The sequence below is a fragment of the Sorex fumeus genome, unplaced genomic scaffold (assembly GCF_029834395.1).
Source record: "Sorex fumeus unplaced genomic scaffold, SorFum_2.1 ptg000061l, whole genome shotgun sequence".
Classification (NCBI taxonomy): domain Eukaryota; kingdom Metazoa; phylum Chordata; class Mammalia; order Eulipotyphla; family Soricidae; genus Sorex; species Sorex fumeus.
In genome coordinates, this window is record NW_026606118.1 from 1134404 (window position 1) to 1206492 (window position 72089).

Below are 72089 nucleotides of genomic sequence, written 5' to 3' on the forward strand. Positions count from 1 at the left end.
ACACATGAAACGCAGTTAAGGGCAAGACAGTAAGATATATTGGAAGCTCACACTTAGAAGTGGTTAATGAGAGGACATGTCCCCAAACTGCCTCCCCGGGCCATGACACCTGGAGATACATCACTGTGAATTTCTTGTGTTTTCCTGTCCCCTTCACTCCAGTTCAAGTGCAAATGCTGAGCGAGGGGAGAAATAAACATTCAGTTCAAGAGTCAGAACCTTATGGAGCTTCAAAATTGAGAAAAATGTTCTCTTGGGAGCAAAACTAAGCACTAAAGCGCTGCTGTCCTGGTGGAACCCGGCTTGGAAGAGCAGCCACTGCATCCGTGTCCCCCAGGCTTCCTGGACACCAGGCTTCCCGCACACGTTAGTGTCCTCTTCTCTGAGAGAGCGGCAGAACAACTGCATGGCACTGTCACGGAGGCTGGCTTAGGGCCCGATCCCAAAAGAAAAGAACATCATGCAGGAAACTCTGCTTATTTCCAACCATTCCTGGTGAAAATGGCAATATCATATCTACTGTTTTCTGGAAAATGTCTTTCTGAAAAGGTTCCTGGAGTCATAGGTTCAGGAGCTGGAATTCGAGGATGCCATTGTCATATCCGGTAAGAAAGTGCGTTGAATTCAGATTATTACCAGTAAATGAGGGCCCTGCTCACCTCGGTATGGGAGGGACGCAGAGTAGGTGGAGGGTGTTGGGATGTCGCATGGATTAACCCCTGCCATGAACAGTATTCTCAAATCAGGGAGCCTTTAAGAAATAGAAAATTGAAAAAATTAGCAGAAGCAAAGGTGGGAGAAATGCCCTCCCTTCTCTTCAGGGACCTAGTTGACACAGCAACAGGTATGAGTGTCCGTGATCCTCAGTTCACAACTCAGACCACAAACACAGCAATCATCCCCCCGTCCTGCTGGGTCAGTGGCGTCTCCGCTTCTCCACCAGGACCTGAGTGGAGGTGTTTTGCAGGAGAGAGCATGTGGAGACAGGTGAGGAGACATCTGCTGGCAGGACAGTGGCCCCTGGTGTGTTTCCCTCTATTCCAAGTCAGGGTAGGGAACCCTACCACATAGGCTGAACTTCTGTGAGAAAGACATTAAAACTAGCCAGTGTTCCCCCCCTGTCTGTTTTTCCTCTCTTACTGGTCAAAGGAGATGGCCAGTATGCTTCCAGCTGGACACTGGCCTGTATTTAATTACTAACAACAAAAATGAATAGAGGTGAGACTTGCCAGTGTGGTCTGAGGCAGGGAAAGCCCCTGGTGATTTCCGAGCCTCTCCTTTTTCTGGATGATGGGCTTTCATCCCATTGACCTCAATAACTAAGTGGAGAAGAGCTGTACTGACCACTTCCCACCCCACATCCAGACCGGCTGAGTCTGAAAGAAGGTTTTAAGGGAATGAGAGACAAGGTGGGTCAGGAGGGGTGGACGATTCCTACCTTCATTGCATAAACACAATCTCTGAATGTGGGAAGTTCCTCCCATCACTGAGACTAAGGCCCAAGGTCACAGACAGACAGGGAAGCCTGAACATCAGGGAACCCTAGCCATGGGCACTGACCGGCAGATTTCCACACTCCAGTGTGATTACTGGATATCATCTTTAGTGTATGGAAAAAAAAAACGAAGTTCATGCAAAGGTTTCTCCAAGTATGTGCCCAAGTCTGGTTAGGTGCGGGAGTAGACTGGAAAGACTGAGCACTCTTGGAGGTTGGTTGGTGTCCCAGGGAAGCAAGAACGGTTGGCACCCAGGCTTCCTCTTTCCTTCCTGAGGCAATAGCTGGGGTAGCAGGGCAGTAGAGATGATGGCGCAGGCAGACAGAATGCCAGGGCATTACTGAGTGCTCTGGGCTGCAGCCAAGACACCAGGGGACCTACAGGAGAAGGAGGGCAGTGGGTCTTAGGGACCATCATGACAATCAACTAAGTTGGTGAGCTGTTGCCATGTTGCCATTTGGCAGCAGACAGAGAAGAGGCAGAAGGGTCCTGATGAAGGCAGCAACGTGGCCTTCAAACCACAGCACCCAAAAGGAGAGAGAGAACAAAAGGGAATGCCCTGCCACAGAGGCAGGGTGGGATGGGGGGCTGGGGGGTGGGAGGGATACTGGGATCAGTGGTGGTGGAGAATGGGCTCTGGTGGAGGGATGGGTACTCTCGATCATTGTATAACTGAAATCCAAGCACAAAAACTTGTAAGTCCACAACTGTACCTCATGGTGTTTCACTAATAAAAATTAAAAATAAATAAATAAAGATATTCCCTCATGAGTTAAAAAAATTGCATTTAGCACCACTTCTAATTAGACTGTGAAGGGATTTGAGAATTAAATGATTTTTCAGAGAGAAAAGTGAGGTCCCAATTTCTGCCTGCACACTTCTGGTGCAAGTGTGCAGGCAGAAGTTTTAGTGCAAATATATGCATTTTTCCCCCCTGAGGTTGGGACTCATTCACAATGCATTCTTGCTTATGTCTGAAACTCAGACACGATTTTTCAGTTCGCTGTCCTCTCAGATGCTTACAAAAGCCTGTCGGCCTACAAAGGGCAGATATCAGCACGGTTGCATCTATCAAAGATGTGTCAAGGTTATGAGATATAAAATAATTTAGGATTTAAGTTGAGCTCTTAAAATTTCTAAATCTGTCTCTTCACCCAACTTTTTATAATTAAAGATATGCCTTGATTTATGGAAGAAAATGCCTGGATGTTATGAAAATAATTAAAAAGAAACTAAGTCCTACTTCTATTTACTATCACATAGATATATTTAAGATTAGAATATTAAATTGCTTTTTTTGAAGTATTCTGTTGGCTGGATTTCCCGTGAACAGTTTAAAAGCTTTTTATGGGTAAAAACATAACGTGGCATAAAATGCTGATTTAAGTGGAACACAGAAAATTATTCCTTACACATCTCTATAACATGTGATGGAGCACATTTGTATGAATTTATTATCTAAAGAGAAGTCACAATGAATCAGAGATTATAAAGTGAGTTTGGTTCATCTGCAGTTGGATACTGTTTTTTTATCTGACATCTTTCATGCAAATGGTATAAATAGCCTTAGAGAGTTAAACAACAGCTATAGACTATAATGACGAATAATAAGAGAGGAAAAATTAATGAGTAGGAGAAAGTGAGGAAAGATACATTATAAAACGAGCAAAGAGAAGGGATTGCAAGTATAATTTAAGGTCTCAGAAATGGATTGGTTGTTTCCGGGAAGAGCATTACATCATGTTCCCAGCACATTTACCACCCAGCACGGTCTGAGCAATATTTCACTCCTGTAGGAACAGCAGACAAGCAACACGCAGACCAAGGACAGATGAGGGAATCGAGACCTGCGAAGAAAAAGAAACTTCTGGTTATTTTAATGTGGCAAATTTTGTACCTCCTGTATCAAGCAACAAGTCCAGCAAATGACACTGATCTCTTGCTTTTGGGCCGTTACTGGCCATGGTACTGGGAATCCACTCGTTTCTCAGGTACCATCTTCCCTTGCCATCTGCTTCCGGGGCATTTGACCCCACCTGCCTCCAGTCATGAACTGACTCCTTTTAAGGAACACTCTTCCTTTTATTTAGTACAAAGTAACACGCACCCATATTAGGATTGCTTTCCATTGGCTGCTAAAATTATATTCCTGTTTATAACTCAGGAACACCCATGTGTAGGTATTCCTGAGTTCTCTGTTACTCCTTCGATCTTATTTGCTCTTTTTTACACTTATGGTTTGGGGTTATTTGTTTATTTTGACAAAACTGCCAATGTTCCTGATCTATGGTAGCAGCGTCGCTACACTTGCCCACTGCAGAGGGCCAGAATCTCTCTGCCTTTACTTCAATTTCCCTTCACTGTCCTCAAGCCCAGCACCCTTAGATCACAGAGAGATCAATGAGATCAATGAGATCACAGCTCAATGAGATCACTGCTGACCAGAACTCGAGGCTGTTTCCTTGAGATCAACCAATACCTTGCTTTGCTTCTTTATACTCTATATGAGTGAAATTATCCTATTCTTGGCGGCAAAGGACTCAAGAGACATGAATGTAGAATTTGATTCTGGATAAAAGGGCAGGTGCTACAGCTTAGCAGTAGAGCATGTCTTGTATGTGTGAAGTGGCACAGATGCATACAAACCTAGACCAAGGTGGGAAAAAAGAGAGTAATCTGCTGGCAAATGTTTGAAAAAGAGTTTCTGTGGGGTCGAAGTAATAGTACAGTGAGTAGGGCATTTGCCTTGCACACGGCTCACCCAGGTTCAATCCATGGCATCCCATATGCTTCACCAGGGCTGATTCCTGACTGCAGAGCCAGGAATAAGGAGTAAACCCTGAGCATCGACAGGTGTGACCCAAAAAGTTAAAAAAAAAAAAAAAACGAGTCTCTGTGACTTGGAGAGCTTTGCCAGAGAGTTGGATTTGGCTTACCACTGTACAAATTGTACCCCCTGAATTGTGAGTAGGGATAAAGACACTTTTTAACAGTCTGAACACAACACAAGTCAATACTGAGAAAGGCAAAATGGAGACCAGAAGAAAACTTAGATTTTTAATGGGCTGTTGCTCCCACTTGTCTTGGAATTCCTTGGTTCAACAAAAATGTTTCCTGCTTCAACCTTTTGAGTGATGTTTATTTTGTTTGAACAAAACACATCGTATTTAAAATTCAAGAGGAGAAAAATTGGAGCATGGAATAGACATGCTTTGCCGTGTTTTCACCTCTGTGACAGTTCTTTTACAAAATTTCATTTTTCTCTTATTATTTTTTGTTTGTGATTAGGGCTTAGACCTCACTCTCTGCTCAGGGATCAATCCTCAAGATTCTCAGGGGACCAGTTGTGTGCAGTGCTACAGATGGAACAGCAGTTAGTGATGTGCAAAGTAAGTGAATAAACACCTGTGCTATATCTCTGGTCTTCTCTTTAAAAATCTTGATTTAACTAAAATAACTAAATGTTTACTTGAAAATGTATCATGTAAAGAAAATAATAATGGGCTGGAGTGAAAGCACAGCAGGTAGGGCATTTGCCTTGCACCCAGCCAACATGGCCGAACTGAGTTCGATTCCTCCTCCCTCTCGGAGAGCCCAGCAAGCTACCGATAGTATGTCGCTCGCAAGCCAAAGCCTGGCAAGCTACCCGTGACATGTTCGATATGCCAAACACAGTAACAAGTCTCACAATGTTACTGGGCCCACTCAAGCAAATCAGTGAACAACGGGAGGACAGTGACAGTGACAGTGACAAAGAAAATAATGTGCATTTAGTTTGTCTCTTTTTTGGAATATTTTGTTGGGAATGGGTGATCCAATCAGTCTTAGTGGTTCTGCAAGCTTGTCTCAGAGATTCACCTCCAACATGACTGGGTGGTTGAATGGTTTGAGTGCTCAGACTCTGTAAAAGGGTGTTGTTAGGTCACACATGGGGCCAGAGGTTGAGGTTACAGCCCTACATCTTGCAGAGATGAACCTTGATCCCTGGGGTTTCTCTTTGGTCCTAACTTTGTACCTTTGAAGATGGAAAGCATGGGATAAATATGAATTTACATAAATTAAACAAGTATATTTATCAAGCTACAACTGTGTGTAAATTATTGCATTTGTTGTAATGCTACAGACTAATTTTAAACTGAAAATATCTTAAAATTGGGGATTTAAAAGAGAGCGGTTAGTTACTGTCCCATGTAGAATCTTCCTCTTCCTTCGATTCCACTAAACTTACTCTGTTTTCTGTGATCCCTTCACTGCCAGGATAGATCTTCATTGGAGACCCTGTGTAAATTTGGGAACCTTTTTCGTCTTTGCATATTCGGGCTTTAATCAATATTCACCAATAAAACAAATGCTCAAAATATTTTTAGAGTAAGTCTATAGCGACTTACCTTTTTCCTTGATCCAAATCACTTCAAAATCCGACCTCCCATCTCCCAACCAGCTTGTAATTCACTGTGTCATAGACAAGGTAACCGTGTGGATATCCTACATGGTGTTCCACAAATAGGCCTCATGAAAGAGACACTATCTTGTGCAGAAAACAAAGTTCTTTGGAAACTGCCTCTCACTAAAGACCCATAGCCAATGTTTTTGGCGTTAATACACTCCTCAGGCAAGCCAGCATGCCTTCCCATTGCTCATCATTTGTAAATAATTTAGCAGATTCTTTTTTTTATTACTAGCATATTAACACATGTAATTAAAACCAAGTTTGCAATCACGCTCTCAAAGGGTACACAAAGATTACCACTGGGCTTTCAAAATGCCAGCCAACAAAACTCTGAATTAATTATGCCTCTTCCTCTATGCATGCAATTTGCACTATGATTGTACTTCCCTATGACAACCAACACTTCCTAGATATTTGGGTCAAGAAAGCAGGATCCTAGTGTTGGAAATTTGTGTGGCATCTTTTTTCCTCAAGTTGGTTCATATTGGGGATTCTACCAGTAGTGTATCTATTTTTAACAAGCTCTTTAACTACTAGCCCGGCAAGCTACCGAGAGTATTAGATATGCCAAACACAGTAACAACAAAGTCTCCAATGGAGACGTTACTGGGCCCACTCGAGCAAATCGACGAACAACGGGAGGGCCTTTACCTTTACCTTTACCTTTAACTACTAAAGGGAAAGCATTTTATTTCATGGCAAGGCACCTGCTCCTACAGCCATATATGCTTTCTGCATCAAAATGATTTTATGCCAATGATAAGGAAGTCCCTTTCGAAACACATGTTTGGTACAATCACCTTTTCCCTGCCCATCCGGACAGTAGGCTCAGAGTCACAGAGAATCAATTTGCTCCTTTCTATTTCTATCTGGATTTGAACTCTCCGCTGGATGTTAACTGGAATCTCAGGGTCCTTCCCCACCAGTGACCTAGACAAATCCCGTTTTCTTCCTAGCTTTGTTTGTATCACTTACAAAATGAAGCAATTATTTCTATCATGAAGAAAAGTCTATGGAACACAGACATTTCATAGATGTTTCACAGACTCTGGAGCTGGAGAAGAAAATTTCAACACCATGGATAGGACTGATGGTTAGAACTAGCATTTGTCATCGAAAACACAGCAAATTACTGAATCTACTTAGCATTCATCTTTCTTGCCAACAAAAGAACTACTGTAGGGGTTGGATAATAACACAGCAAGTAGGGTGTTTGCCTTGCATGTGGCTGACCCAGGTTTGATCCCCAGCATCCTATATGGTCCCCCAAGCACTGCCAGGAGTAACTGGGTGTGCCCGAAATGCAAAATAAATAAATAAATAAATAAACCTACTGTATATATTTTTGGGGACTGAATTGAAGCTCGTTTTAATAATGCATGCCAAGTAGCTTGTGCGGATGTTCTGTTCAGAGCAGACCCTGCTCTGGGGTTTTGCTTTGGTTGTTTGGTGTCTGTGAGGGTGACACTTCCTCCTACTGTAAATGTCATGCTCCCACTGCAACTTTCCCTTTCCACACAGTGAGAGTTTCAAAATATTGAGATTTGGTTAAATTAACAGCAATGAATCTATTATTACTTTTTAGCAGCCTAGGGACTAGGTTTTTCTCAATACGCAAATAAAAAAAATCCATTGAAACAATAGTACCATTTTGGCCAGTCTCCAGGGCATTGGCCTCCTTTTAGGAATGAACTTTCCCTGAGCAGAAGTCTCTGCTGCTAAGATTAGCTGGGAATCCCCCTTATGTCAGCAAATCTGGCTCTGACCTTTCATTCCCCCTCTGGGAGGGGTGATCGAGGAGCTGCGGAAGAGTCCTGTCCCTGCTCACCATTGACCCAAGCGTGCAGTAGGAGAGAACGGACGCTGCCAGGTGCACAGAGATACAAACGCCACCCTGTAGTTTCCTTCACGTGTTACACTGAGGGAAATAACTGAACTGGTTTTTCTTAAACACTGTAAGAGGCCTTTTGTCTTTTGTAAATGTTGCCCCACAGTTTTACATTCATAGCATTTGATTAATCAGAACTCTTGGTTCATAATCCATTTTTCCTAATGAAGTTACATATCAGTTAAATTTAAATTATGGTGTTTGAAATTTACTCAGTGCTGATAAAAACACTATTCTAAACAATGATGAAGCGATTGTTATTATATTATTATTATTATTATTATTATTGGGCTGGAGCGATAGCACAGCAGGTAGGGCGTTCGCCTTACAAGCGGCCAACATGGCCGACCGGAGTTCGATTCCTCCGCCCCTCTCGGAGAGCCCGGCAAGCTACCGAGAGTGTTCGATATGCCAGACACAGTAACAACAAAGTCTCCAATGGAGACGTTACTGGGCCCGCTCGAGCAAATCGACGATCAACGGGAGGGCCTTTACCTTTTACCTTTATTATTATTATTATTATTATTATTGACTTGGGACCACACTAGACAGTTCTCATGGCATACTCCTGGCTCTGAGCTCAGGGATCACTCCTGGGGGGCTCCAGAGAATTATGCATGGTACAAAAGATCTAAGTGGGTCAGCCTCATGCAAGAACCTCCCCTCCTGTAATATCTCATCAGCTTCTGCTATCAATTACTTGGAAATAATTTTCTTAGTATGCAGTAGAGTCATAAAACAGATGAAGAATACCATTCAAAACAATTCCCTCACCAGGGAGCATGTCAAATTGTTTTTAAAAACTTGATACACTCAACATTAGGTCACTGATTGATGAAATCTTTGGAAGTGATCATAAAACATATAGGGTTGTGAAAAAGATTAATGGAAGAAGGTAAAGCAAGGTTTATATGAGTGTAACTGAATGCATTGGGATACATACGGTCTAGAGATTGATGATGCGTTAATAATTCCTTGGACACAAAGCAAATGAAATCAAACTTGTTTTTTTGTTCTTTGTTTTGTTTTGTTGTTTTGTTTTTACAGAGGTGATTTTTACTCTTTGTCATTTGTGGCAAGCACTGCTGAAGGCTGGCCATCATGAACATTGGTCTCTGGCTAGTGTGTACGCACGTCACTGTCCAAAATTATAATATCTTCTGTCCCCCCCCCCCCCCGACTCCTGGACACCAGTGCGAGAATATCAGTTTCAGGGTCTGGAGGAACCAAGGATATGGGAGTCAGGGTGACATATTTTCTGTCAGAAAATGAATAAATCATTTGGTTATATTCTTGTTACCTATATTGTATTATCACTCAGAATTTTCAAAGGAATTAGATTTTAAATGTCCTCTCGAAAAGAGAGAAAATAATTATGCAATGTGATAGAGACTAAAGTACTGGAATAATCCTTTGCAATATCCAATATTATCAAAATAGCACATTATACACCTTAATGCTATATGGAGATTATAACTCATTAAGCTTGGGGGAAGTAATGTTGGATATTCAGTTTATTAGCTATAATTAACCCAAATAAATTGTTTTAAATCATTTTATGATATTAAAGTTTGAGCATGATGGAAAATAATTCAATTTTAGTTTAATTCACAATACATTCAGTTAAAGTGTACTCAAAGCAATGACAGCCAAAAGCTTTCATTAGCTGAAGGTATTTACAAACGCATCCAGTTATATTCTCTATATTTAGTAAGTTCCTATATATATAATGCACTACCATAGAATCATATAAATTTGTTACCATATATTAAAGGGTACATGCTAAGTTGATAAGTGTTAATTGAACACATACTATATTCCATGTTTTGGGTTATATTTTGTAGAGTTTAGAAATGTACTATGTAGTCGCAGTTAGCTGTAGTTGTAGTGTTAGCTAACTGTAACTGCATAGGAGTTAAGTTTAGTGAACTGTGATTACAATGTCCGTGGTTAACAAAGTGAGTGAATAGGAAATATGGGGCAAGTACATAGATAAATGAGAGATGAAAAATAATATATATAAATGAAAAATGTCAATAGGAAGAGACATTCATTTCTATGCTTATGATTCAGATAATTGCAACATGCCATTCTAAGGTGAGTAACAGTGTTTTCCCTTTGCAGAAATTGAGAAGAAATATAATTGGCTTATTTATATTTGCATTACTACTTTGTGTTGTGACCCTCTAAAGATAGCACTTCTCCATTTCTCCTGGAATTCAATACTACTGAGTAATGTTCAGCGAATGAATCAAAAAAAGGACCACATAGATATATCCAGAGGGAACTCACAGAAATGGGCAGTGAGGGTGGGATGTCTATTGTGCAGAAATAGATATTTCAGGAGTCAGGAAAGGCTTGAAGAAAGATTCCGAAGAGAAGAGTATACTTTAAAGAGGGAGTGAAAGGTTGACATGTGGGAGTGAATTTGTTTAGCAGAAACAGATCACAACAGCTGGAATGGAGCTGCAAAGAGGCTGGTTGACTAAAAGCAATGTGCGAAATTGTTCCGGGTCTTAATGTAAGAGCTTTCAATTTAATGTAAGTGGCTATTGTGAGCCCTCGAGGGCTCTCCCAAAGACAGTGATGATTAATCCGGGGCAGGAGTAGATGCCTCTTACTGTTAGTATAGAACTGATCAAACTGGATAAACTGTGGACAGAGAGGCCCATTTGGCATAGCGGGTGAGGTGGGCAGGGCACAGACAATTTCACAGCCAACAGGAATAAAATGGAATCACTGCGGAGCTCTGAAGGCCCCCTCCTGGAAGGGACATTTGATTTAAAAGAACGAGCTGGAACTCTTCTTCCCAGAACTGACAAGGAGAAGCTTCGGGATATTAGTGATGTTTCAGTTCAACCAGAAAGCTTGAACAAGGGAATTCTGAGCATTGGAACAAGCAATGAAATGCCATGAGAGTGAAATGCTTTCATGGACAGATAGTCCAGTACAGTTCGGAGATGTCTGCCCAGCAAGCCTCTGCTCAAGGGAGTGTTGTTAGGCTCTGCCTTTCATGGTTCGATCAATTATCTGGGCTCTTTGTGGAGAGGTAGGATGAAAATATGAGGACAAAAGTCTTCATTCAAGCTTCTAGCCCTGGGACCAAGTTTAGGCAGCTCCAAGCTAAGTGCAAGCACTCACTTCACAACAGATCCAAACCCCGAGCACCATAGAACTCAAAGTATTTTATTTATATTTCAGTATCAGAACTTTTCAGGCAAAGCAAATGTGATCCTGAGAAGTGAAACAATGCTTGGATATGGTATGGAAACTATTAAAATGCACACACTTGAAGGGGAGTTTAGAAACAACATAAAACTAAACCTCATCTGGTAATTTCTCACAATTAAGTTCAGACAATTAATTTCTGACAATTAAGAGTGGCTAGTCCAGATAAAAGCTAGAATAACGCTACAAAATCAACACCATTTGGGAAGAAGTATTAAATATTTTTATTGAATAATGCAGGGTACATGTCACAAAGAAGTGTAAGACAAAAAATCCTGTTTATACATTTATTAGTTTGGAATAACTGGCTACTTGAGAAAGAACAAACTTGGAACTTTACCTTATCACTTAATCAAACCTAATTTCAGTTTTATTAGGAGTTCAATGTAACAAATAAAACAATAAAAGTTTCAAAAAACATCAGTACATTATAATGGTTATAATGTACTAAAGTATAAGCAAGTCATAACAGAAAATTTGAGAGCGTTCATTGTATATATAAAGTTGTTGAATAAAAAAGGAATGTGATCATTAAACTGCAAGATGAAGAATCAGCTAAGAATACTGTTGACACCCTAGAGATAAGAAGTACTGAATAAGTAACTTTATAAAAAGCACACATACATCATGATAAAAAAATGATTAGTTTAATAAGAAGACATTTTTGTATAGTTGCAGAGAAAACACAAGGATACTAATCTCTTTGAAAATTAAAAAAAGTTAGTTGCATATTAGTGTGGAAAATATTAGAAAATTAATGTTAATAATATATATTAAGATATTTAAAATTCTTCATTACTCATTTAATCCTCCTAATAACTTTGCAAGTAACTGAGTCAAGATCATAAGCTCAATCAATGAGGGTACTCTGATTCCAGGGCCAACAGGTGAGTCAAAGTCCATTTTGAACCAATAATCTGCTGGACTTAAGCCCATTTTGGTACTTCATTGTGGACACAGAAGGAAAAGCAAGAACCTTAAAATTGTTGTCAGCAGTGTGAATTTAGTGGAAGTTATATTTGGTTATATTTTATTTAAACTTTTTTAAATTTCATAATTTTATGATAGCAATTTTATTGCCTATAAATTATTCCTTAACTTTCACCCACAGAAATTTCTATGATACATGTGAAGAAAACTTCATTTATTTTGTAGGATCCAAATACAGCACAATTCAATAATTTTTCTATTGGAACATAGGTAGAACTGTTTTTACAGAAATCCTTAACATTTTTATCAGCTTTTGTATGATAACCATATCATCTTGATATTCAAACAGAGCAGAACAGGAGCAGAACCAAAAAGTATAGGTCTATTTAACCCACATATGCAGATATAAATAAAATATTGACTGTTCAAGTCCAACAGTGTGTGAAATAAATAAATTATGATCTAGTAGTATTTATTCAAGAATGGAAATATAGTTCAGTAATAAATAATCTATCAATGCAATTTACCAGACTTAAGGGGAAATCCATATAATTATCTTAGTAGATTCAGGGAAAGCATTTAAAAATGTCCAATATATATTTATGACTTATAAAAATCCTCATCACATTAGGAATGAAAAGAAGGTTAAAGTCATATTTCAAAATTTACAGTAAATATTAAACTTAATGGAGAAATCATACGCTTATTTCCCTTAAAAGGGGGAATGGATAAACATTTGTACGATCATTCAACAGAGAACACAATTACTAGCCAAATGAGAAAGGGAGGGAGAAAAGAAGGAAAATTAGACAATACAATGGTTTTTTGGGCAAGAGAAAAAGCACTACAATCTTCAGATGATGATCCTATCTCTCTACAGATACCATAAACACAATCATCCATCAGTAAACCTTCAGTGGTTAAAAAGATTTTAACAGAGCCCGGCAAGCTACCGAGAGTATTCAATATGCCAAACACAGTAACAACAAAGTCTCCAATGGAGACGTTACTGGGCCCGCTCGAGCAAATCGACGATCAACGGGAGGGCCTTTACCTTTACCTTACCTTATTAAAGATAGGAATAATTGTTAACAACTTACAATTTGTCTGTAGTAAAAGTATAAAATGATAGCCAGAGTAAACAAAATTAAATGCTTAATAATAATTAAATATTTATGAGAGATCTGAGTTAAAAGATCAGAAAATATTCTTGAAAGTTCATTGAGACATCTTTGATAAAAATATCTCTTGCCTCCAAATTAATTTATAAATATAATGTTCTAATTAAAATGCCAGCTGACTAGTTTGAAGAATTCAGAAACATGTTTTGGACATTTATGTGGGAAAAATCCATAGACAGCTAAGAAACATAGAAGTTGTTAAAAATCAGTAATAACTCTCATCACTAAAATACCAAGTTTACAAAAGCAGATATTTTTGTCTGTTTTGCTCACTGTTAAGTGTTGGTATCTGAAATCGCTGACAGACACCCAGCAAATATTTGATATATGAGTGAAGGAAGTCAGTAGCTACTTGTGCAGTATTAGACAAAAGTGCGGGACACTGTTCTGCATCCGGGAGGGATGAGAGTGATGGGGTCCCCAGCTGCGTGGAGATTCCGGGCCAGGGGAATTGCAAACGTGGCAACAGCAGATCCCCTGGACCACGAGGACCTCCTAGGTCAGTAAGGAGGTGCAGGTATACACATCACCTTTCCCGGGGGAAGAAGCACGCTGCTTTGTCCCCTGAGCTTGCACTGACACAGTGAATGGAGCACTGAGGGGGAGTCCTTCTTACTTCCTCAGTTTAGGCAAGTCTGAATGAGCAATAGTCACAAAACCTCGAGACACTTACGCCAAGGGACTGGCATGCTCTGTTACATCGCAAATCAGGCTGTTTTCCTGGGACATGAACTTTTAGAAATGAACATGATTTCTAAGACTACCTATAGATATCAATAATAAATCTCCGATACAGTCCTGAGCGTCCGGGAGGAGGGAGGAGGAGGAGGAGGAGGAGAGGTCACACCTGGAAGTGAGTGGAGGCTTCACGTGCATTGTAATGATAGGGGATGCGACAACAGCCACCCTCATAACCAGGAATCCACAGTGGGGGGGTGGGAAAGGGACATTGTACTGCAGGGAAACAGGGACTGGGAGGGCAGGAGCTTTTGGTAGTGGGGTGGGCAGTAACTCTGTACATCAGTTCCAGAACTTGAACCTGACTGTGATCTTATTACCTAAACTACAAGAACACAAAGAAGACAATATGTATAGGTATCTTAAGTTTTTCGTTTCCAAGATGCGCTCCGTGAATAAGCAGTGATCTGGAATGATGAGTACGTTTTGCTTAGCATCAACAAATGTTTGGATCTGTAGTAAGTTTGGTCATACTGCTCCAAAACTGGAAACAAGCAACCTGTCCGAAGTGAAGGGGCAACTAAATTGTGATGCAGGGCGCACGTGGAGCACTCGACAGTAAGTAAGTGAATCCGCTGGTATCTGTGGCGCAATGTGCGAAGGTATCACCTGCATAAGATGGAGTGAGAACAGGAGGGTGCAAATGCTGTCTTCCAAGATACCATTAATAGATACTCAGTATGATTATAGGTGCATGCAAATTGAACATACATCTGTTCTTTAAAAAGTACAAGCAACATTAGAAAAAAAACACAAAAGTGATTATAGTAACAGTGCCAGGGGAGTGAAGATAGGAAGTAGAATTGAGAATGATTAGAGAAACAGCTCTCATTATTTTTGACTCGAAATTATCTGCATTTCTTTAAAATAAAGTACGAATTATTTCCGGAAGAATGCTTTGAATTCTTTATGTGCAACATTTATCAACACTTGCTCTTTATGCATGTATAATCATTAGTGAAATTGTCTCAAAATATTTCCAGGGAACGCTTAAGCAACATTATTCAAATTAAGATTTCAAAATTGTAGATCTAAACATTAAAAACTCCATGATTAGATTCCTGTTAATATGAAAGTTGTATTGACCTTAAGGAAATAAAAAAAAATAAGATATGCATCCTTATTACAGTATAGCAAAAAGAGTTATCTTTATTTTCTGGAGAAAAGTTCTTGGGGAAGTATAATATTAAAATTTTAATTCTAGGAATTTTTTTCCTAGACCAGAACCCTTTGTTAACGGACCACAGAAGGGTATTTCTGATGTTGGTGATGATTGATCTCTAGATTTTCAGGCACCTGGAAAATAATGCCTAGAACAAACTTCTTGAAAGCTTTTGCTTTTTCTATTCATGGTTGTGGAAGAAATATTCAGAAAGAGATAATCTACTGCTGATGGAACATATAAAGCAATTCAACACCCTAGATTGGGTGCAATTACTTTGTGGAGGGCAAAATGTCTCAGTGCATTGGTCCATCAATAGATCGAACCAAGTTGCAAGAAATAAGAAAAAGATATGCAGATTGATCTTCCCCAAGAATCAATGTTCTGTGAAAAATACACAGCAGACATTTAACCACCATTTAAGCCACTTAATAACCAAACTTTCAAATGTGCCTCTGTTGAAGACTATACAAGTTTTCTCCTAACAAGTTGATAATAGGGTTTTGCCTAATGTATCATCCACTACACTGAATATAACAATACTATTATTACCTGTCAGAGGAGAGGACTTTATACTTGGCGTGGAAACCAACTGCTGAGATGAAAGATACAATGAGTAGTCAGCCCTACTTGTTATTAGCACACTATATTTAGAGGCTATTGGTATTCTCGTGCAGTTTCTTTACCACTGTAGCTGAGATTTATGGCAGTTAAAGCGTTATCTAAATGAGCAGGCGAAAAAAATAAAGCGAAAATCTCTCACATGACTAACTGTAAAATATCATAAAACAAATAAATTAATTCAATTGCATGCTCCGAATGACATTTTCAGAGCATTGCTTTTGGTTAATGTCTTTTTGAAAGAAGAATTGCTGGGCTCTGTAAAAAGGAGAACATTTTAAAAACTGTTCCTTGATAATCATCACTGATATGTTTCCAATTTACAAAGTGCTCTCTGTAGAAATGAAGCACTCCCTTTGCTGTTCGATGGGGGTCAGAAAATATTTTATTTGGACTATAATTTCTGAAATAGTGAAAGCTTATTGACTCATTCCTAAAACAAGAAATGCAGAATGTGAAAAACAGAGAGAAATGGAGCAAACATGACCAAGTAATTCTGAGAATGTCGAGGTGTTTCCATCCCAAAGACAAAGCTCACTTTATATGAGCAGAGAATAAATTTGCATGGTTTCAATTCAGCGAGAATAAGAGGAACTCACTCTCATTTCAGATGTCTCATTTCTTCTGGGTTTCCTAGCCTTATGCTGAAAAGAATCATTCAGAAAAATCTTAGGTATGTATAGAAAAAGGAAATAATAATGGGAGGAGAAATGATTAGGTGAGGATTGGGTCCTGAGTACCTTTGATGAATCCTCCACTCTTCATCCACAATAAAAAGAAATCCAAGTATTAGGAAAAACAAACACGTTGAAAACGGCACATGAGCACTGATGGAGGGTTTTGTTCACTCCAGTGGTGAGGCAACTACATGTGCCAGACCATAAATGTTAACAATATTGAACACATATGAGCTAAATTATAATCATTTTTTAAAAGACAGTCTGGGGCAATTTGTACATAGGAACTAAAAATGTAATACTATCGTTACGATATTACCTAAACTAAAACGAAAATAAAACCTTTAAAATTTTATTTAAAAATTTTCATTTACAAAGTCATTCATAGTTGGGCTTTAACTATATTATGTTTCAACACCAATTCCACCACCAGTGTCTTCTTCCATGGCCAAGGTTCCCACGCTACTTCCCACTCACTCCCTGTTCCTACCCTGCCACCTTGACACAATTTTCATATTGATTGTTGAATTTCTGATCTCTTGCTTTTTGTGTTGATGGCTCAGAAGTTGGGGTATTTAGCTATACCTCTCATTTACATCATCGATGTACTTGGGACCCCTTGTCTGCTGTTCCTCATTGCTTCCTGTCTATCTCTTCTTTTCTCCTCAATTTGTTTCTATCTCTTCCCAGTACTCTGGGGCCTAGGCTGATCTAGGCATCCCCTCTTTCAAACATTGCATTTCTTCCTCCGTTAGTCTAAATGCCTCGTTTAAGTGAAATCATCCTGCGTTAGTCCTCTTTCTTGTGGCTTAATTCATTTAACATCTTATCTTCCAGTCCCATTCATGCTGAAGCAAAGTTCATGGTTTCATTGTTTTTTTATAGCTGAGTAGCAGTCCATATGGTATAAATATACCATATCTTCATGATGCAGGTATCTATCATTGGGATCCTAGGTTGAATCCATATCTTAGCTATTGTACTAAGTGTTATAATGAGTAACGATGCACATTATCCCCTTTTGAGTGAATATTTTGTCATAGTGGTAGATACTCAAAAGTGGAATTATTGGGTCAGATAGCAGTTCAATGTTAAGTTTACTGAGATAACTGGATACTGTTTTCAGTAAGGGTTGAAGCAGGAAACATTCCCACCAGCAGTATGTGAGAGTTCCTTTCGCATCCTGCCAGCACAAAGTGTTCTCAGTATTTTTGATATGTGCCATTCTCATTGTTGTGAGATGGTATCTCATTGTCATCTTGACTTAGATTTAACTTTGATGTGAACTTTTTGTGTGTCAAAAGAAGCAAGGACTAAAACTGAAAGGTAGCTCACTGAATGAGAGAAAATATTTGCATTCAACACATAATATAAATGGTGAACATCCAGGGTATATAAAGTACTAACAAAATTGACAAAATATCCTAAAATCCCAGCACTACAAGGGGGGTATGCAAATAAACTGTAGCTTTTCTGAGAAAGACCAATAGATGGCCAACAAGTGCAGGAGAAAAATGCTTATTGTCTCATCAAAGTTCGCATAGAATCACAAAAGACCCGAATTGCAAAAAACATACTGAAGAATGAGAAATGAGGATGAATTTCATTTTCTAATTTGAAATTATACTATAAAGCTATAGTGATCAAAAAAGTGTGGTATTGAAATAAGGACAAGTCCTCTGACCAATGGGTCAGAAGAGAATATTTGAGAACAAACCCTCACACTTATGGTAAGATAACTTTTGACAAACAAACGGAGGGCATGAGATTGAATAAAGACAAGTGGTTCTGAGAAAACTGGTAAACCTAGTGTGAAAAATTAAATCTGTATCAGTATCTCACACCTTACACAAAAGTCAGTTCAAAGTAGATCAAAGTTCTTGAGATCAGACCATAATCTATAAAGTGTATTGACGAAAACGTAGGCAGACTGCTCCAAGATCTTTACCTCAAAGATGCCTTTAGTTACAAAATAATACTTGCAAAAGCAACAGATTTAATTTTCTTAAATTTTTCAAAATGAATCTACTAAACTGCATGCTCTGTTCTGAGGTGCTCTTCACACACTGGAGTTCTAGGGTGGGTGGTTTTCTCAGAGCCAGATCCTGAATGTGGAGAAAACCGAGGCACAACTCGTCCAGATTTTCATCAGCCTTCACTGTACAGAGGGTTTCATATTTAGCAATGCTGGGATTTCCAACAGATGAATATTTTAGCAGTTTTCTTCTCTCTACAATTTTTCTAGGGGAACTACCCACTTAAATCACTCGACATAATGAAAAGAGAAAGTACCAAATCGTGAAAGCATCAACCAAACAAATATTTCATTGAGTAGCTGTTATGAGGGTGTGATACCATTCTGTTTTGTGAATTTAGCACTAAGTCAAATAAATTCAGGTCCTGATCTTTGGTAACTTATATTAGAATAGTAAATGATAGAAAGCAAAACAGTAGTAACTAAAAAGTTCAACATATTTCCAGATAGTGACAATTGGTACCAAGAAAGAATTCTTTTAGAACAATACTATCAAGTGACAGGATTGGTGAAGATGAAGACTGGGCATCCTGAGGAATTGTCATTATATTGCATTGGGGTCATGAGAATGAGCCTATCTGAAGCGGAAGTCTGTTCTGTACAAAAATAGAACCGTGAGGACAAAGACACTAAGGCAGAAACAAAAATGGTTTTTTTGAAGGCAGAAAGAATTGTGCAACCAGGAGTAGAAAATTTAAAAGTCCTAGATAATAAAATTGACCACATTAAGGCCCAAAATTGCATTATTTTCTGAGAGACTATAGAATGTTATAGGATTCAGCATGGAGACGGGGAACAAAATGACCCTGCTAAGAGTTTTTAAAATATCCCTCCAGCTGTGCCATGGACAATGAATTCAAGAGAACAAAGAAGAGTGGCTGGAGGCTGCCAGAGGTACCTTCTTTTTCATGTCATCTGTATCTAGTTCCCACAAGCTTCACAGCAAACACAGGCCTGTATTCTTAGGAAGTTCTGGACATCTGAAGCCCAACGGGATCTCTGGACTGGGATCCCAGGAAGGAGCTGGTACACCCACCCCCTTCCCCTCAGGGGACTCCACGCTGTGTGCCTTCTGACTCTTCCTGCATGGGGCTGGGCTCACACTCAGCCTGCCACCTAGGCACTGCTTCTCCATCCCTCACTCTGCTTCCTGTTTCTTTCCTTCTTCCAACTCAGATTTCTTGCCTGACTTTTATAATGACCCTGCCTTCATTGTGACTTCCAGGTAATCCAGAATAACAACCCATCTTTAGATATGTCACTTACTTGCATCTACAAGTGAAAGCATTCTTGGATAGAGGTTGAGTTCAGGGGGTCCTGAAAAACCTTTGGTTTCTGAAGAGGGCCGGGCTGTTGGGAAGGGAGTTCTTAACAGCAACTGAATTATAAAGTTGGTGACAACTTTTTTTTTTAAGCTGTTGAAGGTAGATCATGAACTGGATGTGAATTGATAAAGAATAATAGGAAATATACAAACTTTCGATATGCCAAACACAGTAACAACAAGGTCTCCAATGGAGACGTTACTGGGCCCGCTCGAGCAAATCGACGATCAACGGGAGGGCCTTTACCTTACCTTAGCAGAAAGATGTGGTAAACATATAATTCAAGGCCACACACACACACACACACACACACACACACACACACACACATACACACATTTATAAGGAAAATAGTTTGGGGCAAGTCAAGAGTTCTATTAAAGGTCATTAAGGAAACACCTCATTTGATATTATGTTCTACTTGGAATTTTAGACAAATTGTTTATCAATTAACATTCATCATTCCATTAATGTAGCTAAGAGAAACCCATCTGTCCCTTCTGGATAGATCTAAGAAAAGTATTTCTGGGGGTAATAGGTAGATGATAGATAGATAGATAGATAGATAGATAGATAGATAGATAGATGGAGATATACAATGAGACCCAGCTTCATGGAATACATGGAGATTTCATAGGACAAAGGAGGAATTTTGTCATCTGACAAACATCTGACAAAATACCATTCCAAATCCCACCTGTGCAGAGTCAGAAGTCTTTTAAGGATGCAGGTGAATAAAGACGCATCTTTTAGATGTAAGGACCTAACCTATGACATACGGTTTCTGGCACTCACTATGAAGACAGGTACTTACCTGCAACAACAAGGAAGACAATCAAGTCAAGGCACTTTCTGAAGACTCAGCATTCTTTAAGTGTCAAGGGGCATGATGAAGTGGAACAGATAGAAAATCCCCAAGATAAAACGTGTGAACTAAGGTAGCTTTATCCAGATGTTGGAACGCTGGAGTGTCTAAATGCACAGAGATTAGGCTGGGGTGATAGTACAGAGAGCACAACACTTGTCTTGTGTGTGATCAACCTGAGTCCCACACTGGGTGCCCCGTGGTCCCTGAACTGCCAGGAGTGGCCCCTGAGCACAGAGCCAGCAGTAAGCCCTGAACAATGCCAGGTGTGCCCCCCCAAAAGTGTTAATAAATAAATAAATGCACCGAGATTGGTCATTGCCACATGAATAAGTGAGAGGAACTTTCCCACTGTGACTTCTTTTAAGGACAGGGACTGGATCTCATTCTGTCTGTATCAATAAGAACACTGCTGCTGGTGCCAAAATCTCTTCTGATTGTTTGTCACACCGTGTCTAAAGGGAAAGAAGATGTGAAGATGTACACGGATTTCCAAAGTACCTTAGAGGTTCGGTTTTATGTTCCAGCTCACAGACGATAATTTTTCACTGGGGAACAGTAAATAAAATTAATCCCATCCCTGCCAAGACTGAAGCCTAATCATACAGATTAAAGACATTCCTACTTAGCCATAGGTCTCCCTCTTCCGTGAACGTAACAAAGAATCACACCCTGAGCCTTAGCAGATACATAAATAAACGTAGATAGCAAATTGTGATAAATCAGGGGCTTTTATCAGGGCTCTATATTTAGCAGCCCAGGCTGGTGCCGTGGTGACTCTGGAGGAAGCAATCACTTATGCAACAATGAAGCGGTGACTTCCCAGCCGTGGGAGGGACACCTATGTGCGCTGCCGCTGCCGGGTGTGTAATTACTGAATCGAGGAAGGATAAAGGTTTTCTTGGAGCTGCTCTGATAAAATGCCACAGTAGCTCTCTCTTTCCTTTCATGTAAAGGTCAGCCACAGCCTGTGACTGCACGGGCTAAATCATCTAACGGATGTCAGCCCTGTTCTTGGAGTTCTGAGCGAAGACGAGGCTGCAGCTAAAAATCACACCTTGGGTGCACTGCTTTCTTACCCCTCAGCAATGCAGAACCGCCGCAGTCAAGATTCCCTTTGACTGGAATCTCTGCTTCTAACAGAGCTGCGTGCAGGTAAACAAAGCTCAGGATTTCGACTTCTCTGGGGAGTTTGAAGGACAGCTCCCACCGATGGAATTTATAGGGGGAATTAACTAATTCACACAGGCATGAACCCACTCAACGGAAGCTTATCAAGGTTCTTCTAGGTGCAGCATGGAATAGGGTAATAAAGGAAGAGGGTAACTTTCTTTGTGGAATAAGAGAGATATAAATCAGTCATTGCCCAGTGCATCTGATGGCAATTACACAGGAGTTGTTGTGAGACCGACTTAAAGGATACGATCTGAAAACAAAATGGGGAAACCTCTTGAACAAAAGGAACATAAACTCTGTAATCCCTTTCAAATGGTGAAAAGCAACTTTCAGATTTATCTGGGATGGCAGATATCCTCCTGCCAAGGCAAATTAATAGTGTCACTCATTTCTGTGAGCTCTGATAGTCTCTGAAATTTTGATTCATTCTGCTGAAAGTTCATATTTCTCCTGAAGCATGCATTAATTTTAATAGGTAAAAAAGGTAAAGGCCCTCCCGTTGATCGTCGATTTGCTCGAGCGGGCCCAGTAACATCTCCATTGGAGACTTTGTTGTTACTGTGTCTGGCATGTCGAATACTCTCGGTAGCTTGCCGGGCTCTCCGAGAGGGGCGGAGGAATCGAACTCGGGTCGGCCATATTGGCCGCGTGTAAGGCGAACGCCCTACCCGCTGTGCTATCGATTTTAATAACATGTGCAAACATATATTTTTTCATGATTGGTTTCCAACACCCGTCCCTTCACCAGTGTACCTTTCCCACCACCAGTGTTCTCAGTTTCCCTCCCACCACCCTCCACCTACCTAATTACTTTAACTGTGACAACTCATCTTCCCACTGATTTGAAATGTCACCTTTATCATGACACAAAGTCATATACCAGGATACAAAGACAGTCCTCAGAAAGGGAAAAATATTTACTCAACAGCCATCTGATAAAGGGTTTTAATATCACAGATAAAATATAAGACACTGGTAGAACTCATGAAGGAAAACACACCCAACCCCATTAAAAATCGAGGGAAGAGATGAACAGAAACTTTCTACAAATGGCCATAAGGCACATGAAAAAAGTTCTACATCACTAATCATCAGGGAGATGCAAATTAACACAACAATGAGATATCATCTCATACAACAGAGATGTAAACACATTAAAAAGCCCAACAACAACCAATGCTGGCATGTATGTGCTGAAAAAGGGACTCTCATTCATTGCTAGTGGGCCTGTCGACTGGTCCAGCATTTTTGGAAAATAATATGGGCATTCCTCAAAATACTAGAAATTGAGGTTCCATATACCAATCAAAACTTTTCCTTGGAATATACCCTAAGGGTCCCAAAGTACACTGCAGAAAATCCATCTGCACTTCTATGTTCATTGTAACACTATTCACAATAGCCAGAATCTGGAAATAACCTACGTGCCCAAGAAGAGATTAAAAAAAGGTAAGGTAAAGGCCCTCCCGTTGTTCATCGATTTGCTCGAGCAGGCCCAGTAACTTCTCCATTGGAGATTTTGTTGTTACTGTGTCTGGCATATCGAACAGGTCACGGGGAGCTTGCCAGGCTCTGCCGTGTGGGCGAGATACTCTCAGTAGCTTGCCAGGCTCTCCGAGAGGGGCGGAGGAATCGAACTCGGGTCAGCTACGTTGGCTGCGTGCAAGGCAAATGGGCTGGAGTGATAGCACAGCGGTAGGGCGTTTGCCTTGCGCGCAGCCAACATGGCCGACCCGAGTTCGATAAAGAAGAGATAAGTGGATAAATAAACTATGGTACATCTATCCAGAGGAATACTATGCAGAAATTTAAAAAATGAAATCATAAAATTTGTTTAAACATAGGTGGACATAGACAGTATCATGCTAAGTGATATGAGTTGGAGAGGGAAATGACACTATTTTGTGAGATGTTAACAAAAAAATCATAGTAGAAGATTAATGGGCTGAGGAGATTAATGTCCAAAGACATAGAAAAGAGAACTGGGAAGATTTGTTCGTAGTAGGAAGTTTGCCACAAGTTCTGGGAAAGTGCAGTTAGGTCAGAGAATGGACCACTGTAGTAGTGGTCTTGGAAATGGTGGTCCTGGACAAGAGCTGAGTGCTGAAAGGAGATAAAGGATATCACGCGATAACGTTTTAGTAGCATATTGCAAATCACAGTCACTAAAAGGGGAAAAATCATGAGAGAGAGAGAAAGAAAAAGAAGAAAAAGAAGAAGGAAGATGAGAAGAAGGAAGAAAACAAAGATTAAGACAGAGATGAAGGAATAAGAATAAGAATAAGAATAAGAAGAAGGAGGAGGAGGAGGAGGAGGAGGAGGAGGAGGAGGAGGAGGAGGAGGAGGAGGAGAGTATAGGAAGGCTGTGGGGAGAAGACACAGGAGAAAAACGGAAGAGTGATGATGGGAATGTGCCCTGGTAAAGGGATGGGTGTTGAAACATGGTACAACTGCAACTTTGGAACTGTATATCTCATGGTGATTCAATTTTAAAAAAATGAAAAAAATGTTACATATACATATGTAACAAATGTATATGTATATGTAAACATGGATCTATTATGGAGTTACTTTTCCTTTTATAGATCTACATTTGGCTTATTGAGATGTTTTTACAATATATTTTGAGACATAAATGTGCAAAGTATTTGTAGTAGGTGGCACTATCACTTGTGCTTCTATTTTTGTTGACTTCCCTGTCATCTAACTCCATGCTTCTACAACTAGGTCTGAATCACACGCACACATGAACCAAGTATGCCTATTGTGCAATCCCAATATCCCACGTTCTTCCTAATTTTTTTCAATTTATTATTGATCAGTTAAAATAAATGTGTTATTGTTTCTAAGAGTAGATAACACTCACTCATCAGCTCTAATCTTTTAGTCACTTACACTGTTATGCTATTTCTCAGCCTATACTCTCTCTCCAGTCCAACTCAGTAATTTGGTTTCTACCGTCACGCTGAGGGTCTGGTTCTGAGGAAAATACCTCTGTAGCTCCATGCAAGTTTGGGGATGGGGAGTGTCAATGGGCTTCTCCCCCTGAAGATGAACTAGATGCCCTTCTTAAAGTAAGCAAGTTCCCTATGATTTCCCTAAAATCTTCCCTCTCCCTTTGTATCTTCATTGATCCATCATTTACTTCAGTGCTTGCCCAGAAATACTTTGACCTTCCCATGGTCTATTTCTTCTACTCTTAAGTTCTTTTTCCTTCTCCATTTGAAATCACTTGATCACTTGCTCACTTGACTTCCCGTTAATTGTCAATTTGCTTGAGCGGGCACCATTTGTTCCTGTTGTGTGCTAGTGTAGCCCAATGGCGTCTGTTCACTCCAGCAACATGAAGAGCCTCAAACCAATCATTCATGATCTTGATGAAGAAGTCTGACCATCTGATAGGTGGGCGGCCACGTGGTCTTTTGACATCCCGTGGAATCCAGTCTGTAACAGCTCTAGTCCAGCAGTCGTCTTTAAATCTCATTACGTGACCAGCCCATCTGATTTTCGACGCCTTGGCAACAAGACAGCATCCCTGATTCTTGATAGTTGGCGGATGTCGGAACTCAGGATTCTTTCTCTCATTTGAGTGAAACGTGATATTCCAAGCATAGCTCTTTCAATTCCTCTTTGGGAGACCCGAATAATTACAATGGGTCTCCATTTGAAATATTACTTCCAATTTCTAGTTCACTGGTAATACTCTTCTATTTACTATCTTTCCCTCAGAGTTTCAATGGTTTCAAGGGATTTGAGATAGGATAGGAAGTGCCAAAGTAGTTGAAGTGTATCTTAATAAAATAGACCCTGTCTTCAGATGTCTAAATGCTATCTTAAGTAGCAAACCATTTAAATCTATTTTACTTGCTGTCTTAGATGTTGGTTGGGTTCCATTTCTTGTGTAGTTGAAAACAGTTGCTCTGTCTTAGAATTTCAATGGTTATGGGCATGGATAATAAAATGGAAATAGCAGATAATCATTAGTATGCATGAAGAAAGGTCATTGTGTTTTCGGAAGTTGAAAGTATTAATGGGATGGCCCCTCAAAGTGAGCTCAAATACATCTTTCTTTTCTTAAGTAAGCAATTTTATCATATTTAAGTGGTCCTTGGAAAGGTGACTGCACAACTAACTTACAGAATCAATCCACTAAATTAGACATACAGATTAATACTCATTACTCTTAAGGAAACGTTTGTTAAACACAATTTACCTCTAAAAAGCTTCACCTCTAAAAATCCACAAGGTCTTTCAACAACAATGCATTTGTTCTGAAATCTACAGTAATATACAAATAAATATTATATACATACATTTGCATATATTGAACTACTGGAAACCTCGCTCTATTTGAACACCTTACTATCATTTCAAAGTAAAATTTTCCAAAATCCTTTTTCACCCTCCTCCCAAATCTGATCTTTTTACCATTATGCCCCCATCAGAGAGGTCAGCCTCCACCTCACTGCTCTAGCAGAAAGCCTGAGGTATATCATGGAGGACAGAAAGCTCCCCACACCCAAACCATACCCACCCTCCTAGCACAGTCTCTCATTCAGTCAAGGCTACATCTGACCTGTCCCTGCCTGCTTTGAGCCTGGTGCTCTGCGCCTTTCCAATACCTGCCCCACCCTGCACCAGGGTCGGCTTTTCAAGATACATCGTGGATTATTGTTAATGAAAATTGGGCCGACCAACTTCTCCCTAAATCCTCAAGGAAAGGATCGCAGACCACACTCTAGAAAAGTCTGCAGGGGGGTTTTGGATGTGGCGTTTTGTAGTCCGGCTCCTCCCCAGGCCAAGGTGACCCCAGTCTGAGTGACACTCCTCTCTGGTTTTCTTGAGTCTAGCCTTGCATTTCTGCCAGCACAGCAACCTTGTGTCTGGGAATGAACAAAACAAAACAATAACTTGGTTGTTTATTTTTCGGTCTTACACTATTCTGGGCATCAACTCCAGATCTACACATGCAAGACGAGTGCTCTACTTCCACTGAGCTCTGTGCCTGGTCACCGTCATGAAACCAAATCATAAGTATCTTAAAACAGGAGGATTAAGCAAAATTGTTTTCATTACAAACATAATTGTAAAGCTAGATCTCCAAAACATTGTTAAACAATTCTAGAGATGGCTCCACTGGCATTCACCTACAATTGAATTTTATTTATGATAAAGCTAACATCTGAAATCACTGAGGATGAATAATCACCACTGAAAAATAATGCATGTTCCTTTCATCACACACAAATTAAACATTTGTGATCTAGAAATAATTATTTTTGTTGGTGCTAGAGATACAGTACAGGGCTTAGAGTTCAAGGCCCGCATACCAAGGATTCAGGTTCAATTCCTGGCACTCAGAGCTCCATTGAGTGCAGCCCTGAAAGCTTCTGGGTGCTGGGATGCCCGGAGTAAGCCCAGCATTGCAGGCGCTAGAAAGCATCACAGCCTTAGATCCAGGCATTGACCCATTGGGTCTGTGGGTGAGAATTCCCCCCCACCCTCCACCTCAGACTTCTGAGTACTGCTATGAAACTCCCATCAGAAAAGAAAATATTTTTTAGTTAAGAGGACATATTTATATGACTATATGTGTTTTAGGGATACGTTTCTCTACCTCTTTCAAATATATAGGACCAAATCATCATCACAATATTTTAGTAGAAGGACTGGAGAAATAGGAGCATGGGTGAGGTCCTTGCACCCAGATGACCCAGTTGGGTCCCAGGTACCACAGGTGGTTCTGCTAACACCAGAAGTGATCCATGAGCACACTGCCGAGAGTTTGCCCTGGGAACCCCAACCCCCCAAAAAATAATAAAGGAAAACTAAAATAAACATTACAGTGAAAATGAAGGGGCAGGGATGGGCATCAGGTCATGTAGTTAATTTAGTTGTACCTTAAATTTTGCACACCAGAAAGGTTAGACAAAAGAGTCAGTTGAAATTGCTGGGGGAGGAAGGAGTGAGTGTCACAGGGGGTCAGTAGGAAACCTTCACTATGACCCACGTGGAAACCAGCCTCTCTGTGCGTGCTTGGACACTGCACAGCCTCTCGGGGTCTGTGCGCGCTCACCTGGACACTGCACAGCCTCACCTGTCTGCAGGCTCGCCTGGACACTACAGTCTCTCCAGAGGGGTCTGTGTGCTCTTGCCTGGACACTGCATGCCCTCGCGGGGTCTGTGCGCCACTGCACAGCCTCTCCAGGTCTGCACGCTAGCCTGGACACGGCACAGCCTCTCTCAGACCCTTCCAGGTGTCCGGGCAGACAGCAGGAAGACCAGAGAACCAAGGAAAGCCCAAAAGGCAAAGAGCCGTTGGAGAGGTGGCAACACAACAGACAGTCAAATATTATCAAGAAGGACATCTTAAGTTAGGTCATGTCTGTTCAACAAAATTTGCATCTTAAAATGTTAATATATTTTGTTGCAAATAAGCATTCTATGCATGTGCACTATTTTACACAAACATTGAGTGCATATAGGGAGTTTATACTGTGAAAACTTTCTGCAGATAGGTCTTGTAGATAAAAGACTGAACCTGTATTAAAAGCTCTAATTTAAATAACTAAATTAAAAATACGTTTCTAATTGACTTTACATTAAAGGTTACTTTTACAAAATATTCCTTTATATTGACAAGTTGGGCTGGAGCAATAGCACAGAGGATAGGGCGTTTGCCTTGCTCCGGGCCGACCCGGGTTCAATTCTTCCATCCTTCTCGAAGAGCCAGGCAAGCTACTGAGAGTATCATACCCTCATGGTAGAGCCTGGCAAGCTCCCCATGACATATTTGATATTTCAAAAACAGTAACAAGTCTCACAATGGAGACAATACTGGTGCCTGCTTGAGCAAATTGATGATCAACGGGATGACAGTGATACAGTGATTAACAAGTCATTAGTTATTATGCAATATTTTAAATTTAAGGATATATCTCATATATTTGGTTTCTTTAACCTAAAATCTTTGTCAGATATCATTTTGCTTCTACTGAATTATTTCCTTAGGATAATGTATTTAATATATTGTGTCTGTTGATATAAGTCAGCAAACGTTGACTTATAACAAATTCAAAAAAAATTAAAACACTGATCAGCCCTACATTAACAGCAAACATCACTAGTATTTTTATTTGCTTGTTTGCTTACAGACTCTGTGTCAGGCTGTTTTCACTCGGGAAGCCCCAGAGGGGGGTAGGTGAGACCCTCAACCGGGCAAGGGACCCAGCCCCCGCAGCCCACCTCCACTACCCAACCGCCGCCACACTCCGGGCTGCTTTCCACATGCTCAGGACGAGTCTCACATAAGAGTAAACATATTCCTGTACCGCGTGGCCATTTTTGCCGTGGGACGCATCATAAGACATTCCTGGGCCGGAGTGATAGCAAAGCTGGTAGGGTGTTTGCCTTGCACGCAGCCGACCTGGGTTTGATCCCCGGCATCCCATATGGTCCCCCAAGCACCACCAGGAGTAATTCCTGAGTGCAGAGCCAGGAATAAACCCTGGGCATCACTGGGTGTGATTCAAAAAGAAATAAAAAAGACACTCCTTACCCATTTCCCATAATTACCACACCATATTTGATATGAAGAGCCAGGCAAGGCATCAAGATTATCCTACCCACATGGCAAAGCCTAGCAAGCTAGCCGTGGCATATTTGATATGCCAAAAACAGTATAATGGGTCTCATTCCCCTAACCCTGAAAGAGCCTCCAATACATTGGGAAAGACGAGTAAGGAGAGGCTGCTAAAATCTCAGGGCTGGGACTAATGGAGATGTTACTGGCGCCTGCTCAAGTAAATCAAAGAACAATCAGATGACAGTGATATAGTGATACAGTGTTTGCTTACAGATCAAGCCTTTTGAAAATATGTGTTTATGGATTGATGAGATAGCGTGGGCTTAAGGCACTTGCCTTGCGTGTCACGGCCCCATTTGATACTGATATTGCTTATGGCCTCTGGCATCCAGGAGTGATCTCGGCACCTCAGCAGAAGCAGCCCCGGAGCACTGCTGGATGTGGCCCCAAGACTAGGACAATGATATATTGAGAACAAAACTAACATATAAAATGTATGGAATTCAAGTGATGGAAAATTTGCAACACACAGAAACACACAAAACACAAGCCAAACTGTCGGGTAATTCTAAATCCTTCTTATTTCAATTTACTTCACCAATAGGCTGAATAGACTGTTATAGCATAGGGAAAATATTTACTAACCTAAAGTTTAATTATGTCTAATGATAAATGTCTACTCCAAATTCCAGTAGGCGGGGGTCACACCCACCACCTGGCCCCCTGGCGCCGTGTAATCCCATCAGCGGCCAAGACTCAGAGACTATAAAATCCAGATCCCGGACGAGAGCAGTGCAGTCTCTGCCCCCGCGCCTCTGGTGTTCCTTCCCGGAGTCCCTTGGAGGGGAGCGGGTTGAGCTTTCCTCCCCGCCCCGGCCAGGGCTACGGCAGCCGGAGACCTCCAGGACCAGCCACCACCATGCTGAGACCACTCTCCGCACACCTGAAGGTACTGGCAGAGGGACAAAGCCACGCGGGTTCCGGGGCCGAGACCTCCAAGCCTACTCGAATTGGAGTCGAGCATCTTCCACCCAGATCCTCCAAATTCCAGTAGGCGGGGGTCACACCCACCACCTGGCCCCCTGGCGCCGTGTAATCCCATCAGCGGCCAAGACTCAGAGACTATAAAATCCAGATCCCGGACGAGAGCAGTGCAGTCTCTGCCCCCGCGCCTCTGGTGTTCCTTCCCGGAGTCCCTTGGAGGGGAGCGGGTTGAGCTTTCCTCCCCGCCCCGGCCAGGGCTACGGCAGCCGGAGACCTCCAGGACCAGCCACCACCATGCTGAGACCACTCTCCGCACACCTGAAGGTACTGGCAGAGGGACAAAGCCACGCGGGTTCCGGGGCCGAGACCTCCAAGCCTACTCGAATTGGAGTCGAGCATCTTCCACCCAGATCCTCCAAATTCCAGTAGGCGGGGGTCACACCCACCACCTGGCCCCCTGGCGCCGTGTAATCCCATCAGCGGCCAAGACTCAGAGACTATAAAATCCAGATCCCGGACGAGAGCAGTGCAGTCTCTGCCCCCGCGCCTCTGGTGTTCCTTCCCGGAGTCCCTTGGAGGGGAGCGGGTTGAGCTTTCCTCCCCGCCCCGGCCAGGGCTACGGCAGCCGCAGACCTCCAGGACCAGCCACCACCATGCTGAGACCACTCTCCGCACACCTGAAGGTACTGGCAGAGGGACAAAGCCACGCGGGTTCCGGGGCCGAGACCTCCAAGCCTACTCGAATTGGAGTCGAGCATCTTCCACCCAGATCCTCCAAATTCCAGTAGGCGGGGGTCACACCCACCACCTGGCCCCCTGGCGCCGTGTAATCCCATCAGCGGCCAAGACTCAGAGACTATAAAATCCAGATCCCGGACGAGAGCAGTGCAGTCTCTGCCCCCGCGCCTCTGGTGTTCCTTCCCGGAGTCCCTTGGAGGGGAGCGGGTTGAGCTTTCCTCCCCGCCCCGGCCAGGGCTACGGCAGCCGGAGACCTCCAGGACCAGCCACCACCATGCTGAGACCACTCTCCGCACACCTGAAGGTACTGGCAGAGGGACAAAGCCACGCGGGTTCCGGGGCCGAGACCTCCAAGCCTACTCGAATTGGAGTCGAGCATCTTCCACCCAGATCCTCCAAATTCCAGTAGGCGGGGGTCACACCCACCACCTGGCCCCCTGGCGCCGTGTAATCCCATCAGCGGCCAAGACTCAGAGACTATAAAATCCAGATCCCGGACGAGAGCAGTGCAGTCTCTGCCCCCGCGCCTCTGGTGTTCCTTCCCGGAGTCCCTTGGAGGGGAGCGGGTTGAGCTTTCCTCCCCGCCCCGGCCAGGGCTACGGCAGCCGGAGACCTCCAGGACCAGCCACCACCATGCTGAGACCACTCTCCGCACACCTGAAGGTACTGGCAGAGGGACAAAGCCACGCGGGTTCCGGGGCCGAGACCTCCAAGCCTACTCGAATTGGAGTCGAGCATCTTCCACCCAGATCCTCCAAATTCCAGTAGGCGGGGGTCACACCCACCACCTGGCCCCCTGGCGCCGTGTAATCCCATCAGCGGCCAAGACTCAGAGACTATAAAATCCAGATCCCGGACGAGAGCAGTGCAGTCTCTGCCCCCGCGCTTGGGTGTTCCTTCCCGGAGTCCCTTGGAGGGGAGCGGGTTGAGCTTTCCTCCCCACCCCGACCAGGGCTACGGCAGCCGAAGACCTCCAGGACCAGCCACCACCATGCTGAGACCACTCTCCGCACACCTGAAGGTACTGGCAGAGGGACAAAGCCACGCGGGTTCCGGGGCCGAGACCTCCAAGCCTACTCGAATTGGAGTCGAGCATCTTCCACCCAGATCCTCCAAATTCCAGTAGGCGGGGGTCACACCCACCACCTGGCCCCCTGGCGCCGTGTAATCCCATCAGCGGCCAAGACTCAGAGACTATAAAATCCAGATCCCGGACGAGAGCAGTGCAGTCTCTGCCCCCGCGCCTCTGGTGTTCCTTCCCGGAGTCCCTTGGAGGGGAGCGGGTTGAGCTTTCCTCCCCGCCCCGGCCAGGGCTACGGCAGCCGCAGACCTCCAGGACCAGCCACCACCATGCTGAGACCACTCTCCGCACACCTGAAGGTACTGGCAGAGGGACAAAGCCACGCGGGTTCCGGGGCCGAGACCTCCAAGCCTACTCGAATTGGAGTCGAGCATCTTCCACCCAGATCCTCCAAATTCCAGTAGGCGGGGGTCACACCCACCACCTGGCCCCCTGGCGCCGTGTAATCCCATCAGCGGCCAAGACTCAGAGACTATAAAATCCAGATCCCGGACGAGAGCAGTGCAGTCTCTGCCCCCGCGCCTCTGGTGTTCCTTCCCGGAGTCCCTTGGAGGGGAGCGGGTTGAGCTTTCCTCCCCGCCCCGGCCAGGGCTACGGCAGCCGCAGACCTCCAGGACCAGCCACCACCATGCTGAGACCACTCTCCGCACACCTGAAGGTACTGGCAGAGGGACAAAGCCACGCGGGTTCCGGGGCCGAGACCTCCAAGCCTACTCGAATTGGAGTCGAGCATCTTCCACCCAGATCCTCCAAATTCCAGTAGGCGGGGGTCACACCCACCACCTGGCCCCCTGGCGCCGTGTAATCCCATCAGCGGCCAAGACTCAGAGACTATAAAATCCAGATCCCGGAACCGCGCGGCCGCATTTGCGGCCGCGCGACATCTTATTATCTCATTCCTACTTTGGACAAACTTGCAGGCTGTCGAATGTAGCCTGCCCACAGGGCAGAGTCTGGCAAACTCCCCGTGGCCTACCAAATATGCCAAATACCAGTAACAATGATGGGTCTCATTCTCCTAAAGAGCCCTGAATATAATCTCAGGGCTTGGATGAAAGAGACGTTACTGGGGCCTGCTCGAGGCAATCGACGATTAACAGGATGATGAAATGAAAATGAAATGAAATGATAAATGTGATGTAAGGACTGATTGACATTAATGTTCTAGAAAGGGACTTGGTTGATTTTATTCTTCTAAAAACAGAGAATGTATTAAATATAATTTCAAACAGAAAAAAAAGTATGGAATTCAAGAAAGGTACAGGAAAATGTTTTTGAAGCAAGATAGTTTTCATTGAACAAAACTGATTTAGAAAAATGTGAGGGGTGCGCCAGAGAAAATGGGTGTGTAAGGGAGAACTTGAGCTTCTTCAGAGTGAAGAAAGCCAGCCAGCAAAGCGACAGGGAAGGTGCATGTTCAAGGGAGAACAGGGGTTTAAGGAGCAGTCCAATGCAGGAAATTAAATTCTATTTACAATTACTCCAGTGCAAGTTTGTGTTACTTCCAGATGCCTTGAGTTATGGATATTTGCATAAGTCTGTGCACAGATTTTCTTTAAAGAGTGTATTGTTCAGAACAGAGGAGTAATTCCTGAGTGTAGTGTAGTAAAGCTTGTAGTGTATTACAAAAACCTGTTATATTTTGCTTAAACATTTGCCTATACAAGAAAATTAAAGTTTATTTTTGATTGCTGTGTGAAATATCTACTGATATTCCAAAGAAAATTATCTTCTTTGATAGAAAAACTACGAAAATGTAGTGCATCAAATTAGAGATAACTTGCAATAATTAGGGTGTAGATATGAATACAGTGCATCATCAGATGAAATATTTCTAATGAATATTAAAATGAAAAATAAATGAATGTTGGCATTGCAGTTGGATCTCTTTTTAGTTATGTGGGCCTCTAAGATGACAAAAGAAAATGTAAAACTACTATCTAGTATAAAATACGTGTTTCAAATTAGTAAGAATTCTATTATTTTAGCTATAATTACCATTTAGTTTCTAAAGTGTTGATAATTACTTAACTCTGTTAATTCTCTGTCATAAAAATTAGAGCATTACATTTAAGAAATTTATTTATGACCTAACCAAAGGGAAAATATATGAGGCCATAGTGTCCCTTAAAAAGTAATTATCTAAAAATTGTATTATTTTCTACTTTATTAGCTGAACTTAAATTCATCATACACTGCTCCTTTACTTTAATTACATTCCCTATACAAAATTGCCCTGAAATTTTGTTATATTTGGCATTTATTAAAAACCTTTTCTTAGACAATAAAATATCTTACCCAGTTTTGTAGATTCTCTGTTAGCTCTAAAGTATTTCCAATGAATACTGAAACTCTACAGTTTCTAATTAGCTGCACAAATCTGAACACAATCATGACACTTGCACGCAGAATTCTGAAACCAGTACTCATTCGTGATGCAACAAGCAGAGTGTTGTTGGACCTAGAACGTGAATAGAGAGAGCCTGAAAGTCCTGAGTGAGAAGTCATGTTCTTCCTTTGCATCACCCTATCAATGGCACTGTGTACAAAGATTACTTTCTGTAATGAGTTGCAAATAAACATTCCTTGGTTACTAACGCATCTCTGTATGAAAGCCTCTACTATGCGCAGACCATTTCTCGCATTGATGATTTTGTTCTTAGTGATTATGAAATTCTTTAGAAGAATGAAAAGTCACTATGACTTCAGTCACTCCAGGGTGTATAAGGAACGAGATGTGCATGAACTTGAGAGAACTGGAGAGAACCAAAACTTCTCTCTGGTTTTGCATTCAGACTACAGCCCTCCTGTGTAGAGTAACACACTGCTCATCCCCTGTGGTGTGGAGGAGTCTCCGCTCAGCGCCAAGTTCTGGATAGACGTAGCTCAACCCTGCCTCGGTAGAACTCACAGCCCTTCCTCCATCTGTCACATTTCATTTTCTCTTCTGTCAGTCAGTGTCCTAATGTAAGAAATGGAGTCAGGATTCATTTTCTACTTGACATAAGATATTATCTTCTCTGTAGTCAGGTTTCCATAATTGAAAAATGAAAATGCCAAAGTGTCAGGCTGTAGATTTGTTTTAGAAAAAAAATAAGGTTTATTTTTTTTTTCATAAAACCTCGGAGCTGGAAAGGAACACGTGTCATGTAGTGGTGAAGCATGTGTTGAAATGTTCTTTGATAGCAGCTGGAAGCTCCTGAGAAACACTGGGTCAGCTCAGCCCAAGAAACGGTGGCCTAACTTACCGGTAGTCTTGGGTTGGAGAAGGAATGACAGATCTTTAACTGAAATTTCTATCTTATATGAGGATGAATTAATTAAGTGTATAGTATGCATATTTCCATATACAAAGGAAAAAAATAAATGAAGTTTGGGGCTTGGCATATACCTACCTACTAAGAAAGGACTGGACACTCCTTGTTTGATTGGGGTGTGTGTGTGTGTGTGTGTGTGTGTGTGTGTGTGTAGGGTCACACTTGGTGGTACACAGGGCAGTGAATGGGGGACCATGTGGCTTCCAGGAGTGGAACCTTGTAGGCTATGGGCAAGAAAAACACCCTACTGCCGCCCCATCTTTCCTGACCCTGTTCTGATACTTCAATTAATTTTAGGTCATTCAAGGCCCTAATATTGCCCCAGTTTCTTGAACTGTATTTTTCTATGATTCACTTATGATTTATGAAGATTCTTTAGTAGATACTGTAGTAGAGTTAGTTCAGTAGACAGGAGAGTAGCATTTAAGTAGGTGTCACTCACTCTCGCTGTCTCTGTCCACTCCTTGCCGAAATCCAGGGCTAACCCATCTCCTTTGCTACCTCTGTGACAGATGCTTATAACTTAGGCCCTGTAGAAGGGAAATCTGCCAATTCGGGGAGCACTTTCTATCTTCGAAAGGACAAATCCAGTTAATGTCTTTATTATTTATTAAATGTTTATTTAATTTTAGGCACTGTGGCTTACAACACCATTAATCATGGGACTGTATGCACTCAATATCCCCACAACATCATAAACCCTCCACCAGTGTCCCCACGGAATTCAGCCTACACCACCGCAGCCCAGTCCACCCCACCCCAACCCTCATCTTGCAAAGTTCAGTGCTACACACAATTTCTAAGGTTCTGTTACCTCTGGCTATTTGTTGTTCCCTTACTATGTTCCTTTATACTCAGCATATATGAGACAGATTTTGTGCCTTTGACCCTCTCCTTCTAACTGACTTCTTACCCTTGGTATGAAGACACAAATAGTGTTTAGAATTGAGGCAGTCATTTTGTCACCTCCACTTGTATTGGTGGAGGGAATGAGTGAAGAAAATAGCAAAACTATGAACAAACACAGACTTGTCCTTCCGCAACATTCAGAGAGGGAATATTTTGTTACGCGACATCTTATCATGACCTCTTTTTATGACATCTTATTATCTCATTCCTACTTTGGACAAATTTGCAGGCTATCGAATGTAGCCTTCCCACAGGGCAGAGTCTGGCAAACTCCCGTGGAGTACCAAATATGCCAAATACCAGTAACAATGATGGGTCTCATTCTCCTAAAGAGCCTTGAATATAATCTCAGGGCTAGGATGAAAGAGACGTTACTGGGGCCTGCTCGAGGCAATCGACGAATAACAGGATGATGAAATGAAATGAAATGAAATCCCTGTTGATTTTCTGTTCTTAGAGCTCAGTGAAACTTCAGTGAAACTTATTATACCAGTGATGCCCATGTATTTGCTTTATTATATCTTCATAATAAAATATGATGCATAATAATAATGATGGGCTGGAGCAATAGCACAGCGGGTAGGGCGTTCGCCTTAGAAGCGGCCAACATGGCCGACCCGAGTTCGATTCCTCCGCCCCTCTCGGAGAGCCTGGCAAGCTACCAAGAGTATTGGATATGCCAGACACAGTAACAACAAAGTCTCCAATGGAGACGTTACTGGGCCCGCTCGAGCAATAATAATGATAATATATAATACAATATCTAACGTATAATATATATAACATATAATAAAACAGAAAAATATGAAACACATACAAACAGAAACAGAAACAAATAAATTTGACTTATAGTATTAAATAGTTGTGGAGTGTAGTATTGAATCAAAGTGTGGACATTGAATCAACGCCCCATGAGTACAAGCGTTTTCCCTGACACTTTTCATTGCTTCAGTCATTCATTTTTACGAAGCAAAATAAGTAAAATTTGTGCTCACTCATGACATTTTGTACATGAGCAGATCAATATATCAACCGTCTGCATAAATATATACATGCTTAACCACTCCAGAAAGTCTTTTGTGTGGTTTTATGGTCAGTTCTCACCTCACCTTCAGAATTGTGCAATTCTCTGTTTTGTATTACATGACTATGTTCTATATCTATGTAAAAAGGTAAAGGTAAAGGCCCTCCCGTTGATCATCGATTTGCTCGAGCAATGTCTCCATTGGAGACTTTGTTGTTACTGTGTCTGGCTTATCGAATACTCTCGGTGGCTTGTCGGGCTCTCCGAGAGGGGCGGAGGAATCGAACTCGAGTCGGCCATGTTGGCTGTGTGCAAGGCAAACGCCCTACCGCTGTGCTATGTAAGAATAAAATTTATATATTTGCAAGTGTCACAAACATATGGACAAATACTATGACAGCAAGACACAGCAGATCCAGGAAAGCTCTTTATATGTTGTCACTTTCAAGCTCATCGACACGTCCCAGAGGCCAACGTCAGCTCTACTGCTGCTGTTTGGATCCTTCAGCTGTGTTATTTCATAACCATATTAAATTAGATGGGTCCAATCCTTGAATAGATTAGTATTTGTTATTTAACATTTTAAAAGATAAGGTTTTAACTATCTGCCCTATTTGACCTCTCTTGCCAATGTCATTTATAATTACTTTAGTAATTTTGTCCCATTATTTATTTATTTATTCATTTATTTATTTGGTTTGGGGGCCACACATGGCAGTGCTCAGTGCAGAGCTAAGGCTCTGTACTCAGGGATCATTCCTGGTGGTACTTGGGGCACCATTTGGGGTACTGGCAATCAAACCTGTATTAGCCTGTGCAAAGCAAGGGACCTACAAGAAATCCTACTATTGATATTATTCTGCTTACATCCTCTCTTTGAGTTCTTCTCTTCCCTGTATTATTTTATTAATTATCTATGTTGTCTGAAAGTTAACATCCAGAATTAGGATATTTTCCATGGGTATGGACTTCTTTATAAAATTAATTTATATATATATATATATATATATATGTATATATATATATGGGCTGAAGCGATAGCACAGCGGTAGGGTGTTTGCCTTACAAGCAGCCAACATGGCCGACCCGAGTTCGAGTCCTCCTCCCCTCTCGGAGAGCCCGGCAAGCTACCGAGAGTATTCGATATGCCAAACACAGTAACAACAAAGTCTCCGATGGAGATGTTACTGGGCCCACTCGAGCAAATCGAGCAAAATATTGCTTTTGGGGGTCACACCCGGCATTGCACAGGGGTTACTCCTGGCTTATGCACTGAGAAATTACTCCTGGCAGTGCTCCGGAGACCATATGGGATTCTGGGGATCGAACCCAGGTTGGCTGCCTGCAAAGCAAATGCCCTACCTGCTGTGCTATCGCTCCAGCCCCTATTTATAGATTTTTACTACAATAATTTATAGTAGCAAAATGACCCCACCAACAAAGTGTCATGATCATCCACCTATGCCCTTGTGCCCCTCTTCTAACCACACTCAGTTTTCAATTTTTTGTTTGTAGCTTAGTTGAAATGATTGAAAATTCAAAGAAAAAAAATAACAGAAAATTGTTTATGTGAATATTTCCAAACTTTGGGTAGATATTTTTGTATTATGGCAAAATATTTCTAATAGCATGGCCAGTTGTCTGAAACTATATCATATTTTATAACACAACTTATTTCTGTAAACATTTTTGTTTCTACTTTCCTCTTATGACTATTAATTTCCTTTATTTATTTACAATAGTTGCCTTCCTTAAAATAATTTTTAAAATTATTTTAATTCTTTAAAAATTTTGAGATTTGTTTGCTGCAATTAGTTTTATAGTTTAGTATTTAGTCCATACTAGAAAGAGTTTAAGCATACCTAGCAAGACATTGTATTTGGCATTTGGAGATATGGTATATTTTATATTTTAATTAGGACATCTTCCTTCATTGTTACCCAAATATTCAATATTCTTTCTAATACCTCTATGTAAATTTTTTCAATTAGAAAGAGAAAAAATCTTATACATAAATCTTTACTTCCCAGCATACACAGATTATGTTAGAATTATGAAATGAGGAGTGATTATGTTTCCATGTATTTTCTTTATTAAAGTGTATAACTTAAGAGCAATTAGTGAATTGAGCATTTCATCATCTTACAGATCCCTTTTCATCCATGATGCTTCTTGCTTTTAAGTCAGTTGACTGACGTCAGCAGAGCTATCTAAAGTTCCATTTCATCAGCATTGTCAAATATGTCTTTTGTTTCCCATTTTATGTCTTTCAATCTTGTCCTTATTTTTCAGGTTTTTGACAGATGGTTGATTTCTAACTGTGAATCCAGTACGACATTCCTGTCTCCTCTGTTTCCTCTTTGACACTGTAAAAGAAAGTGCTCTCAGGAAGTGCTTGTGAGCCAGACTCATGAACCGTAGGTTCAAAGGCAAGTTTCAGCCAATGGGTGAAGTAAACAGATAGTGTTATCTCCAGCCTATCTGATAAATATGAGAGCTAGACCTTTTGGCATGAGTTTCTGCATCAATTAACTCGGTTGTATCTAGCATTCACTTCTTCTTTCCCTAGTACAACACTGAGAGAAGGGGTCCCTAGAGCCTGGAAGGTGTTCCTAGTCTGTAAAAGGTGTTTCTTGTTCCTAGAAAGGTGTTCCAAGTCCCTAAAAGGTGTTCCTTGTCCCTAGAAAGGTGTTCCTAGCTCCTTGATGTCGCATTGAAAATATGCTACTGGCTAGTGTCCTTGTAAGTCACCTGAAGGTTGTAACAGATCTTCCAGATATGGAGAGCCAACTGCTTCCAGAAAATACTGAATGAATTGGGAATAAAGCACTCAGTTTCAGTAAATTAAAATACCAGTTCTTACTCTGGACTTCAGTTTTATGATGACCACTGATGTATAATAGTTTAAAATTATAAGCTAATTGAGAGTATGACTTCACACTAACATGCATGGCAAGTCTTCCAGCAACACATGGCAAGTCCACCAAATTCTAATGCAGTTCCCAGACAGCCCCCCTTTAAGGTAAGCGCCCTACCCAATATACTATCTTTTGAACTCCTAATCTCTTCAGAGTAATGAACATAGTGTAAGAAAATGGCATAATGAGGGAATGGCATTTGGTTTTAACAAAGAACCTTGCAAAACTTTACAACTCAAGTAAATATCAGAGAAAGAAAGAAAGCAAGTAGAAAAGATATTAAATGACACATGAAAATGTGTGATCGGAATAATGTAAATGTATAAGTAACAATAAATTTGCTTATATTTTTGAAGTAGAAGAAATTGATCTAAACCCTCTAAACTGCAGAAAAAATTTCCTAAATAGAGCACACCAATATCTTAAATGACCTGAAAATCCAAAATAGAAAACTAAAATAATTCTGGACAAATGCTGGCAGATTAATAATGATAATACATAAAAATTGTATAATCCAAGGTAAAGGTATTTTTTAATGATGAAAATTTATTGTTCCTAAAGAATTAATCCTTCTGTATTATTATCCCAAACTTTATGCAACTAAAATATAGCTTAGTTTTATGTAAAAATGAAAGCTGATAGAATTCCAGAAAGTAATGATCCCCTTGCTTATCATGCAAATTTATGACACTGATTTTTATGCAATGTCTAGGCTGAACAGGAAACAAAGCCCAAATGTAGAAGAGGTGAGTCTCATGAATAAGAATCCTTATTATATTATAAGAACACAGATAAAGGAGGAACATCTGTTGGTGACTGTTATTTTATAAAATATATTCCATAAAATGTTAAATTCAGAATATTATGATTTGATGTGATATATATAGTAAATGTGTAATATAGAATAAATAATGAACTGTAGCACTGTCCTCCTGTTGTTCATCGATTTGCTCGAATGGGCACCAGTAACTTCTCCATTGTGAGACTTGTTGTTACTGTTTTGGGCATATCAAATATGTCATAGCGAGCTTTGCCAGGCTCTGCTATATATATATATGTACATATATATACATATACATAATATACTTATATATGCCTACATGCGGGCAGGATACTCCCAGTAGCTTGCCCGGCTCCTTGAGAGGGACAGAGGAATCAAACCCAGGTTGGCTGTGTGCACGGCAAATGCCCTACCTGCTGTGCTATCACAGCCCTAGGATAAATAATATATAATTATACATATAAATATATGACAGAATACATCGTCCTATTAATTCATAAAATATGTCACATTCAGAATGCATATAAAGTAATAAGGGAACAAATAAAGTATAACCATACATCTGAAAATTTGACGACACGCACGCACACACACACACATACACACATATATATATGTATATATATATATATATATATGCCTACATGCCTTAAAAAATTAAATAGAGTTAGGTAGTTGCTTTTGTCTTCTGGAGTCTTCTGTTTATTCAAATAATTGATATAATTATTTACTTATCACAGAATTCTAATATTGAAAACACCCTATCTTATTTGTGTGTGTGCGCTTATGTGTGTGTGTGTGTGTGTGTGTGTGTGTGTGTGTGTGTATGTTCAACCTAAAGTAATCCTCCCTGGTGACATGCAACTCTGGACGAACATCACCAACAGAATATTGTACTATGAGTGAAGGCTACGGAAAATATAAACATTGAAGAGAAAGCCTCTGTACCAGAAATCTCAAATTTTAGTTTCTATCTGTCATAATGGCATAACTGAGAAGTGAAATCACTTCCTCCTCCAGTATCCACTCATATGCCTGAGGTAACGACACCTGATATACTTATTTTACAGGGCTCACATGAAAATTAGATGCAATGGTATCTGAAAATATTTTCAAACTTATAAAGTAGTTTCACTTTATTACATTGCAATTAAGTAATACAATTTTACTGCCTAATTAAAAAGAGAGAATTATGTTAGAAAGAATTCTCTCCTAAATTGTTCATCCATTATATTACAAAGAAAGCAAGCATATAGGGTGAATATATTTCTAATAAACTTGTGATTCAATTACAGATAAAAATTAATATATGTTAATTAAAAGCAAATAAAAACATTGGCACTTTTTTTTTTTTTACAAATGGAAAGGTCAGAATAAATATAACCCTGCAAAAAGATAGCAGTGAGGGGCTGGGGATGTGAGAATAGCCTTGCTCACATGATGCCAGGGTTTGCTCTCCCACAGCACCAAAAACAATGACGTCAAGAAAAGACAAAGTACTTGAAATTTTCCTCAGGAAAGAAAACACAGAGGTTTTATGTTGCAACACAACCAACCCCAGCTCTACCCGGCTCCTCAGACACCCCCTCTTGGGGCACCTCCAGGCTTTATTTGTGAGCACAGAGACAGGAATGGTCCCTGAGTGCCTGTGTGTGACCGAAATCTCCCCCTACCCACAAATAAGAAACAGAAGTGTAACTTGGCTTTCTTTAGAATTGCGACAGCGTTTGTGCACGGATTCCTGGAAATCACTTTATAGTGTTGGTTGCTGACACCGTGTGAGAATGGACTCCTCTAGAACTGCAGGAGGGGGTGCAGGCAATACTCAGTCTTCACACACACCCGGAGGAGTGTTCTCCTCTGCCCCCACCGCTGAGGCCTCTCTTGCAAGACCGCAGGGACCTGTGCTGTGTTCAGAGGACAATCTGACGGCCTCAGACTCTCCGTAGAGAGCTTGGGATTTAGAAGCTCAGCTGAGAAAGTGGGGAGCTTCTGGGTACCTGTGACCGTCGGCTGTGCCACAGCTGGCTCTGATCTGTGCCTGTGATCTCTAAAGTCTTCCCCACAATATTAAAACACCTTCTAAAAGAGTGAACATCTGTTAGGAAAGCAAGGTCTCTGTATCAAAAGGGAATTTGCAAGTGATAAATGTAGTCAAGAAGGTGAGGACTGGGGCAATAAGCTTAAACGGTCAAGGACACACACCACACTTCATGCGGAGGATCTGTAGGCATTAAAAAAATAAGGTGAGTTCTGAAAGAGGTGTGAATTTTGTCAAGTTTCACATGTCAGGAACGCTTTCATCAGCTAGAGCAATAACTTTTGCTGTGTGACAGGCGCTCCAGTGAACATGGGTGTCATTGGGTCATCGGGTCCACTTTGATTTGCATCTAGTAAGATGAGAAAAAGTGAATGTGAGGAAGACATACTAAGTTAGAATTGTTTTCAGACCAGCACAACGTGTGAAGAAAGTTGAAAATCGCTTTTATTACTTTTGCATCTCTATTCTTTAGTGGTGTACTACAATCTATAGACAAAGAATCTTAACTACAAAACAAATTTATAATCCGTGTGAAATTTGCATCCTTTTGTGAACAAATCTTATCTAGTTTATCTAATCATTTTAAAGGAATGAAGAAATTTCCTCATTCGAAGACTTGAAGATGGGTTCAGACAAAAATCAACAACAGAAAGAAATTAAAAGTGGTCTAGTGTTGTGTTTAGATGGAGATTATGATGATGTTTAAACTGAAACTTTTCTTGATCAAGCTCAGAGCACAAAGCTTATGACAGGTCTTGTATGGGTTCCTTTACCTGCTTCTTACTGATGCCTGAGCAGGGGTCTTCACCAGGACCTCACCACCACTGACTCATGGTGCCACCTGTTACCAAGGCTGATAGGCTTTGCACATTGAGTGCAAAAGGAGCTTACACTTAATTGATAACCTGATTTGTGAAAAAAGTTGGCAGCAACAGAATTAATTCACCAGCCAATTTTGATAAGAAACTTACAGTAGATATAATGTAGAGTAATCTGTACTTTTTTTTTTTAAATACCTTTCCAACTTTTGAGGAAATCTTGTCCTTGACTTTCTTAAAATTGATTGTGGTATTGTTAAAGACCTCTAAAGTATTAGATAATAAAGATTTTATTCTCAAGTATTTTTTAATGTTCATAAAATAGAATAATACAAAATAAAAAACATTCAGTGAGCAATTATGATTTTAAATCATCTTTAAGTAAAAAGGAAATAAACTGTTAATCTATTACATAGGTGTTAATTTTACTCTTGTTTTAAAAGGTTATCATTTTTAAAAACTTTTTTTTAAAAAAAGTGAATCAACGTGAGGGACAGTTACAGACTTACAAACTTCCGTGCTTACATTTCAGTCATACAATGGTCAAGTCCACATCCCTCCACCAGTTCCCATTTTCCACCATCAATGGTCCCAGAATCCCTCCCACCACCCCACCCCTGTGGCAGGGCATTCCCTTTTGTTCTCTCTCTCTCCTTCTGGGTGTTGTGGTTTGCACTAGAGGTATTAAGTGGTCATCATGCTTGGTCTTTAGTCTACTTCCAGTTAAAAGGTTATCTTCTTACATGGATTCAAAATACATGTTTCTCACATAGACTGCTATCTAGAATTTCACAATGAAATAGACATTTTGGTAAACAGTTAAAGCTGAATAAGTGACTATTATATTCTATTTAAATAATTTAATTATTGCAATGCTTATTCTCTCCAATTTCCCCAAAACTATCGTTGAATGCATAAAATTTAGGTATGGTGGTGTGAGAAATAGAAAATGAGCTAAAGAAACTTAATTTTAAGCTTCATAATCATGATTCCTCTTGAAGAGGTTAAGGTGAAGAAGTTTGAAGTTCATAATCCCAGTTCATGTATTTAGTAAGGACCAAGAGAAGTGGGATTCAGATTCCTAATCTGGTGTTCTTAATACTCACTACGTTGAGACTTCTTTTTTAATTGAGCAAAGCATATTTAAATCGATAGCATTTATTCCTACTTTTAACAGTTATAGAGTGGTCCGTCGGGGTTGTGGAGATCTGGTGTAGCTATGACTTATATTTTGAGCAGACCTAGTTAAAAGGACATGAGTTTTGTTTTTTGTCTATATAAGCCTAAAGCTCCAAGAGTGATGCTCATAACTCACTTTCTATTTGAGAACCTAGGAGAGAGAGATAATGAGTCAGAGAACAGAAGAGAAAAGTGACTTGTTTAGAACACAGTGTCCCCATAGTGTAGATGGGAATGAGATAATGCCATCCCCACTATTCAGTTGTATATTTGGGTGAACTCACACTTGTCTGGGGAAGATTACTTAACAAAGGTTAATGGACAAATGACAGCATACAACCTCCAGTTCAATATGAAATATTTAAAAGATATTTGCTCATAACTCAAGAAAACAATTTTCTTCGATTCCAGGATAATTACATTGAACCTGTAGTTCACTAGGGATAAATACTGGTTTTGTTTCTCAAATGGCCTGTAACATTCTCTGATTTCTCATTTTCTTCATGTGATTTAAGTAATGCCTGAAATCCATGTATACAAAAATATATTTCTAGTTGGTTACTGAATTGAATCTGATGTCAGTGGACCCCAAGGGTTGACTTACATGAAGTGGTGAAGAGAAAGACCTGCCACCCAGGATCCAGGATTCCTGGATTCTTGTTTCGCCTCACAGAAAAGAATTTCAGAAGTAGACAAGCAGTAAAGTAAAACAGAATTTATTTGGAGGTTTTGAAGGGAAGGAGAAAGAGAAAGTGGGAGAGAGTGGAGAGTAACATGCTCAAGACAGAACCCGGGGTTCTCCAAGAGGAGAGAGAGCCCTATACACATCCCAGCATTAGACAGGAAAGCGTGCGAGTACACATCTCAAGAGGGGAGATGAGGGTGACACATGTGCTCCGGCAACACATGAGATCGGCCACATGGGCACAAGTATCACATGGGCTCATATATGCATATGTGAGCCCTTCATATATGAGCCCTTCCTTTGTTCAAGGTGGACTTTGTAGGGTTCCTCCAACCTGCCCCCTTGTGGGGCTTCTTCCTAAGTCAATTGCTAAGGAAGTTGCCTCCAGGGGTTGGGAGTGGTGATAGTCTTCTTTGAAATTCCTTTCCTGGTCTTTTGTTTCTGCAGAAGCCTCTTGGGTCTGTTTCTATAAAGAGGTGAGGGTCTTTTCAGGCCTTAGTTCCTGTTTTTCCTGTTTTCTGCAAGGTTGGCTTTTGCCATTGCCTTGGGAAGGGGCCTTCCCTATTCTGCCTACACCAAATTCTTTCCATCACATGTTTTAATGTATCCCATTACTTCTGTTTTTGTTTAGTTTTGGTGCTGCACCCAGAAGTACTGGGCTCAGCAGTGCCCCTTAATGGTTTTCAGTGCCGCATAGGAGATCAGGATTGGCCACACCAAGGGCAGGCAAGGTAAGTGCCTGATTTCCTGCACTATCTCTTCTGCCCATACACCTGCATTTAAAAAAATATAAAATAACAATCTAAAAGTAGCACTGTAGCACTGTCCTCCCATTGTTCATCGATTTGCTCGAGCGGGCTCAGTAACGTCTCCAGCGTGAGACTTGTTGTTACTGTGTTTGGCATAGTGAATACGTTGCGGGGAGCTTGCCAGGCTTTGCCCGTCGGGCGAGATACTCTTGGTAGCTTGCCGGGCTCTCAGAGAGGGGTGGAGGAATCGAACCTGGCTCAGCTGGGCCAACTGCACACAAGGCAAACACCCAACCACTGTGCTATCGCTCCACCCTCCAATCTAAAAGTATGAACATAAAAACACGTAAGAGAGACAGAACATTAAAGGGAAATAGTACAGGTGCCTCACCCACCTGCCCTGCTCTTCCTATTCCCAACTAAATCTCCCGGAAAATGCAAGCAGCTGAAATTCATGGAAGCTCTGGTCCCCACATCTGGAGCCTCAGGACAGCCCTGGGAGGTGGTGGGCCGAGTCCTCATGCTGTATTAGCATCCACACTCAGCACTGCAGCCACACTGAGGGCTCTAGTCAATAGAGGCCAGAATATTCTTTGCAGAGACGCCAAGGTGAGAATCAGCCCAGCTGCCCAGTGCCCATGCTGAGAAATCCAGTGCCTTCTTGGGGTCATGGTGGGCAGCCTCCACCCATCCCCACTCCCAGACTTTCAGAAGCCTGGGAAGGTTTGGGAGGACAGCACTGCTGCAGGGTTGAAATTGGAGCCAGGGAGGTAGCATCCATCTGCCACTTTCTCTCCCTTCCTTTCAATTCAGTTAAAAGCTGAATGAAACTTCAGGACCATCCTGTTGTTCATTGATTGCCTCGAGCTGGCACCAGTAACATCTTCTTCCTAGCCCTGAGATTTTAAAAGAGCCATATTTAATGCTCTTTCAGGGCTAGGAGAATGAGACCCATCATTGTTACTGGTTTTTGGCATATTGAGTACCACACGGGAAGTTTGCCAGACTCTGCCGTGCAGGCAGGATACTTTCGGTAGCCTGCCGGTAGCCTGCATGAAATGAAATGAAAAGTATTTTTATGTAAGTAGTTATGTTGGAACTTCTAGGAGAGTTTGAATGACAATCTCCAAGAGAAAACTAAGAACTCTTCGAAAATCTCTCTTTTGTCAAATTAATATCAGAGATAATTGATATTCAATACATACACATAATAGTTTTGAGGTCCACAGAAGTTAGGTGGGTGGTATAGAATTCCTATTTATCTCTTGAATCCCATTGCAATCCATTCTTTTTTTAAAATACATGAATACCGAATCAAAAAGATTTTGTAAAGCTATTTTTAGACAAAGCAAATAATATAAGTCCTAATAATTGCTTCCTGTACTAATATCTCAAATTGTTTTCAATGTTTTACAAAATGCTCACACAGCAAATACGAAAAACACTTGCTTCTTTTTTAATTCTGCTGCAATAAATAAAACATTACCAAAAATTTAAAATTATGACGTACGAAGGGGAATAGAACAGAAAATGCAAGTGACGTTCTCATAAACCTTACCTCATCTTACTGCAGATATGTTTATCTTTCCGGGCTTCTTTGCTTTTATTCATCTCATTTTACATGTGCATGAGATTGATAATACAATAGAACATTTTCTTGGATTTTGTTTTGTTGCAGTTTTTTCAGAGGAAGATTTATTATGCATGTTTTTTCACTTGTTCATTTAACAAAACTTTTGGACACACGAAAATATTCATAATGACTGTCTTCTTTAGAAAATATTGAAACATTTTTATTTATATTTCTTTTAAGCATTCTTATTTTTATTATTTATATTTGACTTCTAATTTACTTTGTTTTTCTTTGTAAAATTGGAATAATTTAAAATCCAAATTGCAAGAGGTTTTTAGTCTATAATAAAATCAATATACAAAATTACTGATAGAGAGGCTCATATATTCTTATTCCTGTGGTTTAGTGCAATTATTGTAAGAGGGTGACATAAAATACCAGCCTCAAAAAGATTCAAAACTCATTTGCTATGAAATTTTGAAAAAATGAAGTTTTTAGACCAGTTGTTAAATTCCTTTTGTGTTCTTAGGCCTTGATTATCTCAAGTTTAAATTAAGGTTACTGGTCTAAATGATTCTTGAAATTATATTATTCTATGATTGTGTTTCAGATTGTTAGTCATTGATTTTCTCTCTTTTAAAATTATACTTTCATATTACTTAAAGAAAATAGTTTTTTCTGACAGATTTTATATAGTTTTCTTTACTAAGCCATTCTCTTCAATAAGGATATATTAGTTATACATATAGATAAAATTCTTCAAAAATATATGCATTTAGATTCAGTATCCTTAAATGAAACATATCTCTGTACTCCTATAAATAGGCGCTTTTCTTTTTGGTTTTTTAGAGAATATTTCATATAAATTTGGTCATCTAAAAACTAAGATTAGTATAGTTTATCAAAATAGTATTTGATCTTATCAAATTCAGAGCTTATATATGGCTTTATATTGATTATCTTTCAGGGTGATTTCTATAGCTTTTTATAATGACCAACTTCAAATTGGTCCATTCGGCTTAAAAACCTGATTGTAAACTTGACATCTCACTAGATTTGGAAAGATTTTATACTATATAAACTTGTCTTAAATCAGCACGTATCAATAGGTCTCTCATGATTAATTTATACAGCACAGCTGACTTTGAATTGGAAATGCAATGAGACACACAATGAACATTCTTCAATGGTTTTATTACTTTGGAGAAACTTTCCCAGTACTCCTCCAAAACATAAATATAAAAAGGAAAATGACTAGGCAGGGGTATCCTTGAGGGTCTTATTTGTAATTAGGTAGAGACAGCTTCACTTGCCATTGCTATTGCCTTTCCTTATTCAGTTATCTGCTGTACCAGCTGTTAATTCCTAGGGCTCAGGAATCAATGCATGCCACTCTGGAATCCAAGCCAGCTGCCTCCGGGATGGACTGCGTGATTTATTAGCCAAAAAAAAAAAATGGTGTGTAACAAAAGGAATGATGAACACAGCTTAGAGAAAGAGTTGGAACTGGTTTGATCACAATAGTCCTAATTTTCAAACATAATTACTATAATCTGGGAAATCCAAATCAAGCTAGTCCTATATTCAAAGTCCTATAGCAAGGGATGTTGGTGAAAAATGAATAGAATATGATCCAACCACAAGAGAGATTTCAGTCAAATAGTTCCAATACAGCTTAAATGCAGAGCAGTGTGAGACAGCATTTTGTAATCCAATAAAATGGCACTTAGAGATGGTCTATAGACCAAACATGACTGCCACTCAATGCCTCTCTGGCAAAACACAGTACCCAAAAGAAGAGAGAGAGAACAGGGAGGAATGCCCTGCCACAGTGGCAGGGTGGGACGGGGGGGGGGGGGGGGATGGGGGGGAGGGATGCTAGGACCCGTGGTGGGGGAGGATGGGCACTGGTGGAGGGATGGGTACTTGATCATTGTATAACTGAAACCCAAACACAAAAATTTATAAGTCTATACGTGTACTTCATGGTGTTTCACTAATAAAAAAAAATGATAAAAAAAAACAAAATTCCTAGCCATTTTTCTAATTATTGATACTGAATCTTTTTTGTTGTGTCAATCATTTTGCTGTAGAAATATTAACTTCTGTAATTTGCAATAAAATTAACAATATAATATAAAGTAAATGTTAAAAAAATGGCACTTAGAGAAAAATTTGATAAAAGAGAGGTTAAGTTTTTGGATTCTACATTGTGCCATATGTCTATAATTTAACACATTATCTAAGAAAATGTCCATGTGCATTTTAAATAATTTCTAGTGTAACATTAGCTTAACATCAGTTACGTTTATGCTGGTCTATAGTTGGTTTATTTCTTTTTACAACACAACAGTGCAGATACTATCGTTGAACATCAGTAAGCGTAAGCGGTATAAACATTAGGATATCATTTTTATCCTGGAGAACGCTCACTTGAATTATTAATCTTAATTGTACTTGACATTCCAGATAGCAGACATAGGTGATTGCTGGATAGAATGTTTCTATCTAGTTGTTTTGATGTAACTTTAAATATAGTCTTTTTAAAACATAATCATTATTTTTCACTTCCCAGAAAAAAATGTCCTTTCTTTTATACCATCAAGTATAATGAAAATAGTAAAAGAATTTGTCTTCTTCCTTATTTTGCTTAACATCTATGTTGTAACAGACGGCAAATCTTCCTCTTTTCTTGCAACCAAATCATATTCCATTGTGTTCATAGGCCACATTTTCTTTATCCCCACACGGTTGTAGGGTATTTGGATTTTTTCCAGATCCTGGTTGCAGTAAATAGTGCTACAGTAAGCAGAACTATACATACAGATTTTCAAAATTAATATTTTGGTGCTGGGTACCTAGAAGTGAAATTGCTGGATCACATGTCTGCTCTATTTTTAACTTTTTTGACAGAGTTTTATACTACTTTCCATAGAGGCTGAACAAATCTACAATTCTACCAACAACAAATTAGGGGTCTCTTTTTATCTCTATGAACATGTGAGTACAGATGTTTCTCTGGTATAGGTTTTTGTTCCTTGAATATATTCCCAAAGAGAATTTTGGATAATTTTTTTTATTTCTGTTGCGGTAAAATTCATGTCTTGATTCAAAATTAAATAGCCAACCTTAAAGCACTTCCTAGTAATCTGATTGCTATTTAGCAAAACAATGTGAATTAGAAGATCGAATCTTGCTAATTCCTTGATTGCATTCTCCATCATTACGCTTGATTATTTCAGACACTGGTATTGTCCTCCGGTAATTCTATGACACTTGCAGTATGCTGGGGGAATGAAAGTTACTATAGTAAGGCCTTTATTTTTAAACTCAGAGTGCATGTGATCTTGGCCACCTCAGATATGAGCTGACCACTGACTGATTCCTGGTATGGGAAAAACTGTCAAATAAAAGCCAGACACTCTTTAGTTACGTACTGTTGTCTTTGGTAAATACACATAAACATTTTCAACTGGTCTTGTGTTTTGCAAATCAAAATTAATTTTATTATTTTTGTTTTTTTCTGATTTATTATATTGAACATTATCACCAGTTTACAAATAAAGAAAACTTTATTTAATTCCTGAGCGGCATAGACTTAAATATAGATGATGTTTGTGCATACTTTGTTGTGTGTATTTTAAAATTTTAATTCTTTTTCTGTGAAATATTTGATTTACTTAACTGCTTGCACTTTAAGCACCATGATTTATAGTACTGTTAAGCTTGCTCTAGGAACACGGAGAGCCTCAAACCGTTTGTTCAGGGTTCTGACAAAGAAGTCTGACCATCTTGTAGGTGGGCGGCCATGCGTCCTTTTGACATCCAGTGGAATCCAGTTGGTAACGACTCTAGTTCAGCGTTCATCTCTAAATTGCATTACGTGCCCGGCGCATCTGACTTTCGATGCCTTGGCAAACAAGACAGCATCCCTGATTCTTGATCGTTGATGGAGGTCGGAACTCCAGATTCCTTCTTTCATTTGAGTGAAGTGTGATACTCCAAGCATAGCTCTCTCGATTCCTCTTTGGGAGATCACCAAAACACATACCACAGTGGGATACCACAGTAAAAACAATGGGCCTCATTCATTCCCACCAAGTATACAAAAACATAATAAGGTATTATAAAATGGCTTAGAAAAACTAAATAGTCATCAATCACAGGAAGAAACCTTACTTTTTCTACTGAATAAGTAAGATTTTTTTTTTCAATTTTTTCATTTATTCCTACCCAGCATTTGTGTTTTTATTCAGTTTTTAGAAATATAATTTATAAAATTATGGGGCTGGAGCAATAGCACAGCGGTAGGGCGTTGGCCTTGCACGCAGCCAACATGGCCAACCCGAGTTCGATTCCGCTGCCCCCCTCGGAGAGCCCGGCAAGCTACCGAGAGTATCTCACCCGCACGGCAGAGCCTGGCAAGCTCCCCGTGACGTATTCGATATGCCAGACACAGTAACAACAAAGTCTCCAATGGAGACGTTACTGGGCCCGCTCGAGCAAATCGACGAACAACGGAAGGGCCTTTACTTTACTTTTACTTTTACATAATAACAAATTTGCTGCTATCTTTTTCAATGCTTTAACTTTCCTTCTCTCTAGTTATGCAATTTTGGAAGCATCTGATACAAATCATAGGAAAAAAATACAGTATCAATGCATGTGCATGCGTTTGTCTGCTTATTTGCTAGTGAAGGAAAGGGATGCTGTTTTCTATGACCATAGGGGAAGAATTAACAAATTATCAGTGACTAAATTTTGAACTCATTTTCCATACAGTTTAATATTTTTTTATTCTAGCAAGTTCATTCTAAATTTGTTTTCTAAAAAATTTAAGATCCAAATTAATCCATGTCAAAAATACTACTTCTTATAATAGTCATTGTGGGGTTTCCATGGTGAATTTTACATTTAAAATAAAAAAAATTTTACCTTTGCTGAACATCTGAAAATTTGGGTAATTTGCTTCATTTGACTATAAATACTCCAAAAATACTAAAATGTCCTGATTATATAGCTTGGAATGAGTCAGACTTCTTCTGTGTTTAATGACAAGCACATCAGACAAATAATTTAAAACATGACATTTAATTTTGCTATAAAATTCAAATAACTGCCTTTATTACTCCTAAATGAGATGTTAGTTACTATTTAGTAGCATTTCAAACCAGCTCCACCTTTGCTTGGCTTCTTGCTCCGAAATTTCGTTCTAGTATTTCAGATAGAGTCTGGATTTTAAGGTTTTAAGAGGGAGTGGCGGAGGGGCTTTCTAGAAAGTGCCAAAGCACTGATGTTCGGTGAAAAATAAATCCCATCCAAAGCTGAAACAAACAAACAAACAAAAAAGGGTTTGGGAGAAGACTACTCCTGCGTCTGCAGGGGGGAAGCTTCCCCAGGGAGCGTGTGTGGGAGAGCTCCGCCCTGCAGGGCAGCCTCCTCCTCCCTTTTCCGGCCTCCACTGTGCCATCATGTGTCCATGACAGGCAGATGCCCCAGTTCTTCTTATTGCTGAAAAATAGCCTGCCACAAGGTAAAGAGTGTACAGCAGGACGTATTTTCAGCTGGCATTTGACTTTTATTTTTGTGTCAGATTTAATCATCCCCTGGTACTTTGCAAGTGGGGCGATGGCAAGTGATAGACCTTACCAGTCTGTGGAGTTGACACCACATCACACTCGCAGTAAGGCTTCCTTCTGAACGTCGGTGGGTATTCCTGGATAGGCTTGTATGCACACGCTTTTATTCCCTGAAACTAGTTTACTTTTGAAGGTTATCCAGCATCTTTTCCTTCAAATCAACCGTTTCATTGTCTTGCAGAGACTAAGATTCTCAGGTAAGACTGATATTTGTTTTATTATATATTATCTTAACTATCTAGAGCTGCCCTTTCCAATAAGATAACCACTATCTACCTGTAATGTTTAAATTAAAATGAAATATATTTGAGACTTCAATTCCTCATTATACTCCGTCTTCATCGGGACTATCCTCCTGAATACAATATTGCATCATCACAGAAAGTTACACTGTGCCGTCCATATTTAGAATATATCTTGTTAAGTAGGAATTCATGAGTTCAACTCTCAATTCTATCATTAATTTTAATTGTAAATTCATTGTATTGAGTCCTTGCCATTAGGGATACAATTCTCTTTATTTTAATCCAACCATTGACATAATGGAGTACAAAAGTATAGGAGTAGATTGATTTCAAGTCACTTGGAAAGTTCCCCAATTTATCTGAGCTTAATTTTTTCTAAATAATTAATTTTATCTGACCTGCTTCCTGTACAGGCTTCTAATATGGTTTAAGGTATACTAGGTCCTAAATAACAAAGATCAGTGATAATGAAAAGAAATTCAGAAACAGGAAGATATTACTGAGGCATATTTAAGTTTAAGTTTAACTGCACTATTCACCCCAAAACCATCCAAAAGGAGAAGTTCACTTCCAGGAGGAACTAACAAGTTCTTCTTGATGTGTTAAAAACCTTTGTTCTGGGGCTGGAGCAATAGCACAGCGGGCAGGGCTTTTGCCTTGCACGCGGCCGACCTGGGTTCAATTCCCAGCATCCCATATGCTTTCCCCGAGCACCGCCAGGAGTGACTCCTGAGTGCAAAGCCAGGAGTAACCCCTGAGCATAGCCGGGTGTGACGCAAAAAAAGCAAAAAATAAAATAAAATAAAATAAAAACATAAATAAATAAATAAATAAATAAATAAATAAAAACCTTTGTTCCTGTAGGTGCTGGAGATAGTGCAATGGAAAAGGTGTTGGCCTGGATCCTGGGCTCTCCATGTGGCCCCCTGAGACCTCCAGTTGTGATTCCTGAGCACAGAGCCAAGAAAAAACTCTGAACACACCTGGGTGTGGTTCCTTCCCTCTTCACTCCTTCTCCCCTCCCCCCAAAAGCTCTTGTTTCTCTAGATACCTCCATACAGAAGTCTAGTACTGGATCTAAGTTACCCCGCTCTGTAGTCTAGACCCAAGCTTGGAACTGAATGGAAGGGCAGTCACATACCAAAGCCTCAGCCATGGTCAAGTGCACTTTACCATAGAAAATTTCTATCTCCAAAGTACGCTGCAGTTGCTAGTCAGATATTCAGAATCTGACTATCTACCTGGATATGGGAAAGGGGGAAGTCTGGAGATGTGTAGTTTCAAAGATTATTCAGATTTTCGTTTTGAAAATCAAAATGAATCCACACCCAATCCCATATCCACTGAGATGAAAGACACCTGGTTGTGTGGGTCAGGTTCCTCCAGTGGAAAATGGGATTCAGGTCATGCAGAATAGAGAGTGGGTTTCTTCCCGTGTGCTGGGAAAGAAGAACCACCAAAGACAAGGTGTGGTCTGAAGAGGCCAACTACTAGCTGAGTGTGTAATCTCCTGGTGGCCGGGAGTCACCAGGGCTCTCCTCCTCGCCATCCGGGTTCGGGGGCCCGGGATGCTCCCCCACCCAGGGTGGCCCAGACCATGGGGCAGACGGAGAAAGAAACAAGGGCTAAGCCAGTTGATTGATCAGTTGCCGTTTATTCCATTCTCCCCACACTCCTGTTTCAGTTTCTCAGAGCCCCCCAATCTAGTCTCACAGCCCCTCATTCCCATGCCTTTTTCTCCCGCTCATCTCTCTGTGCTCCTTCTCACAGCCTGGGTGCTCTCTCTCCTCCCTCTCTCTCTCCATGTGCCTGCTCCTGCATTTTCCTCTACATTCTTCTCCCTCTGATCCCCTTGCTAGTCTCTCGCCATTCCATCTTGCTGCCCTGCTCTCTCTCTAATCTCCTCCAACTCTCTCCTCTCTCCAACTCCCAACTATACCCAGTTAGGCAGCAAAATCAACATAAGAAAGCCCTTCCTTTGCTCATAGGCAAAATACCACTTAAGGTGTTCTTCTCCTTTCCTCAATCCAGTAACTCAATTAACATCTCAATTAACATCTTGATATTAGTTATTTTGTGTGGACACAGTAAGAGATACAATGAGGCTTGTAGGGCAGCTCTCCTGAGAACATCTCACCACAGACTCAAACTACAGTGCTCAGCCAGATTCACGGTCACGGTCCTCCCGTTGTTCATCAATTTGCTCGAGTGGGTCCAGTAATGTCTCCATCATGAGACTTGTTGTTACTGTGTTTGGCACATCAAATACGTCACAAGTAGCTTGCCAGGCTCTGCCTCGTGGGCGAGATACTCTCGGTAGCTTGCCAGTCTCTCCGAGAGGAGCAGAGGAATTGAACTCGGGTCAGCCATGTTGTCTGCTTGTAAGGCAAATGCCCTACCGCTGTGTTATAGCTCCAGCCCTCAGCCAAATTAATCTTTCCTAACCCTAGGGCCCCTTGGAGGGAAGCGGGTTGAGCTTTCCTCCCCGCCCTGACCAGGGCTCCGGCAGCCGAAGACCTCCAGGACCAGCCACCACCATTCTGAGACCACTCTCCGCACACATGAAGGTACTGGCAGAGGGACAAAGCCACGCGGGTTCCAGGGCTGAGACCTCCAAGCCTACTCGGATTGGAGTCGAGCATCCTCCACCCAGATCCTCCAAATTCCAGTAGGCGGGGGTCACACCCACCACCTGGCCCCCTGGCGCCGTGTAATCCCTTCAGCGGCCAAGACTCAGAGACTATAAAATCCAGATCCCGGAGCCGCGCGGCCACATTCGCGGCCGCGCGACATCTTATCAGAACTTTTTTAAATGACATCTTATTGTCTCATTCCTACTTTAGACAAACTTGCAGGCTATCGAATGTAGCCTGCCCACAGGGCAGAGTCTGGCAAACTCCCCGTGGTGTACCAAATATGCCAAATACCAGTAACAATGATGGGTCTCATTCTCCTAAAGAGCCTTGAATATAATCTCAGGGCTAGTATGAAAGAGACGTTACTGGGGCCTGCTTGAGGCAATCGACGAATAACAGGATGATGAAATGAAAAAAATGAAAACCGTAGCAGGATCTGAATCTAGTTATTACTTTTTGGATCATGACAGCATTTGTCCATGACCAAGCTCTTAATTTATAGTTAAGTGTTAGGCACTTTGGCCAGGCCCATTTCGATGCCAGGGTAGCACATAACTCACCGCTTACCCTGGGTCCATCCAGACCCTTGTCAGAACCCTGCTTTTGGGGTGCTAGAAAGTAAGGACAACTTGGGTTTAAGTGGAGAGAACAAATGGCCAGGAGGTAAATATTATTAGAGTCAATTAACTTGCATGTCACAAAAGCATAGCATTTACTGTTGTTTTATGCCCATACAAAAAGAACCTTGCTCCGAATTAACCATGCAAAGGACTTAAGGAGAAGAGAAAAACAATATTTATAAGTTAATGGAGCACAAAGAAAGAAGTTACAAATAAACACAGAGGAATGGGAGCACTGTGATGGGAGTCACCCAATAAACAGTAACCCAATAAACCTATGCTCCCGGCAGCAAGACAGAAAGGACAAACCAATGTTATCCTACAGCTGAGGTTTTTCTTAACCTTCAGCTTAGATACCCCAAGGGGATCCCATTGTCTCTGTTTGCAGTGGGAAGTAGCAAAGACCTAGAGCCATTTTCTGATACACGTCTCACCTCCATCTCAGCTGTGATTTCTAATGTATTTTCAACTTGTCTAGTGACTACATTTACTCAGTTGTACAATGAAGGTGGTAGTTTTAGTTCTTACTGTATTGGGTTACGGAAAATGGTGACTTAACATAGAAAATGACCAGAAGAGAATATGGCTCATTTATGTGTGTTCTGTTTGTTCCTTAAAATCCTCAATTATCTATTCATTTATTACTTTGCTGAACATTTGTCATTGTCCCAATACTGACTTCTTCATGTTAACTAAGGCAGACGGAATATGCATGCATATATGTGGCTTAGTGTCTAGTGAGAAAAATGGACTATTGTGTATTTGTACAACAATTATTTTCTTCAAGTCCAGAGCAATTGAATTTTTGTATAATTTTTTACTACAAAACCAAACAATTGAAAAAAGCTACAGAAAAGAGAATATTTTCTAACAGGTCTAATATGGAGGCATGTTAAATAAATTAAATTCCTTTCTCTGGTTGCTCTTCTACAAATTTTTCTTTGATGATTCCATTTTTACAAATTTTTACACTTCAGAGACTTGAGATTGTGCAAACTGTTGTGAGACAGAAATCTTTGGCAAAGTCATATATAAATAACATAAATGTTGACCTATATCTGTCCTTTTTCTTCATCATATTGAAGTACTGATGCAGAAAAATGCCCGTGGTATTTAAATGTATTCATATTAAAAACAGAATGTATTTATAGTTATTGTTAACACTACACTAGGCAAATTGTCATGAGTTTCTATTTTCTGTTAGAGGATTTTGGTCAAGTACTGTAGATACTAATAATATGATCCAAATGTGCTTACAATTCAGTGAAGAAGACATAAGTACTAAAAAAGAAGAGGTTGGAAGAGGTTGAAGGGATATTAGCTATCATAGATTCCTTGCATTTGAAGAAATTTTAGAGTAGAATTTTAAGTCCAATGGAAAAAATAGTAAAAGACTTCAAGCTAAAGAAAGAGCATGAGTAAGGGAGATATAAAAGTTACAGAAAATTCAAAGTTTCCCATGCATATAAGTGTTGGTGCTGTTGAGGCTGAGGAGACTGCTTCTGAGTTCGTGTATGTCCAAGTATGATGTTCAGGCAGATGAAAAAATACCTCAGGTTATGGGACAACCACAGTGGGTGGAAGAAGTAGGCTAGCGAATAGAGTGAGCATGTGGGAAACTTTACCACCACCTGATAATATTAGAATTCTTTCCAAAAGTCAGAGGGTGTTCTGGAGATCTATAGGAAAGATAGCTGTCCATGCAGATGCAGTGATAGTACAGTGAGCAGGGCCTTGGTCTTACATGTGACTGGCCCAGGTTCTAGCCCCCAGTATCCATTCTGATCCCTCAAACACCGCCAGGACCAATTCCTGAGTGCAGAGCCAGGAGTAACCCCTGAGCATTGTAGGATGTGGTCGAAATATCATTCTCTCACTTAGGTTATGTATTTGGGGACTGCTTTAACACAATTTCATTTAGAACCCTAATGCACTTTCTTCAAAAATATACTGCAAGAAAATAGTAGAACTAGTTAAAAGTATTGACCTGTGCAACAACCATGGGAAGAAGTGGGAAAATAAAATCAGGGTAACTCTTTAAACCTATTATCACTGTCACTGTTCTCCCATTGTTCATTGATTTGCTCGAGTGGGCCCAGTAACATTGTGAGACTTGTTACTGTGTTTGGCATATCAAATACACCACAGGTAGCTTGCCAGGCTCTGTCGTGTGGGCGAGAGACTCTAGGTAGCTTGCCGGGCTCTCCGAGAGGGGCGGAGGAATCGAACTGGGGTCGGCCGGGTCAGCTGCGTGCAAGGCAAACGCCCTACCCGCTGTGCTATCACTCCAGCCCAAACCTATTATCATTTAGGTGATAAGCTTACACTTATGCTCCAATTTCTAGTGTTGATGCAAAAAGCTACTGTGATTATTTGATAAAGTGCATTGTTTCTATAGAATAAAAGTTCACATGTTTTTAATCTTGAAGAATAATATTCAACAAATAGTTAATTGAAGCATGCAGACAGGCTTCATTTTGATCAGGTTCCGACTTTCTAAACTAATTGTCCATACACAGTACAAACAATGCCTATGACTGGAAAATAACATCAAAATAGAAAAGGGATTAGGTGTGAGTGGGAGTTTGGGGGAAATTCTTCATGGGCTGGTGCTTTCCTCTCTTGGCTTTCCTGTGTTTCCTCTTTTCCTGTGTTTTCTTTACTGACATGCAGTCGGTAAAGTGACCTTAGCTTGTAGCTAACACAGTGAAGAAGGAGAAATAGAAGAATTTGCCAGTAGGGTTGAGAGCCTCGATCGGGACCCAGGGCACCTAATGGTTAAACCATGGTGATGGGATTTGGGCGACCGCAGAGGATGATGGGAAACTCCTGAGCCTCTGGAAGCCACATCTGGGGGTTCAGTGTGTAGAGGAGAAGGGGCAGTGCACGAAGAATGAGATGGACCTTGGCAGGAGGGACACGCCTGTCCTCCGGGCAGTGAGGGGCTCGGACCCACGCGCTCTGACCCTGGCTGCCTCCTGGGTGTGGATGCTGACCTGCCCTGCGGATCAGGTGGGTGGCACTCAGGCCGGCAGGGATGCTCCCGCAAAAGGACCATGGCCTGCGTGAAGGCACGACGGAGAGCAACACCCGGACGAGGGAGGCCAAGCCGGGCTGTCTGGGGGAAACTTGTTTGCTACCTCTCCGCAAGCCTGTAGGGTCCCACTCAGCAACCCCTGACGTGCGTGGGAGTGGCCCCCTGGCCCGGGCCCTGGGAGGTGTGGTCAGTGATCCTGCGGGCACCGCTTTGGTTAGGCTGTGGGCAGTGTGGATCTTCGGGACCACCCTCCAGTGCTCAGAGGCAGAGGGGCGCTCCACAGTGCTCCACAGTGCTGGTCCCGGAGACGGCCCGGCCACCTTCCAACAGAAGGGGAAAGCTGTGCCAAGGCTTCTACTTGCATGCACTCAGGGTCCAAAAGCGCTCCCGCCTTGGGGCTGGGAGAATAGCACTGCTGCCAGGGCACTTGCCTTGCACACAGCAGACACAGGTTCAATCCCCGCATCTCACATAGGGTCCTCTGAGCACCGCCAGGAGTTAAGTCCTGGTACAGAGCCGGGGTTAAAACCCTAGGCCTTGCCAGGTGTGGTACCCAAACCCCAAACAAACAACCTAAATGCTTTGTCTCCTCAATGCCTCCAAAAGGGATTCCTGCTTTCACGTTTTGGGCTTAAAAAATTGTCAGAGCTCTTTGATCACTTCAGTCAAAGAGTTTAAACTTGGGTGACTATCAGAGTTAGGTCTTGGCTCTTTGTAAGGTCAGGTGAGAGCAATATCTTTGTCCTCCCCGAGATGTGAGCAGCTCCTTGGTTTGGGCTTCAGTCTCCCAAGCACCCTGCACCCAGCACCCAGTGCTCAGAACATCACCTGCCACTGCAGAGAGCACTGTGCGTGTGCAAGCCTATAGGAATCTCATCTCAACTGCCAAGGTAGCAGGAGCAGAGGGAGAAATGCTGACAGAGGCAAGGAGGCAGCTTCCAGTGAAAAGTCTCTTTTCATTTAATGCAGCCTGTGGTGGGAGAGTGTGTGGCAGGAAGACCTCTCTCTCTCTCTCTCTCTCTCTCTCTCTCTCTCTCTCTCTCTCTCTCTCTCTCTCTCTCGTCCTCCCTCCAGCGCTGTCCATTCCTGGGCCCTAATAGGAAAAGAAAAGGGCAGGACAAAGCAATTCTTCTCATGCCCACAGAAATGAGGCCTGGGAAACGGTTATCAAAGTGACCTTTGGGTAGGAAATCGTGAAGGTTAATTTTGTTATTCTTCCTTGATTACAATTTGGTAAATGTTTAACCCCCAGTAAAAGTCTTCAATTTCGGATGAAAAGCTAGTTCTGGGTGAAATGTGCAGGGTAAGAGAGAGTTAATTAATCTCTTCAGACAGCAGCGAGGCCCGCGGACAGCTCTTATTCCTCACGGGCCAGTTTCAGTCAGTGAAAATTTTTCAGAGAAAATTCAATCTAATGTTGTATTCATTACTTGATTAACTAAAAATAGAGTTTCCTAGATTAAAAAGAGGGCTGCTTCAGTGACATTTGGCCTCACGCAGAATTTTTTTAAAAAAGACTAAAAATAGAGGAATTATAAAGAACGGGCTGGATTCCCTGAGCACTCCCCGTGGCAGAAACACCCCGAGTCAGATCAAAGCAGAGTCTTTATGAGTCAAAGCCCTCGTCCATCCTCGCTGCACTCTGGTACTTGTGTATATTTAACTAATACTCATCAATATCCCTAACGTCATTGATGATGCTATAGGTCTGTCAGCATATCAGTACCTTCATGTGCCATTGTGACCCCATTTAATTGCTCACAGAGACAGACATCTGGGTCGGGTGGGGGTCTGGAAAGGGCATTGTGCATTAGGGGGACCACCCCGCCACAAGACTTCTGTGGGAGATCCCCCCACGTGAGACTTCTCCAGAGAAGCAGTCAGGGCCGATAGATGCTTTGCATCTGATGAATTTGCCTCGCTATGGATACTTTCCGAAACTTCCCCGTGCAGCTGTTCCCAGGGAGACAATGGGGATGGTATCAGCGTTGGGAAGGGCATGTCCAAGGTCTTATATATGCAACATCTTATGGTCATAGAGCCCCGGAAGGGAAGGCTTCCTGCTGATGTCCTTGCACACACTGACCATGACCGTTATGCCTAGGGTGTGTTATCAATCAGCTCAGCACTCACTGGGACCTCTTGGTAGCTGCGGAGATAGTCCTGGCCCACTGGAATCCTTTGTGTTTTGTGATGGAGACGCAGCAATATAAACCAGATGAACAAACAGGGGAAATAACTGCAAACGATAATTTAATAGAAACCTGATGATGATGGGCTGGGACATGAGGCTGATACACACAGTCTGGCAGTGTGGGCAGCACAGGAAGTGAACTTTTGTAAGTATGAGTCGTAGGTAGGACAGAACAGTAGACAAATGAAATCACAAACTCATCATCCTTCAGTGTATGTAAATAGAGACGCGGGTCTATGATCATACTCTTAAAAATGGCACAATTTATAGGGTTTAGAATTGGAATTGGGGGATAATAATGAGGAAAAACAGTTAGATAAGACACAAATGAGAGAATGGTGAATCCTTGAGGACCCAACTAAGACCGGATATGAAGGGAGGAGAGCTCAGCCCAATCTCCTGTCCAGAGAAAAGAGGCAAGCCAGTCAGAGAGAACACACTGAATGTCTCCTGTTGAATCTATAGTGGTCCTCACAGAGAGGGTGTTGGTGTAGGCATGTAGGTGCGTGTGTATTTGTGTGCATGTAAGTGCATCTGCTTGTTTTGTATGCTTGTCAGTGTGTGAAAATACATATCAATTCTTATGTGTGTGCACGTAGATTCTTATGTATATGTCTGTGTACATGTAGGTGCATGTATATATATGTGCATATTCATATGTTTACATGTATTCAGATGCATGCATATATCTGTGAAGGAGCCTGAATTTGCATTGATGTGCAAACATGTATAGCATGTGTGCATGTATGTACAAATATGTGTTTGTGAATGTATGTGGTATGTATACATTTGTGTGCTATTTGTGTAGGTTTTGGGAGTAGGCAACTGGGACCAGAGTGAAGAAAGTGAGTACAGATACTTGTATTTATACAAATACAAAAGTTTTTGCAGATGCTTGCCTCTGAGTGTGAAATAAAATATGTGTATTCTGGGCTCTGGATATGTGCAGAAGTAAATGTTTTAGGAAAATGCATAGACAGAGTTCTTAATAATATTAAGAATGAGCTCACAGGGATGAGAAAAACACAATTACAGGTGGGAAGACTGGCCTTGGAGAGGTTGGGGGAACGGGGTGAAGGTGGCACAGGTAAAGCATTTGGCCTTTCCTAAGAAGAAAATGCTCCTCGAAATAAGTGTCAACAAGAACAAGCTTGGTATGCATGCAAGCGGAGGTGAAGAGTTTGGTTAGACATGTGGGAGCTCATGTGGAAACCCAAGCACGTTTTCCTCTGGGGCATCTGTTCTTCTGCTGTGGGTATTGGGGTATGGATGGTAAGCACTGAAGCTTGAGACCCATCCAAGAACACTTACAACCTGTGGGATTTGGAAATATCCTAGACCTATTGAAAGTCTACTGAACAAAGTTGGGTTTTCATTTAAGACCGAATCATTGGGGCTGGAGTGACAGTACAGATGGTAGGGCACTTGCCTTGCACATGGGTAACCTGGACTCAATCTCAGGCAACCGCTATGGTACCCCTAGCCTGCCATGAGTCATCTCTGATCACAGAGCCGGGAATAAACCTTGAATATAGTCAGTTGTGGCTGAAACAGAAAACAAACTAACAAAAAAATTGTGAAGCATAAATATAGCTCTATTATTTTGTGCAAAATATATAGCTTTGTCTGCAAGACTACCAGAGCTCAAGGAAATGAAAGTATGTCTTATTAAGCATAGAGGATCTTTTGTAAATGCAGTAGCAGAAATGTTTTAATTATTAAAGTCCAAAATTTTATACTTTTCATATAAAAACTACAACAGAGACTTCACCAATGCTTCAGCGAGAATTGTAGATCCATTGAGAGTGGAAGGAATCTGGAGGTCTGCATGTGATCGGGGCATGTCGGTCAGGTCCTGTGCTGGGAGGACTTTTTGTATGAGTGAATAGGGAAGGACATGTGGATAGAATATCCTTCATATTAAGTTGTTGATGGAAAACGAAACCATAAAATTTGTATGGCAACTTGGAGAAGGAAAGAAATGGAAAGCTTGAGGCATTTTCTCATAAAAAATAAGCAGTTGATTCTTAAAGTGACTGATGTAAGGGGAGGCATGGGGCACTCCTTAGGGACTAGGCTAGCACTTAGCAGAAAGTTAGATTTTTTTTTCCCTGACAGGTCTCATGTAAATTCATCTTTTTCTTCCTAAATTGAGCTGAAGTAGCAATAGCCAGAATAGCAATGGGGTGCAAAGTTTGATAGCCTCTTTCCACAGGATGCACAGAAGAGATTGGAGAGATTTTATGCACCATGTTTATTCTAAGTGATGTCTAGAGCTGACGCTTACCCAGTGCTTTCTGCTTCTGAATTCTGCCTCAAGAAGGGAGAGTGAGTCTGGGACTTTAGATATGAGACCTAAAGGATACTGATCAGGGAAGGCTCAAGTCAGTCTCTGATTTGACCTATCCCCCTGCTACACACACACACACACACACACACACACACACACACACACACACACACACCATACACAAGAACCGAGAACCAGGAAGTTGGATGATTATTTGTGCTATGTGATTAACCAAGAAGAAACTTTTCAGGAAGTGCAAGAGTTGAATCTACTGCACTCAGATTTTATGCATGCCTAATGTCCTATGTTATGAATGTGCCCCATCCCCACTTCTAACCCCAGTGATGACTCTATGCCCACTGTCCCCAGGGCCCCTTTTCTCCAGGACCCCAAAAGTCGCCTTTCAGATATTGGCAGTTCCAATCAAGCCCACACCCCCCTGTGCGTCACCAGGATTGCAGGGTCTCCAGTGGGCTTCATGCTCAACTTCCTCTCTGACTCCAGCTCCAGATTCCAGATCTGTCACTGTCACTGTCCTCCCGTTGTTCATCGATTTGCTCGAGCAGGCCCAGTAACGTCTCCATTGTGAGACTTGTTGTTATTGTGTTTGGCATATCAAATATGCCACGGGGAGCTTGCCAGGCTTTGCTGTGCAGGCGAGATACTCTCCGTAGCTTGCGGGCTCTCCAAGAGGGGCGGAGGAATCGAACCCAGCTTGGCCGGGCTGGTTGCATGCAAGGAAAACGCCCTACCACTGTGCTTTCACTCCAGCCCAATAGATTCTAGGTCAATGGGCCTAATCACAGCTTTTCTGGACTGTATTTTATCCCAGTACTAGCATTAGTTTTCTTAAGCTAGGATTTCATCATATCACTCCTGTCTCAATAATGTCCATGATATTCTCAGTTACTGCAGAATAAAATCTTCTTAATTTTTTCTCCCACTTCCATTGACAGATGTATGTCCTCTTAATTCCAAAGTGACCCTGCAGATCTTACCGTGTCTTCAATTTCTTGTTTTGTCCACAGGCCATGCAATTTATTTTGTTTATTTTTTTAAAAGGTCTCCATCCATGTCTCTCCACTAATACCTTGGTCTTCCACCTCAATCCAAATTCTCTTCATAACCCAAGACTGGGCTCTGATGCCACCTGCAACAGCCACATGGAGACTAGTTTGAACACATGGACCCCTGGGTTTCTTTTGCTTCTGGTTTTAATTAATTTATTTTTAGTAGCAAATACGGAATTTTCCTTTTATGTAATGTGGCCTCATCTGACAATGCTTTCATATTAATTTCCACCATATGTACATCTATTCTAAAAATTATATTTTAAACATCTTAAAATTAGTGACTCCATTCTTCATGTCCCACCCAATTTAGTGCACATTGGAAGTGTAAAAATGTGAGCTTTTATTTTGAGAAGCAATGAAATGCATCCTTTGTAATATATAAATTCATTGAAGTTTTAAGTATTAGCAGAAAAGATAATAGAAAATATAGTCTCTCTCAGGAAAAAAATTATTAGACTTATAGTAAGATCCCACCATGCTAAGTTATTTCTTTGAGACTGACATTTCTTATGCCCCTGTAAATTGGACTTACCCTGTTAATGCATAAATGGAAAGATGGAGGTCATTTTTGTTTTTCCCTGATACAGCTAAAAAAAAGCATAAAAACTCCAACTAGAGCATTATGGATTCTCAGAAACGCTGTGAGGCTCAGTTCACCTGAACTCCCCAAGCCAACACTGTGAGCCCAAATCCGCTTGTGCTATAGAAAAGCCTGGCCAGCATCTGCAAAAAGTTCACTGGCTGCCACACAGAGATTACAGGACAGAATGGAAGTCAGAGAGCAGAGGATTAATCCGGGCATCTGGGCTTTGGGTTCCAGATTAGTGATCAGAATGCTTAGTGGAACTTAGTTTTCATAAGTTAATGGAATGTCTTGCTGTGGCTGTGATGAAAATTACTGTACCCATGAGTCTTAATTGTACCACACAAGAGCTGAATAAATACACTCCGTCATATTATACTTAAAGTGTTATGCACATAAGCTTAATTTATGGGAAGTTAAAGTCTCACCGAATGAAATCTTATGCATAAGAGTATAAAATAAACAGAAACCTCGGGCAGTGTATTGTTAAACATTGGCAATATTCTTTCTACGTCTAAGAACAGAGCTTTCTGTAATTAATATTTCTCATCCTAAATAAGTAAAACTTTTATTTCCTTTTAGCTTTCTATGCTCTGTAATTTTAAAGTGATACCATTTTAATGATTCTTTCTCTGCTAGTTTACTTTCAAAATGTATGAGTAAATTCTGCATGTCATTGAGTTTCTTGACTAACTCACTGGTTGGCTCATGACATCGCTACACAAACACACATGTAGTGATACATAGATATGACTTGATACTCACATGTCTGACACCAAGTCATAGAAAGGACTTCTTTTATTGCAAGTGATATTTTATTGTTGTTTTAGTTTTTGCTGATATTTATTTTGTATATAATTTTATATAAATATATTTATATACAAATGCAATATCTATTTAATATATTTAATTTAATATATTTATATACATATTTATATCCTACCATAGGTAGGTGATAGATAAGTAATGTAGATGCAAACACAGCTCTATAGATACAAGTATATATTTTTTTAAATTGAAGACAGGAAAGGGAGCATAACACAACACACACCATAACCATGCAGCCAGGCCCCACGCCAGGCCATTTCATTCGGGGTGCCCTGGAGGAGGTCAGATGAGATTCCCTCCCTGCCCCAAGGGACCCGGCCCGGCTGCCAAAAACCTCCAGAACTCAACCACCACCATGCTCACGGCCTCTCTCCATAAGGTGGCATCGAGCCTCATTCAGAATTGAATATGCATGATAACACATACCTCACACCACCGTATATCACATTTGATGGCATTTAAAGTAGGGAGCAACCAATCTTAGAGGGTAACATTTTATAGTGTATATCTATATATGTAATTGTGTATGTATGTATATATAGTATATATGTATATATACTATATATATACCTTGTGTGTATATATATACATATATGTATATGTATATACACACACACACACACACAAGGCTCAACCTTTAACAACATGTTAGTGATCTCTTATAGAAGGGCTTAGTGGGTGGTGAAATACAACAATCTTCACACTCTTTTCTCTAAGAAAACTTTTTTGTAGCATTTTCAACATTTTTCCATAACAAACAATACAAAATAAATTATTTTGGTTTTGCTTTGGGGCAGGGCTTGGGTTCAGGATGAAAACATCCAAAATATAGTGGTGGGAAGGTGTAATGTTGGTGGAATTAGTGTTCAAATATTAAAGGTAATCAAATATTGTGAACTACATTATAAAATTTTTAAAAAAGACAGGAAAGGGGGAGTCAAAATGATGTTCCTAGAACAACTGTAAACATGAAATACTCAAAGTTGAAACAATGAGACCTCATGGAACAAAATTAGTGTGTCTGAGTAAGTACTTAAATAAAGTGAAATACGAGATGTATGAGCAGATTATTCATAAGCAGTGCAAATAAGATAGAAACCTTAAGAAATATTATTCAAGTATCTATATTCTCAAACATTAAATGGTTACCAAAGGAGACCTATTAACTAAAGTTGGTTTCATACCATTGTTCAAAAACACCAAAATCTATGCCTGCCACAGATGCAGGTGGGGGAGACAGATTTGGGGGGTTGGGGTGGGGGAGGGGTACTGGGAACATTGGTGGTGGAAAATGTGCACTGGTGGAGGAATGGGTACTCGATCATTTTATGACTGAAACAATCATGAAAGTTTGTAAGTCTGTAACTGCACATCGTGGTGATTTATTAAAAAAATTTAAAAATTAAAATATAAAAATAAAAATAAAAAACACCAAACTCTTCCATAGAAAGTTCTAAATCAATGTGATACTCTGAGGACAAACGTGAATATTCAATTGATAGTAAATTATAGGGAACATAATAAAATTTCCTAAAATATAATTATCTTGTTATTCAACTAGTTTTGGTGATTCAAAGGCACAGGTAAGCAATTGTTAATTTATGAGTATCTTGTGATACTGGGCATCTTTATTTAAATTGTAGAGTCTTTAGAATGAAATTTTTAAAAGAAGATTATTTTAATTAATCTTTATCCTGAAAACATACACATGCTGAGAGAAATTGAAATAGAAACTTAGGTATGCTATGACAAATTATTGTTAATTACTACCCAGTCACAGACAAATTTTTACTATAATTGACACTTAAGATTAATTTCTAACTTAAGGAGTCTGTGGAAAGCATAAAAAAAATTTCTGAAATATTTTCTATCCATTATTCCTCTGGGAAGTCTCAGAACTTAACAAATTCTCACCACCCATTAAAGAAATATAATCATTATATAGAAAGAAAGTTGAATCAACAACTTCTAATCAACATAAATGCATGTTTTTACTTGTAATCATGCATAAGTCATAGCCAAAAAATGGATCCTTTATTTAATCCTTTATTAAGTTTTTAAGATTAAAAAAATGGTCTATTTTAGAAACTTTAAAATTCAGCTTTAATTAAAGAGGTCAGTTTGTAAAAAAAAAATGTTTCTGGGAAAGATAAAACTATAGATCGAGTGAAAAGATCATTGAGATCATTGATAGATCATTGATGCCCAGGGGCTGGAGGATGGTAGAACAGCAAATAACAGGTTTTCTTTTAAGCTGGTCGACTACTCTTTATGTCACGATAATGATGGACATGTGCTATTTTTAGTAGCACATATTATAGGGCTGGGGTGATAGCACAGCGGGTAGGGCATTTGTCTCGCATGCAGCTGATCCTGCCGACCAGGGTTCAATTCCTCTGCCCCTCTCTGAGAGCCTGACAAGCTACCGAGAGTATCACGCCCACACAGCAAAGCCTGGCAAGCTACCCGTGACATATTCGATATGACAAAAACAGTAACAACAAGTCTCACAATGGAAACGTTACTGGAGCCCACTGGAGCAAATCGATGAACAATGGGAAGACAATGACAGTGTTACAGTGCATAAATCATAAGATATATAAATATATATTTATATAAATATAAATTTATTAGGCTTCACTTAATTTATAGTCTTGGTAACAAGCCTCACATATGGTCTCAGTAGTCTCTAGCTCGTCATATAACTTTCAGAAAAGATGTTTGTGGACTTCTCAGATTTTCAGTTTGCTCCCCTCACTAATTCTTTGACTTCAGTTCATTTTTTAAAAAATAGGATATGCCAGCTCTTTTATCTTTAAGTTAACAAACAATGTACTTTTCTTGTGTATCTATCATGACCCTCTCTCTTTTCATGGAGCAATCAAGGTCTGTAGCACTGTCCTCCCGTTGTTCGCTAAAGTCGAAGTTTTCATCTGCGCTTCCCTTCCTCCCTTTGCTTGGTGACTTCCCTGTTTGATTCCCCTCTGCTCTGTGAGTCATCAATTTCTACCATTCCCCTAAGTTACTCTTTTCAGTATTCATAGCTGTAAAGTTTTCTTCACCTTAAAAAATTGAGTAAGATACTTTTCTTAAATTTCTATCCCTGTCAAGTTAACAAGACTCAGAGACTATAAAATCCAGATCCCGGACGAGAGCAGTGCAGTCTCTGCCCCCGCGCTTGGGTGTTCCTTCCCGGAGTCCCTTGGAGGGGAGCGGGTTGAGCTTTCCTCCCCACCCCGACCAGGGCTACGGCAGCCGAAGACCTCCAGGACCAGCCACCACCATGCTGAGACCACTCTCCGCACACTTGAAGGTACTGGCAGAGGGACAAAGCCACGCGGGTTCCGGGGCCGAGACCTCCAAGCCTACTCGAATTGGAGTCGAGCATCTTCCACCCAGGTCCTCCAAATTCCAGTAGGCGGGGGTCACACCCACCACCTGGCCCCCTGGCGCCGTGTAATCCCATCAGCGGCCAAGACTCAGAGACTATAAAATCCAGATCCCGGAACCGCGTGGCCGCTTTCGCGGCCGCGCGACATCTTATTACCTCATTCCTACTTTGGACAAACTTGCAGGCTATCCGAATGTAGCCTGCCCACAGGGCAGAGTCTGGCAAACTCCCCGTGGCCTACCAAATATGCCAAATACCAGTAACAATGATGGGTCTCATTCTCCTAAAGAGCCGTGAATATAATCTCAGGGCTAGGATGAAAGAGACGTTACTGGGGCCTGCTCGAGGCAATCGACGATTAACAGGATGATGAAATGAAATGAAATGAAATGTCAAGTTAACAGACTCTATGATCACTTTTGCAATCAAACTTATAACTAAGTGATTTAAAATTGTACAAACATATCAATTCCAGATTTTTACTTCTTACTATTCTAAAATTCACCTAGATATTTTAACTACCTTTTTTTGGAACAAATTTTAAGTGGTAGGTATTTTCATTAATTATCCAAACAATGTGTTGGTCGAACAAAATTGATCTTAACTCTTTCATGAAAAGAATGAACAGTGCTTACTACAAGTGTACTGGCATTGAATAGGCACCCAAATGGGATTTTCATCTGCACTTAGTAATGTAGTATAGGTTGGTCTTGCAATTGTAAACTATGTTGTTGAAGAAAGTGGAGTATTAAGCTACTAACTTCAAAATAGTTATACAAATTCCTGTGTTGAGGACATTATGCGGTACCAAACATAATGGGTGCTTTCTCTTCCCATCCATTCAACCAACATATTCAATATTGTTAAACTCAGTTGAACATTACTTCATGAAATCATTTTAACACTAGCATTAAATGATGATATATCTTTTTTTTTGTTTTTTGTTAATGTTTTTTGCTATTCCTTCTATTAATTTTCTCTATTATATTTCATCTCTGTTTTTTAAATATTAGACTTTTTCTGAACTCACTTATGGAAGTATGTTCCTTTCCCCCAGAGAGCTTTTGCAACTGAGTGAATTTTTTTTAACTATTTAAACAACATTAAATAAAATCGATATCAGAGAGACACCTAGGCTGATGTCTATGTCAGATCAGAAAAAAACAATTGAATTATATATTCACAGTAGAATCTTAGATTTAATATGTTTAAATACATTAGCATATCATGTTGAAGAACACCCAGCTGAAGTGCTACTATTATACACCTTCACAGGACCCATTTACACTTTTTTTTTTTTGCTGTTATGAATGTAAATGGTATCATTAGCTTCTCCTCTGGTCAGTCAAGGGCCTTTGAACATATTAAGAACTCAATTTTGTGAAAAATAAATCTGTTT